The 72,089-nt window shown below is 44.7% G+C and overlaps 1 protein-coding gene across 1 annotated transcript; it reads right to left on the minus strand.

Annotated features, from left to right (window-relative positions):
• Nucleotides 1–36,586: 36,586 nt before the first annotated feature.
• On the minus strand, nucleotides 36,587–37,040 carry LOC122924321 (cytochrome b5-like; the record flags this gene model as incomplete). Its single annotated transcript, XM_044275293.1, has 1 exon — nucleotides 36,587–37,040. A coding segment is annotated over one exon (414 nt), but the record flags the coding sequence as incomplete, so codon positions are not given.
• Nucleotides 37,041–72,089: the final 35,049 nt, after the last annotated feature.

Here is a 72,089-nt window from a genome sequence, read left to right on the forward strand (position 1 = left end):
ACACTGTGCCTGTATAGTGGTGTAGAACACTGTGCCTGTATAGTGGTGTAGAACACTGTTCCTGTATAGCGGTGTAGAACACTGTTCCTGTATAGCGGTGTAGAACACTGTGCCTGTATAGAGTTGTAGAACACTGTGCCTGTATAGCGGTGTAGAACACTGTGCCTGTATAGCGGTGTAGAGCACTGTGCCTGTATAGCGGTGTAGAACACTGTGCCTGTATAGCGGTGTAGAACACTGTGCCTGTATAGCGGTGTAGAACGCTGTGCCTGTATAGCGGTGTAGAACACTGTGCCTGTATAGCGGTGTAGAACACTGTGCCTGTATAGCGGTGTAGTACACTGTGCCTGTATAGCGGTGTAGAACACTGTGCCTGTATAGTGGTGTAGAACACTGTGCCTGTATAGCGGTGTAGAACACTGTGCCTGTATAGCGGTGTAGTACACTGTGCCTGTATAGGGGTGTAGAACACTGTGCCTGTATAGCGGTGTAGAGCACTGTGCCTGTATAGCGGTGTAGAACACTGTGCCTGTATAGCGGTGTAGAGCACTGTGCCTGTATAGCGGTGTAGAGCACTGTGCCTGTATAGTGGTGTAGAGCACTGTGCCTGTATAGCGGTGTAGAGCACTGTGCCTGTATAGCGGTGTAGGACACTGTGCCTGTATAGCGGTGTAGAGCACTGTGCCTGTATAGCGGTGTAGAGCACTGTGCCTGTATAGCGGTGTAGAGCACTGTGCCTGTATAGCGGTGTAGGACACTGTGCCTGTATAGCGGTGTAGAACACTATGCCTGTATAGTGGTGTAGAACACTGTGCCTGTATAGCGGTGTAGAACACTGTGCCTGTATAGCGGTGTAGAACACTATGCCTGTATAGCGGTGTAGAACACTGTGCCTGTATAGTGGTGTAGAGCACTGTGCCTGTATAGCGGTGTAGAACACTGTGCCTGTATAGCGGTGTAGAACACTGTGCCTCGCAGTAACACACATAGGGAGTCTGCTGTGGTAGTGAAATAATACTGGGAGTCAGTATGACATGCAGATGACAGGCGTCGCTCTTAACAGTAATTGCCACATGACCCGCCCCTTAACTCTGACCTCCATAGGATACCGTCCCCTTATCTGTGACCTCCGCTGTTCCCTGCCCCTTAACCGAGATCTCCACAGCGCCCGCCACTTTAACAGTGATCTACACAGTGCCTGACCCTTGACAGCGACCTCCACCCTGCTTGCCCTTTAACAGTGACTGCCACAGTACCCCACTGCCTTAAAAGTGATCACCTCCACAGCTTCCCCTTTAATAGTGACCTTCACAGTGCTTGTCCCTTTAATAGTGACCCACATAGTGGCTTGCCCCCTTAGCAGTAACATCCACAGTGAACGCCCCTTTAACAGTGACCTTCACAGCGGCCGCCCCTTTATTAGTGACTTCCACAGTACCCTGTCTCTTTAACAGTGATTTCCACATAACCCGCCCCTTTAAGAGAGACTGCCACAGTACCCCGCTGCCTTAAACGTGACCTCCACAGCGGCCACTCCTTTATTAGTGATCTTCACAGTACTACATCTCATTAACAGTGGTTTCCACAACAACCTGCCCCCTTAACAGTGACCTCCACAGAAGCTGCCCCTTTAAGGCTGGGGCTACATGTGTCGCGCAACATTTTGTTGCACCAATGTCAAGCAACAATTTTTATAATGATAGGCTATGGTGTTGCACTACTACATGCGACATATGGCGACACGACAGTCGCAAAAATTTCCATTCAAGATCAATTTTTCTGTAAATGTTGCATGTCGCAGTGCCACACCATATCATTATATAAATTGTCATGCAACATCAATGTCGCAGTGTAGTTGTGCCCTATGTGTCGTGAGACTAATTGCTGCACGACACATGTCGTTGTGTAGCCCTAGCCTAAGGCTGACCTATAGCAGCGAAGAAAAAATATTTTATGGCGCTTTTTGAAAGGCTGCAGAGCGTTTAACTCTGTGCCCTTAGAAGCCATCACAGCCATGCCTACTGATGCCATGGCTGTGATTGGCCAGTGCAGCATGTGACCCGGGCTCTATATAAGCTGGAGTCACGTAGCTCTGCCCGTCACTCTGCTGTGCTTAGTGTAGGGAGAGGATGCTGCTGCTGTGAGGGAGAGAATAGGACAGAATCTGTTATCAGAACTGCTTGTTAACTCTGCGATCTACAGCGATTTTGTTTTCTGGGTGCAGGGCACAATCTTTGTACCCTGCCCTGAGCCCAGTGACCCAGAAAAATAACTTTTATCTGTCTGTTAGTTAGGTGGGTGGCGGTGGCAGCCATTATATGCAAGCTCAGTGCATCAGCACAGCATCTAAGCTTTTGTGACATTCAAATCCAAGCTTGAAATACTGCACTAATAATCTGGGTTTACAAAAACACCCATTTTTGACAATACCCTCCATCTGGGGCCTCTGCCGCATTAGTCAGTGTGCAATTTAAGCTAGAAATACAGCTATAATTTTCTGGGTTTTAAAAAACACCATTTTGGGGCAAAATACTTAATTTGCAGCCTTGTCTGCATCTGTCATTGTGAGACACACCCTTTAGATAATGTTGTTCTATTCTGCTATTTAAAAAATACACCTATGTAGGGAAATAAACTTAAGTTTGCAGCCTATGCTGCATCTGTCATTGTGAGCTACACACTTTAGATACTGTTGTTCTATTCTGCTAATAAAAAAACACCCATTTTGGGCAAGATCCTAAATTTGAGAAAATATGAGGAGAGCATCAAACAAGGGACATGGTGCCGCTGGTGGCGCTCCTATTGCAGGGAGAGGACGTGGTCAATCTGTGCCAGCTACACGCACAAGTGAAACCCCTTCCTCAGGTGCCATTAGGCGCCAGAACCTTCAGTACTATTTGGTCAGGCCTAATGCGGCTCTACGAATGGTGAGGCCAGAACAATGTACAGGCGATAGTAGATTGGGATCCAGTTCCTTCACATTGTCTCCCACCCAGTCTCCTGCTAAAAGACCACAGTTGGCCCCTGCAGCCGATGTCCATCAGTCTTTCACCTCTCCCTCTTACAAATCAGCCAAGCAGTCTGAGCCCCAAGTCATGCAGCAGTCTCTTTTGCTTTTTGATTACTCTGTTAGCAGGGTTTCCCAGGGCCATCCACATAGCCCTGCCCCAGAAGTGGAAGAGATTGAGTGCACCGATGCCCATCCACTTATGTTTCAAGATGAGTACATGGGAGGGCCACCGAAGCACGTCTCGGATGATGACGAAACACAGATGCCAACTGCTGTGGCTTTCGAAAGTGTGCAGACTGACAAGGAGGGCAGGGGTGAACACTGGGTGGAAGATGATAAGGACGATGAGGTCCTCGACCCCACATGGAGTCAAGGTCATGCGAGTGACCTGTGTAGTTCAGAGGAAGAGGCGGTGGTTGCACAGAGCCACCAACACAGCAGAAGAGGGAGCAGGGTGCAAAAGCGGAGCGGCCGTCCCCTAGACAGTACGCCTTCTACTGCCCACCGCACCAAGGGACCGAGCACACCAAAGACAGCTCCAAGGAGTTTCCTGGCGTGGCAGTTCTTCAGACAATGTGCTGACGACATAACACAAGTGGTTTGCACGCTGTGCAATCAGAGCCTGATGCGAGGTATAAACGTTCTCAACCTGAGCACAACCTGCATGACCAGGCATCTAAATGCAAAGCATGAGTTGCAGTGCAGTAGGCACCTTTAAAACCAAGAAAGGTCTCTGGCTCCTCCTGCTTCCTCTTCTGCTGCAGTCTCAGCCTCTTCATCCACCTCTGGAGTGACAGTGCCACCTGCCACCCCGCAAACAGAGGATCTGCCAGCAACACCACCACCTGGGTCACCAAGCATCTCCACAATGTCCCACCGAAGCGTTCAGCTCTCCATCTCCCAAGCACTGGAGAAGAGGAAGTACCACCCTACCCAGGGGCGGGCTGGGACGGGGGGCAGGGAGGCAATTGCCCCTCAGGCCGCCCTAAAAAAAAGACCGCTGAGATGTCTTTAACAAATAAATATATATTTTTTTAATTCCTCAGGGCCGCACCGCCGATCACCAGCTGATATGGAACGTCTTAGCAGAAGGCAGCATTTCACCAACATGGTGGAGCAGCATGTGTGCACACGCCTACACGTACTGAATGACGGGTCTGCCCCCTTCAACTTCTGCATCTTTAAATTGGGCACATGGCCTGAGCTTGCCCTTCATGCCTTGGAGGTGCTGGCCTGCCCTGCAGCCGGTGTATTGTCTGAACGTGTGTTTAGCACGGCAGGGGGCGTTATTACAGACAAACTTCTACTCCATATGGACCTTCACCTCATAAATCAAGTTTCTTTTTTAAGTTCTCTTTATTGAAGTGAAAAATCACATACACAGCAATAAGCACATGAACAGTACATCGTACAAGAATTGCATCAAAGCATATTGTACAGACAGTTGTAAAGGCTTGATTTCTCAATTCACAATTTTACAATTTTTTGCCCCAACTCCCTCCCCGACCCTCTACCCGTGTCCCCCCCCCATCCCACCCCCCCCCCTTCCCCTCCACCCATGAACACCAATCTAAGACCCTGGAACTCGATGTGGTTTTGGCGCAAAGCATCGCCCCTCACCTCCAGAGATTTGTTCTCCTGTGTGCCAAATTACAGTCCCAGTTTTCCTAACCTATTCGCAAGCTGAGCCTCCAAATACCAGCCGGTCAGTTTAAATGTGGCTATAAGTTCCTGGATTTCAATATCAGACAGTCGTTTCTCTATGAACCTCCTCCATTTCTTAATGAACCTCTCAGTCAATCGTTCCTTATCCTGTTCTACCTCCAATCTTTCCAGGTAGAGAACATTTTTCATCATCCCAATCACCTCCTCCCATGCTGGTACTTCCCCTCCTAACCAGTGTCGTAAGAGAGACTTCTTTACCGACATCAGTAAAAGGTGTACTACTGGCTTAGCGACCACCGACCCCATTTCCTCATCCAGATTTTTGGGTATATAGTGAAATATACACTGCTGGGGTGTGAGACCCACCATTTCTCCCCAAATGTCATCTATTGATTCTATGGCCTGCTTCCATAATGGTTGCACCTTTGGGCATTCCCATATGGCATGTAGTAATCCTGCTTTCGGGCGATTACACTTGGGACATTCACGCAGGTAATGGGCAGGGGCGTCGTGATAGGATAAATTAAAGGCGTACGTCGCTCTATGCATGAGTCTTAATTGTGTCTCTCTCCACTGCTCATTGTATGTCGCCCGCCTAACCAATTCCATGCCCGCCCTCATCTTCTTTGCTATATTTTGATCAGATAATTCTCTTTCCCAGGGTTTGTAAGCCCCTTTCACCAAGCCTATTGTCTGAATGCTATGGAGTTTCCGGTGTAACTCAGAGAGGGGCATGTGGGAGCCATCCCTGCCCAGTAAAGCCGCAAACCATGCTAGCCTCTCGGAATCACCAACAGTATTTCTTTTTTTTTTGTCATTTGTGCGTATTTTATTTTATGTAATTTCACTAATTTGTCTATTACATATTCGGGTGAAATTTACCAATTTGTGTGTGTTATATACCCTGGCTGTATTTAATAGACAGTTAAAAACATTTCACCAATTTCTCTGTTACATTTTCGGGTGAACTTCACCAATGTTTGGCTGTGATATACCACTGCTATGCCTAGTAGACAGGTTAATAAATTTCACTAATTTTTCTGTTACATTCTTGGGTGACATTTTAACATTTTTGCCATGAATAAACCCCTGCTCTGCATAGGTGACAGGGACAGAAATTTTTAAAAATCATCAGTTCCATTGGTGGGAGACATTAACCCATTTCTGGCGATGAAAAACCCCTGCTCTGCATAGCTGACAGCGAATTTAATTTGTAAAATTCTTCTTTAATTGGCCCTTTCATTCGATCCTTCTGTTTTAATAACTTGTCCCACATTTCAGCTCGATCACATTGCAGCCATTGACCTTCCTTGGATGAGGTCTCCCTTTCTCTCGCTCCCTCTCTGGCGTGGAACACTGATTCGCCAATAACCGTGATTAACATTGTAGGCTCAGAAAAGAACATCGAAAGTTGACGAAAAGATATCCAAATGGATTGTGGACATCATGGGGACATGCAATCAGGCAGAAGTTATCTAGAGTCAACATAGCTTCAGCAAGGCCTCTCCAGTCTAATGTTTCCAAATCCAAAATACCACAGTGACATTCCCTGTTATTTTTTGTTAATCATTCCAATAACAAGGCATCTTAAGAGTCCTGTATTGTTATTTATCGTCACTACCTCCCCGATTTGGGAGTGGGTAATTGCCGTGTGGCACCTCCTTTCCTTCAATTCTTCCGTTTTAATAGCTTCTCCCACATTTCAGCTCGATCACAATTCATTTTCATTCATTGATCTTCCTTGGATGTGGTCTCTCTTTCTCACGCTCCCTTTCCGGGGTGGAACCCTGATTCGCGGCTAACCGTGATCAACATGGTAGGCTCAGAAAAGAACATCAAAAGTTTACTGATGGGTCTGCCCCCTGCAACTTCTGGGTCTCCAAATTGGGCACATGGCCTGAGCTTGCCCTTTACGCCTTGGAGGTGCTGGTCTGCCCTGCATCCAGTGTATTGTCTGAACGTGTGTTTAGCACGACTGGAGGGGGTTATCACAGGTTATATTTCCCAATGTTTTGGGGTGTACCCTAATTTACAAAAATACAAATAAATTTTAAACCAAAAAGCAGTGTAGGCACCTCCTCCTTCTCCACCGCCGCTTCCACCTACACCGCCACATCCACCGCCTCCTCAACTTCCTACTCCATATGGATCTTGTCCTCCTAGATCAAGATTATTAATTTATATTTTTACATAATTTATGTTATTTAAAATCATTTCCTTATCCACATCTGTTTGCAGAGAACTTGCCATGCTCTTAACCACATTTTGATGCCATTTTCAGCCCTCTAGTCCTTTCCTTGACATTTTTAGAGCCATTTTAGTGCTCAAAAGTTCTGGTCCCCATTGACTTCAATGGGGTTCGGGTTCGGGGTCAAGTTTGGGTCAAGTTCAGGTCCCGAACTCAAACTTTTTTGTGAAGTTCGGCTGAACCCTTCGAACCCGAACATCCAGGTGTCCGCAGAACTCTAGTGACCGTGTGTATGGCAGTTGGGATATGAAGAGAAAGACTTGCAGGCTTCTATTGGCTAATGCAGGTCATTTTTAGGAAATATATATTAAGAACGGTACGTCCTAGAGAGCTGAGACCCGGACTAAAACCTTCCCGGACACCTGATGTACCTGTATGCCAAATTTGGTGAAGGACGGTCCAGTTGTTTGGTCGCGCACAAAGAACAGACAGACAGACAGAAACTAATTTTTATATTAAAAGAGACTAGCAGAAGGACACGGCTTTGCACGGGTATATTTCATCTATTTCATTGAATGTTTATGTGTGTCGTTAAAAGATATTGACAGTATTCCCCCATAACAGTGACCTCTACAGCACCCCGGCCCCTTAACAGTGAACTCCACAGCCCCTCACTCCTTAACACTGACCCCCCCCACAGTGCCCCGCCTCCTTAAAATGGGACCTTCACAGCAGCCCGCCCCTTTAACAGTAAGTTTCACAGCACCCCACTCCCTTGACATTAACCTCCTCAGTGGCCCGCCCCCTTAACAGTGACGTATACAGCACCCCGCCCTTTAACACTGACCTCCATATCTGTGACCTCCACTGTTTCTTGCCCCGTAACAGAGACCTCCACAGTACAACGCTCCCTCAAGAGTGACCTGACTGTACCCTGCTTACTTAACAGTGACCTCCACAGCAGCTGCCCCTTTAATAGTGGCCCCTGCCCTGTTAATAGTGACCTCTACAGTGCCCGTCTCTTTAACAGTGACCTCCACAGTGGCCTGCCCCCTTAACAGTAAAATCCACATTAAACGCCCTTTTAACAGTGATCTTCACAGTGCCCACCCCTTTAACTGTGAGCTTCACAGCAGCAGCCCTTTTAATAGTGGCCCCTACCTACCCCCTTAACAGTGACCTCCACAGCAGCTGCTCCTTTAATGGTGGCCCCTGCTCCTTAACAGTGACCTCCACAGCGCCCCCTGCCGCTTTAAGGCTAGGGCTACACGACGACATGTGTCGCGCAACATTTTGTCGCACCAATGTCATGCAATTTTTTTTATAAGGCTCTGGTATCGCACTGCGACATGCGAAATCCTACGACTGCGACACGTCAGTTGCAAAAAATCATCCTAGGTGGATGATGCAGCAGTGTAGTTGTACCCTATGTGTCGTGCAACCTATTATTGCCATATATTTTTTGGGAATATATCAGGAACGGTACGTCCTAGAGAGCTGAGACCTGGTCTAAAACTTCCCGGTCACCTGATGTACCCGTGTGCCAAATTGGGTGAAGATCGGTCCAGTTGTTTGGTTGCGCATATGTATAAAGTGCTATAGTCAACCAAAGAATTAACATTCATCGGTGAAATGTGGATTCAGTGGCTTTGCCACTGCCACGTACTCAAAGAGGTGCATTACACGAATATTACATTGCCGATTTTCGCAATCAAGAAAATAATTGTGAATTCTCGAATTCACGAATATATGACGAACATTCTACAAAATATTTGTGGAATATCGTGAATTTGAATATTGCCCCTGCTGCTCATCACTATTGACTCATCATGCGGTTGCCACCCTCCCCACACTGTAACTGGGCCACTGTGTTGACTCCTCATCTGGTTGCCACCTCACCACTCTGTAACTATTGTAACACCCCAGAGTGGTGCACCTTGCTACTATCTCTAATGGGCAAATATAATGTCAACGTATGCATTTATTTCCAGGTCCTCCACACTCTGCATTCCTATTAATGTTGTTATGCAACTGTTCATATGCAGTGTGCCTGGTTTACCAGAAGGTGGCTGCAAACACGGCAGAGCTGTACTTAGACAGAATGGAACCTTCCATTCCATTCTACCCCCCCTGTGGGGAGTGGGTGAGTTCCACTTCCTGCAGGAAGGGTGGGGATTAGTGAGAGTTAGTCTAGCTTACCCCCTGCTTGAGGAAGGTGTGCAGGGCAAGCCAGCCAGAGCACCCTCAGCTCTGCTGGCCTTGGAGGCCAAAGCTTAAAGCCTCTGGAGCCAGGAGGAAATTTCCCTGGCCTAATCTAGAGACAGACCATACAAAGAGAAGCGCAGCATACAAGAAGAAGTAAAGTCATACAGCCAGCCTGTCAGTACAGCAGAGCCAGAGAGAAACAGATGTAGCAGAGTCGAGTTTGCCTGCTAGTTTTAATGCAAAAGCCTGCTGGGACCAAGACAAAGCCTGTAAACCGTTTTTGATAATGTTTATGTAAAGTAAAGCTGATATTCAACTACATACAAGGTCTGGACTCAGGCTTTCTTTCAAATCCCTCAATTATTCCCCCTATTTATTGCTTCGGAGCCAAAGCCTGGGGTCCAGCCATATCCAGGTAGGAGCACCGTGACACACACAAAGGGACATTTTAGGTCACACTATACCTCTCGGTATTCCTATACCTGGGTCGCGTTACATAAAGGGGCCTAGGGGGACGCGCCCCTTGCACTATATTAACTCCTTATGTGATTGCCACTGTTACGCTCTGTGACTGACCACTATGTTGACTCTTCAAGCAGTCGCTACCTCACCACTTTGTGACTGGGTCATTACAGTGTGTTGACTCCCATGCGGTTGCCACCTTACCACTCTGTGACTGGCCTACTATGTTGAATCTTCATGCAGTTGCCCCCCTCAACACTCTGTAACTGACCACTATGTTGACTCCTCGTGTGGCTGACATCTCACCACTCCATGAATGGGCCATTATTTTGACTCACTACCTCACTACTCTGTGACTGGGACATTTTGTTGACTCCTCATGGGGTTGCCACCTCCCCGCTCTGTGACTGACCGCTATGTTGACTCCTTATGCAGTTGCCTCCCTAACCACTCTGCGACTGGGACATTTTGCTGACTCTTCATGCAGTTTTCACCCTTCCTACTCTTTGACTGGTCCATTATGTTGATTCCTTATGCAGTTGCCACCCTCCCTACTCTGTGACTGGGCCACTGGGTTGACTATTCATGTGGTTGGCACCCTCAGCACTCTGTGACTGGGCCACTGGGTTGACTCCTCATGCGGTTTCCACCCTCACAACTCTGTGACTGGACCACTAGTCTCATCTCTGAATTGGATCCACTCCTGTTTTTTTTGGCCTTAGCAATACTGATGGATTACTGACCAAATGCTGACCGTGTTAAGGCCGATGCTCAAAATACAGGATCCGTTTTTGGAGTTATTCTACTGATCTTGGTGAAAACTTAGGGGTTCAGGTGGACAATTTGTTGCAGCCCCTGGCATGTAGAGTGTCTGGTTATTTAAAGAATACAATAGAAGTCCTGTGTAATTTATACTAGAAAGTTTGGAATGTCAGTGATTGGTGGCTACGTTGTGATGTAAAGGCTTTGTATCCCTCACTACCACATGACTTCATATTACAGGCCTTAGAATACCACCTTAGATGTCATAGTGCATATACTGCAGATCATTCAATATATGCTGGAGATTTATTTTAAAAAAAAATTATATAATTTTTTTGATCAAAAACATTTAGGTTTCTTTTTGATAAAGTGTATTATTTACAGAAGACAGTTGTGCCCATGGGTGGCAAATAATCTCCTTCTTTAGCAAATCTGGCAATGGCCTATTGGGAATCGACTTTTATTTATAATGAGAATAATCCCTTTTTGGAGAGCATTAGATGGTACGGTAGATACATCGATGATCTGCTGTCCGTTTGGCAGGGAGATGCATCTGCCGCACCATCGTTTGTGTCTTATTTAAACAGTAACAAGTATGATCTTAAATTCACTCATACAGTTAACAAAAATGAGATCTCTTTTTAGATTTAAATTACAAGGAACAACGGATCATGACATCATTACAACTACATTTAGAAAACCTGTTTCAGGCAATACGGTACTGCCAGGGTCGCATTGGGAACTTAAAGTGGCCCTGGAAAAAAAAAATAAAAGTGGCCCCGACGTTTTAGATGGGTCCAAATTGTCAGAAGGCGGTGCTTGGAATAACATCTCACAGAACCAAATACCCCAGTGCAGCACAAAATACCTCAAGCTGTCCCTCTGTTGGGGCCATCAATAGCTGCCACGTTCTGTCCTCCTCCAATTGTCTCTAATATGGATATGGAGCAGGGGGCTTAGGAGGTGAGATGTGGTCCGCAACACCAGGCCAGCCCTACCTTCAGCATGCTGCCTGGATTTCCTATAATTATGACCTCTATTGTTCCCCTAGTAGTATGTACTCGGACAGCGGCACTGAGTAGGGCTCGGGTGGCTCTATGGGCATCAGCCCACCGGGAAAATTCCCTGTAGAGTCTATGGCCAATCTGCACCTGCGAAAACATATCACCCCAAACATACACTAAAAGCAATCCCCATAGGAGAACGAATTAGGGAAAAATGCAATTGCAGTACAGGACGCTAATAATATACAAAGCAGGTTGTCATCTAGAGGATATCCACAATGGATGTTCAGACAAGAGGTTGACCATGTTAGCAAGATAACACAACAACAACTGCTCTTTAAAAATGAGAAATAAATCATTACATAATTTTATCTACATTTAGTTTACAATCCAATCCTCTATTTTCTCAAATATGTTCCTTATTTTTTAGATATCTGCCAGTTCTCTATGAAGACGAGAAATTGTGTCAGATACAAGCAGAAGGATGTAGAGTTGTGGCAACCATCCTTGCTAAACGTGTACCTATGTTCAGTCCACTAAGGAGCTCATACAGAACTAAATACAAAATAAAAAATATATTAAATGTAATATGGAAGTTTCATCTATAAGATCACATGTACAACTTGCAATATGGCAAATATAGGGAGTACTACTAGAAAACGAAAAACTCACTTCCTAAAGAATTTAAATTATATATCTAATAAAAAATAAAAACCGCAGCGTTTCTGAAGTGTCAAAGCTCTTCATAGAGAGCAGAACAGCTTCCCTCGGGGGGCGGAGCTAGCGCCAGACCTGAATGGACGTGTGCGCTTGAGCTCTGCTGCTCAGACCCGGCTTTTCATCAGCTAAAGTCAGTTTTTCGACCTGAAATAGATGGGCAAGATTGGCCAGCAAAGAACAGGGGACTCATCCCTACCTCCCAAGCACTCGTCGAACTGCGGCGACATGGATAAGTTTGTTAAAAAAGCTGCAGCGATATGTGCCGCGAGGGAAGCTAAAATGGCGCCGGAGCCAAGCAGAGAAACAGAGGAGAGAGAGGCCGAGATACAAGCTGACGGCAGCGACGCTGAAGATTCGAGACATCGCAAACATCTCCCGATTTCCAGAAAATACCTGCACTCTGCTCTCCAAAGGGCTATGGAACCGCTTGTCAGCGAACTCTCCTCTTTGAGGCAAGATGTTAGACATATAGGCGGCAGAGTGGAGGCCCTGGAGAACAACCAGGCCGCAATCCTAGATTTCCAAGCGGCAACAGCCATCAGCCTTCAAAAATGCCAAACGCACCTCAATGTGGCGTTCAATGCCCTAGAGCAGTGGTCAGCAACCTGCGGCTCTAGAGCCACATGCGGCTCTTTAGCCCCCTGATATTGGCTCTTCCAGGTGCGGGCTCACATGTACAGTGCGATAGCATTTTGCCCGTAGCAAAAATAGGTAGGAGGGTGAAGACCAGGAAGCGGTGAAGGCTCTGTACTCACCGCTTCCTGGTCCTCGGTTGTAGGCTGTGCAGGGCTGCGCACAGTGTGAGGCGCTCTGTGAGGTCACTCTGTGCACGCCAGTTCACAGCACAGCCGACAGCAGGAGGAACACAGAGCGCGGGTGGTGAGGAGCAGCGGCATCCAGGAGCCGGAGAGGTAAGTGCTTTTTTATTTTATGAAACTTGGGGCTGATCTGAGGCAATGAGGTGATGAGAATCATAATGGGGGATATGAGAGGCATCACGGATGATGAGAGGCATCATGGATGATAATGGTGATGATGAGAGGCATCATGGTTGATAATGGGGATGATGAGAGGCATGGGGCTCTTATCTGAGGTCTGATTGAGGGGGTCATTTACTTTGGGGTCTGAGCTGACATCTGATCTCAGGGAGGTCTTATTAACATTTAGGTTCTGCTTAAGTGCTTGGGGCATAAGGTCACTGACTTTTTGAATGTTCGTATTGCGCTTCAAACAATACCTTCATGGGAATAGGGGTTCTAAGTTAGTCTCCAACCTTATGAAGAACCAAAGGAATAAATCCTTTATTCAAGCCATCAAATCAGCCTCAGGCCCCCAACTTATTAATACTCCAGCGATAGCTCAGGAGTTTTGCTCCTTTTATTCAAATCTGTATAACCTCCCAATACCCCTCACCAGCCAGCAAATCGAGACACGCACGTCGGAGTTCCTTAGCTCTATTAACATCCCAAGAATTTCTGAGGTCGATATACATCAGCTGCTTCAACCGTTTACAACGGAAGAGGTAGAAAAGGTTCTAATGTCTATCCCTTCAGGCAGGAGTCCCGGACCTGACGGTTTTCCAAGCTCATATTACAAAAAGTATAAAGATATTTTAGTCCCACATTTTGTCACGGCATGCAATCTCCTCCTTACAGGTGGCTCTCTGACCCCACAAGCCTAGGAAGCGCACATAACGATTATCCATAAAGAAGGGAAGGATAAGGAAGCATGTGGAAGTTACAGGCCGATTTCACTGCTGAACACCGATTTGAAGTGATGGGCTAAACTGCTTTACAGCAGGATGTCAGGGTTGCTCCCTGGGCTTGTGGGTGAAGAACAGGTAGGTTTCGTTGCAGGTAGAGAGGGTAGGCATAATATCAGTACAGTCATACATGCGATCACCCACGCCATCAAATCTAAGTCCCCTCTTGTACTCCTGGGCACAGATGCGGAGAAGGCGTTCGATAGGGTTAGCTGGGCCTATATGGAGAAAGTACTACAAGCCTTTGGCTTCCCTGAAGGCCTCATCAGAGCTATCTATACTCTATACTCTGCACCATCTGCGAGAGTACTAGTCAACGGCACCCTATCGAACGCCTTCCAAATTAGAAACGGTACTCGTCAAGGATGCCCATTATCCCCCACCTTGTTTGTACTCACCCTAGAGACGCTTCTTCTTAAGTTCTGCCAATCCCCCACGATCAAAGGAGTGAAACTAGGCAGATTTACTGCTCCTGATGATTTACTGCTCCTGTTGTCAAATCCTGAAGAGGCTTTGCTGGAGGTTATGCAGATTTTCGAAACTTTTGGGGTTATCTCAAATTTTAAGATAAATTTCGCTAAGTCGGAGGCCCTTGGCGTTTCCCTCCCAGCTGTCCTGCATACTAAGGTCAAAGCCCTCACACCATTCAAGTGGCCTACACAAGCAATAAAATATTTGGGGGTGATGATCCCGATGGACCCCAAGTTGTTGTTTAGTCTTAATTTCCCCCCGCTACTCTCCAAAGTCACCTCTACTCTCTCCAAGAGCAGCTCTCCTTTCCTAACCTGGCTAGGCAGGAAAAATTTCCTCACCACCTACATCCTGCCGCTGATAATGTACACCTTGAGAGCCCTACCCATATCGGTACCTGTTAGTTTCATTAATAAACTACAATCCATCATGAGCAGTTATTTGTGGGATAAGAAGCGCACTAGAATGTCCTTTCGCCTTCTTTCCCGAAGAAAGAAACATGGGGGTATCGCCCTCCCTGACCTATCAACCTATATACAGGCTATTAGTTTGGAAAGGTGGCTTAAACTGGCCAGACAAGAGACATTCTGTATGCATGTAGATTTAGAATTGGCCCTGTTGGGTAAGGAATTGTTCCATAGGTTATGGACACCTGAGAGGACAGGAGAAGGGACCAAAGTAGATAGCGTACTCACCAGAGGAATGCTGCATATTTGCCATAAGTCTTTGGTCTTAACATCTGCTCAGGACAAGATTTCTCCCTTAGCTCCTATCTCAGTTATCCCCACACTACTGTTCCCACAAATTAAATCTCCATCAGACATTTGGCTATCAATGTCACATCACAGATTAGGAGATTTGAAAGGGTTACAGATCACTTCCGACTTCTATACTGCCCTCTCGGGTGTACCTGCCCTTGGTAAAGATTTCATTCATAGAAATTACTTTGAGAATGCTTGTAGGCAGTTTATGATTTCCAAATTTACCCCTCTCCCTGATCCATCATGGTTGGAGAATTATGTTCTGCTGCCAAATTTACCTCATAAATGCACCACCCTCATTTATAGGCAGATTCTAAGTGAGAGCTATTCTAGCGTACCGCCCTGGGTTGCTGAGTGGGGAAAAGAACTCCACCTTGAATTTAGTGACACTGACAGTAAATGGATTCAGAAATCTTTGCACGGCTTCTCCAAGTGCATAAAAATTCAAGAAAACTCTGTTAAGACAGCGTTGCGTTGGTACAGAACCCCCGAGTTCCTTTTTTTCAAATTTCAAACATTGAGGTTCTGATTAGTGGTATGACCTGAGGTGTAATGAAAAATATTTTTTCCATATTGTCCTCCTCTAAAACCTATGTGCGTCTTATAGGGTAAAACGTTGTGGAGTGAAAGAAGATGGTAGTGTCGAGGATTGAGAAAGGTATGTTCAGATGGTTAGGAATACCCTTATGAAGTAAATAACAATGTACCTTCCTATATATTTGAAGTTTAAAAAATTTGGCTCTCCAAAAAATAAAAATCGCAGTTTTGTCGATATTTGGCTCATTTTACTAATAAGGTTGCCCACCACTGACCCACGCCATCAAATCTAAGTCCCCTCTTGTACTCCTGGGCACAGATGCGGAGAAGGCGTTCGATAGGGTTAGCTGGGCCTATATGGAGAAAGTACTACAAGCCTTTGGCTTCCCTGAAGGCCTCATCAGAGCTATCTATACTCTATACTCTGCACCATCTGCGAGAGTACTAGTCAACGGCACCCTATCGAACGCCTTCCAAATTAGAAACGGTACTCGTCAAGGATGCCCATTATCCCCCACCTTGTTTGTACTCACCCTAGAGACGCTTCTTCTTAAGTTCTGCCAATCCCCCACGATCAAAGGAGTGAAACTAGGCAGATTTACTGCTCCTGATGATTTACTGCTCCTGTTGTCAAATCCTGAAGAGGCTTTGCTGGAGGTTATGCAGATTTTCGAAACTTTTGGGGTTATCTCAAATTTTAAGATAAATTTCGCTAAGTCGGAGGCCCTTGGCGTTTCCCTCCCAGCTGTCCTGCATACTAAGGTCAAAGCCCTCACACCATTCAAGTGGCCTACACAAGCAATAAAATATTTGGGGGTGATGATCCCGATGGACCCCAAGTTGTTGTTTAGTCTTAATTTCCCCCCGCTACTCTCCAAAGTCACCTCTACTCTCTCCAAGAGCAGCTCTCCTTTCCTAACCTGGCTAGGCAGGAAAAATTTCCTCACCACCTACATCCTGCCGCTGATAATGTACACCTTGAGAGCCCTACCCATATCGGTACCTGTTAGTTTCATTAATAAACTACAATCCATCATGAGCAGTTATTTGTGGGATAAGAAGCGCACTAGAATGTCCTTTCGCCTTCTTTCCCGAAGAAAGAAACATGGGGGTATCGCCCTCCCTGACCTATCAACCTATATACAGGCTATTAGTTTGGAAAGGTGGCTTAAACTGGCCAGACAAGAGACATTCTGTATGCATGTAGATTTAGAATTGGCCCTGTTGGGTAAGGAATTGTTCCATAGGTTATGGACACCTGAGAGGACAGGAGAAGGGACCAAAGTAGATAGCGTACTCACCAGAGGAATGCTGCATATTTGCCATAAGTCTTTGGTCTTAACATCTGCTCAGGACAAGATTTCTCCCTTAGCTCCTATCTCAGTTATCCCCACACTACTGTTCCCACAAATTAAATCTCCATCAGACATTTGGCTATCAATGTCACATCACAGATTAGGAGATTTGAAAGGGTTACAGATCACTTCCGACTTCTATACTGCCCTCTCGGGTGTACCTGCCCTTGGTAAAGATTTCATTCATAGAAATTACTTTGAGAATGCTTGTAGGCAGTTTATGATTTCCAAATTTACCCCTCTCCCTGATCCATCATGGTTGGAGAATTATGTTCTGCTGCCAAATTTACCTCATAAATGCACCACCCTCATTTATAGGCAGATTCTAAGTGAGAGCTATTCTAGCGTACCGCCCTGGGTTGCTGAGTGGGGAAAAGAACTCCACCTTGAATTTAGTGACAATGACAGTAAATGGATTCAGAAATCTTTGCACGGCTTCTCCAAGTGCATAAAAATTCAAGAAAACTCTGTTAAGACAGCGTTGCGTTGGTACAGAACCCCCGAGTTCCTTTTTTTCAAATTTCAAACATTGAGGTTCTGATTAGTGGTATGACCTGAGGTGTAATGAAAAATATTTTTTCCATATTGTCCTCCTCTAAAACCTATGTGCGTCTTATAGGGTAAAACGTTGTGGAGTGAAAGAAGATGGTAGTGTCGAGGATTGAGAAAGGTATGTTCAGATGGTTAGGAATACCCTTATGAAGTAAATAACAATGTACCTTCCTATATATTTGAAGTTTAAAAAATTTGGCTCTCCAAAAAATAAAAATCGCAGTTTTGTCGATATTTGGCTCATTTTACTAATAAGGTTGCCCACCACTGCCCTAGAGGATCAGGAGAATCGTGGAAGAAGAAATAATCTTTGATTCCGAGGTGTTCCAGAAACAGAATCCACGCAAGACTCCTCTGCCATAGTGAAAGAGATCTGCAAAGAGTTACTGGGCCCGGAACGCTCTGCTTCCATAACGATCGAGAGAGCTCATCGGGCATTGTGCCCAAAACCGCAGGGCAACGAACCCCCCAGAGACATAATCTGCTTGTTCCTCCATTTCCAGGACAAAGAGGCTATAATAAATAAAGCTTGTCTACCTGGTGGAGCTAAATATAATGTGGTGCCGATCAATATTTTTCAAGAACTTGCGCCGGTGACCCTGCAGAAGCGAAGGTCTCTTAAACCCCTCACCGATTGGCTCAGGAATAACAAGATTCTTTACCGGTGGCAGTTCCCGTTCGGATTGTCCTTTTTGTATCAAGGCAGAAGGATTACCATCAAGTCGCATCTGGACTTAGGCCCTGCATTTGATCTTATAGATATAAACCTCCTGGACATTGAGGATTGGGACGCTATCCAGGACCTTACTACACTTCCGAAACTACCCAAGGTAGTACCGTTTGAAATGAAGAGTACCCCTAAAGCACAAAGGCAAAAGGAGAAGAAGAAAAATCACCCTCTTACCACGAGGCGCATAGCTACCGACGTCTTCTGAAAATGGGACTTTATGCCTCTTACTAGTCATCTTCGCATCGGATGAGTATCAGTCATTCTATCTTCTCTCCTCTCACCTTTGCCCCTGCCTCATGTAGTGTGTCTCTGGTGTACCTCTTGTCCTCCCCATTGTATTGCTTCTCTGTTACTTCCTCCGAATTTCCGAGTCCGACACCTGAGGCAATTTATCGCGACCCCCAAGTTTACCTTAACTTACATATTTAGGGCCTTTAACATCACCAAATATTGAGATTTTCCTAACGTCTTACTGTATGAGATACGGCTTATTTGAGTCTTTATCCATCTTGTAACTGGTGCATTTAGCTGAATATTGTATATTGTTTGGTTACAGGATCACTTGGCGTCTCCTGTTAGTTGAGACGCAATTTATATGTCGCATCGCTCATTAGTATAGTCCGATTATTTTTTGTACTTAAATCCGCATGGTACGAATGGACATCTTCGACTTCAGAGTACACTTCGTATCACCGGGATATGCTTAACATGCGATTTTGCTTGTGGTATATTCTGGTGATATTCAGTATCGGTTTTCTATTATAGATCATGGAGCCACCTCAGAGACTGTTGTTTGCAATTTCTGCTTAACATGTGGGATCTGTTTTATACACCGTTGTCCTGTAATGCGCACTGACTCACTGCTTCTTTTTTCTGCAACGATTCAATGCGCAACCGTCTCTAGAAGACCGTAATATGTATTCAGCGCCTCTGGGCTAATTCATGTACTCAGCAACCCCTGACGGTGTACCTGACTATACATTGCTCCAGAACTCGTTTGTTGGGCCATGGCTTAGTGTATAGTCGACACTACGAAACTATATTTGAGTATCAGAGATTCAGGGCTACCTTACGACCCGATGTCCCAGAATGATGGTCCCGTCTACACACTGCTGTATGGCGCTCCTATCTATGCGATAATTTAGTGTGTAGCCGGCACCATATATTCAGATGTTGTTATTGGTGTCTTGGGACTAGTTCTCGTTTGCACATTCTCCTATGTGGTTCAAGTCTCTGGTGAAAATGTAGGAGCTTGAAATGCTCCCAGCATCTAAGATCTAATTTATGTAATCAGTGACCCTGGGTCTCCCCCTTTTCCGCAAGCTGAAACTTGGACCCTTAGGGCCTTTACTTCGAAAGCCAATGCCCTCTTAACATATACACTCACCTAAAGAATTATTAGGAACACCATACTAATACAGTGTTGGACCCCCTTTTGCCCCGGACTCTACCATTTGAATGTCTCAACAGAAATCGAGACTCATCAGACCAGGCAACATTTTTCCAGTCTTCAACAGCCCAATTTTGGTGAGCCTGTGCAAATTGTAGCCTCTTTTTCCTATTTGTAGTGGAGATGAGTGGTACCCGTTGGGGTCTTCTGCTGTTGTAGTCCACCTTTCTTTCCCATTCTGACATTCAGTTTGGAGTTCAGGAGATTGTCTTGACCAGGACCACAACCCTACATGCACTGAAGCAACTGCCATGTAATTGGTTGACTAGCTAATCGCATTAATGATAAATAGAACAGGTGTTCCTAATTCTTTAGGTGAGTGTAGATAAGACAACTCATTGATCGAACGACTGGTTATACTTGACCTTGAATGCCGGGTCCAAAACTGGCGAATGCCACCCCCCCTTCTTTAGAGTCCTTCAGGACCTATATGACAATTTAGTTCCCATTTTTCTTTTGTATGTTCTCAATATGTTTTTTGTTTGTTTCCGCAGGTCTCTCATTGTGTGGAGCACTATCCATCCGAGACAGGTCGCCCCGTCATCTAGACTTCAACTTTTTCTCCTGCTCACCTAGTTATTAAGTATTCTGCTCAAATTTTCTTTTTGACTGTTTTCCAGGCTCGCATGTTTCAGCATTTTGCCTTTCCTCTCTATTCCCATGATGGCACTTAAAATTGCCTCCTGTAATGTGAAGGGTTGCAATTTGCCTTCTAAGCGGAACCAGATCTTCGGAATTTTGAGAAAAGATAAAGCGAACATTGTTTTTCTACAGGGGACCCACTTTAAGTCCCAACACTTCCCAAATCTGTCCTTTTCATATTTCTCTAACTGGTATCACTGCGGTTCTCCTACCTCTAACTCCAAAGGAGTAAGCATTGGGTTTCAGGGCAAGGTACCTTTTATTCTAGACGACCAGTTGTGTGACCCAGATGGCCGTTTCATAATGCTTAAAGGGAAGATACGTCAACATCTGTATACTTTTGTCAATGTCTATGCCCCGAATAACCGACAGATTCCCTGTCTTAGATCTTTATTAGCGAAAATTGAATCCTTTAGAGAAGGTGTTACGGTGATGGGAGGTAACGTAAATCTTGTCCTCAACCCCTTTGTAGATTCCTCCTCCCATAAATCTGCCTAGTCCCAGAAAGGTATTTGTTCCCTTATTCGGGCATTATCTAAGGCTCACTTAATTGATGTCTGGCGTACTATACACCCAGATTCCAGGGACTATACCTTTTTCTCACCACTGCATAGGTTGTATCATCGTCTAGACTATCTGTTTATTTCAAAGGAACATCTCCAGCTCTGCTCTGAAGCAGATATTGGGTCCATTATCCTTTCGGATCATGCTCCCATATACCTTCACATGAAGCCTCCTCTTGCCAATAAACCCACTAGCCATTGGCGATTTAATGAAATGCTCATAGGTTCTCTGGACAGTAGAGCTAAACAACAACACCTTCTAGAAGAATACTTTGACATTAATTGTACCCCTGGGGTTTCTCCACAGACAATTTGGGACGCCCACAAAGCATTCATTAGAGGACACTGTATCAGTTTGGGGGCTCACTTTAAAAAAGAAAGACAAAAACAGATAGATTCCCTACATGTCAAAATTAGTTCCTTGGAAAGTGCTCACAAAAGATCTCTGCTGGAAGCTCACCTACAGGAACTATCCATATGTAGAGCCTCCCTCAAAAATCTTTTGAATGTGGCATCGGCTAAACTTTTTTTGCAATCCCAATACAAAAAATTTGCTCATGGGAACAAAGCCTCCTGTTACATGATGTCTAGGCTCAAGAGTAGGAAATCAAATAACTATATACACAAACTGAAAACCCCAGACTGCAAACTAACTTTTGAGTCAAACAAAATCGCCTCACTGTTTAGGGATTATTACTAGAGTTGAGCGAACACCTGGATGTTCGGGTTCGAGAAAATCGGCCGAACTTCCCGGAAATGTTCGGGTTCGGAATCCGAACCCGACCCGAACTTTGTCCCGAACCCAAACCCCATTGAAGTCAATGGGGACCCGAACTTTTCGGCACTAAAAAGGCTGTAAAACAGCCCAGGAAAGGGCTAGAGGGCTGCAAAAGGCAGCAACATGTAGGTAAATCCCCTGCAAACAAATGTGGATAGGGAAATGAATAAAAATAAAAAAAAAAAAAAAAAAAAATAACCAATATCAATTGGAGAGAGGTCCCATAGCAGAGAATCAGGCTTCATGTCACCCACCACTGTAACAGTCCATTGTCATATATTTAGGCCCAGGCACCCAGGCAGAGGAGAGAGATCCCATAACAGAGAATCTGGCTTCATGTCAGCAGAGAATCAGTCTTCATGTCATAGCAGAGAATCATGCTTCACGTCACCCAGCACTGCAACAGTCCATTGTCAGATATTTAGGCCCAGGCACCCAGGCAGAGGAGAGAGGTCCAGTAACAGAGAATCAGGCTTCATGTCAGCAGAGAATCAGTCTTCATGTCATAGAAGAGAATCAGGCTTCACGTCAGCCACCACTGCAACAGTCCATTGGCATATATTTAGGCCCAGCACCCAGGCAGAGGAGAGAGGTCCCGTAACAGACAATCTGGCTTCATGTCAGCAGAGAATTAGTCTGCATGTCATAGCAAAGAATGAGGCTTCACGTCAGCCACCACTGTAACAGTCCATTGGCATATATTTAGGCCCAGGCACCCAGGCAGAGGAGAGAGGTCCCATAACAGAGAATCTGGCTTCATGTCAGCAGAGAATCAGTCTGCATGTCATAGCAGAGAATCAGGCTTCACGTCACCCAGCACTGTAACAGTCCATTGTCAGATATTTAGGCCCAGGCACCCAGGGAGAGGAGAGAGGTCCCGTAACAGAGAATCTGGCTTCATGTCAGCAGAGAATCAGTCTTCATGTCATAGCAGAGAATCAGGCTTCACGTCAGCCACCACTGAAACAGTCCATTGTCATATATTTAGGCCCCGGCACCCAGACAGAGGAGAGGTTCATTCAACTTTGGGTTGCCTCGCAATATAATGGTAAAATGAAAATAAAAATAGGATTGAATGAGGAAGTGCCCTGGAGTACAATAATATATGGTTAAGGGGAGGTAGTTAATGTCTAATCTGGACAAGGGACGGACAGGTCCTGTGGGATTTATGCCTGGTTCATTTTTATGAACGTCAGCTTGTCCACATTGGCTGTAGACAGGCGGCTGCGTTTGTCTGTATTGACGCCCCCTGCCGTGCTGAATAAACGTTCAGACAAAACGCTGGCCGCCGGGCAGGCCAGCACCTCCAAGGCATAAAAGGCTAGCTCTGGCCACGTGGACAATTTAGAGACCCAGAAGTTGAATGGGGCTGAACCATCAGTCAGTAAGTACTGTTCCACCATGTTAGTGAAATGTTGCCTCCTGCTAACACGTTGCATATCAGGTGGTGGTGCAGTTAGCTGTGGCGTGTTGACAAAACGTTTCCACATCTCTGCCATGCTAACCCTGCCCTCAGAGGAGCTGGCCGTGACACAGCTGCCTTGGCAACCTCTTGCTCCTCCTCTGCCTTGGCCTTGGGCTTCCACTTGTTCCCCTGTGACATTTGGGAATGCTCTGAGTAGCGCGTCTACCAACGTGTGCTTGTACTCGCGCATCGTGGATCCAGCAGGATGGCAACCCAGTAGTCCGCACACGTTAAAATGTGGGCAACTCTGCTGTCGTTGCGCAGGCACTGCAGCATGTAGTCGCTCATGTGTGCCAGGCTGCCCAGGGGTAAGGACAAGCTGTCCTCTGTGGGAGGCATATCGTCATCGTCCTGCCTTTCCCCCCAGCCACACACCAGTGATGGGCCCGAGCTGCGTTGGGTGCCACCCCGCTGTGACCATGATTCATCCTCATCCTCCTCCACCTCCTCCTCATCCTCGTCCTCCTCGTCCTCCAGTAGTGGGCCCTGGTTGGCCACATTTGTACCTGGCCTCTGCTGTTGCAAAAAACCTCCCTCTGAGTCACTTCGAAGAGACTGGCCTGAAAGTGCTAAAAATGACCCCTCTTCCTCCTCCTCCTCCTGGGCCACCTCCTCTTCCATCATCGCCCTAAGTGTTTTCTCAAGGAGACATAGAAGTGGTATTGTAATGCTGATAACGGCGTCATCGCCACTGGCCATGTTGGTGGAGTACTCGAAACAGCGCAACAGGGCACACAAGTCTCGCATGGAGGCCCAGTCATTGGTGGTGAAGTGGTGCTGTTCCGTAGTGCGACTGACCCGTGCGTGCTGCAGCTGAAACTCCACTATGGCCTGCTGCTGCTCGCACAGTCTGTCCAGCATGTGAAAGGTGGAGTTCCACCATATGAGGCGGTGAGCGGGAAGGCCGAAGTTACGCTGTAGTGCAGACAAGCGAGCAGCGGCAGGATGTGAACGCCGGAAGCGCGAACAGACGGCCTGCACTTTATGCAGCAGCTCTGACATGTCGGGGTAGTTGTGAATGAACTTCTGCACCACCAAATTCCGCACATGCGCCAAGCAAGGGATGTGCGTCAAACCGGCTAGTCCCGGAGCTGCAACGAGATTTCGCCCATTATCGCACACCACCAGGCCGGGCTTGAGGCTCACCGGCAGCAACCACTCGTCGGTCTGTTGTTCTATACCCCGCCACAACTCCTGTGCGGTGTGGGGCCTGTCCTCCAAACATATGAGTTTCAGAATGGCCTGCTGACGTTTACCCCGGGCTGTGCTGAAGTTGGTGGTGAAGGTGTGTGGCTGACTGGATGAGCAGGTGGAAGAAGAGGAGGAGGAAGCTGAGTAGGAGGAGGTGGCAACAGGAGGCAAAGAATGTTGCCCTGCGATCCTTGGCGGCGGAAGAGCTCTCCGCCTGGGGCCCAGCCGCCACTACATTTACCCAGTGTGCAGTTAGGGAGATATAGCGTCCCTGGCCGTGCTTACTGGTCCACGTATCTGTGGTTAGGTGGACCTTGCCACAGATGGCGTTGCGCAGTGCACACTTGATTTTATCGGAAACTTGGTTGTGCAGGGAAGGCACGGCTCTCTTGGAGAAGTAGTGCCGGCTGGGAACAACATACTGTGGGACAGCAAGCGACATGAGCTGTTTGAAGCTGTCTGTGTCCACCAGCCTAAATGACAGCATTTCATAGGCCAGTAGTTTAGAAATGCTGGCATATAGGGCCAGGGATCGAGGGTGGCTAGGTGGGAATTTACGCTTTCTCTCAAATGTTTGTGAGATGGAGAGCTGAACGCTGTCGTGTGACATGGTTGAGATGCTTGGTGACAGAGGTGGTGGTGTTGGTGGTACATCCCCTGTTTGCTGGGCGGCAGGTGCCAACGTTCCTCCAGAGGCGGAGGAAGAGGCCGAGGCGGCAGCAGCAGAAGAGGCCGAGGCAGCAGAAGAAGAAGAGGCCGAGGCGGCAGCAGCAGAAGAGGTAGCATGGGTTGCCTGAGTGACTTTTCTGTTTTTAAGGTGTTTACTCCACTGCAGTTCATGCTTTGCATGCAGGTGCCTGGTCATGCAGGTTGTGCTAAGGTTCAGAACGTTAATGCCTTGCTTCAGGCTCTGATGGCACAGCATGCAAACCACTCGGGTCTTGTCGTCAGCACATTGTTTGAAGAAGTGCCATGCCAGGGAACTCCTTGAAGCTGCCTTCGGGGTGCTCGGTCCCAGATGGGGGCGGTCAGTAGCAGGCGGAGTCTCTTGGTGGCGGATGTTCTGCTTTTGCCCACTGCTCTCTCTTTTGCTACGCTGTTGGCTCGGTCTCACCACTGCCTCTTCCTCAGAACTGTGAAAGCCAGTGGCACGACCTTCATTCCATGTAGGGTCTAGGACCTTATCGTCCCCTGCATCGTCTTCCACCCAGTCTTGATCCCTGACCTCCTGTTCAGTCTGCACACTGCAGAAAGACGCAGCAGTTAGCACCTGTGTTTCGTCATCATCAGAGACATGCTGAGGTGGTATTCCCATGTCCTCATCATCAGGAAACATAAGTGGTTGTGCGTCAGTGCATTCTATGTCTTCCACCGCTGGGGAAGGGCTAGGTGGATGCCCTTGGGAAACCCTGCCAGCAGAGTCTTCAAACAGCATAGGAGACTGCTGCATAACTTGAGGCTCAGACAGTTTCCCTGGTATGCATGGGGGTGATGTGACAGACTGATGGGCTTGGTTTTCAGGCGCCATCTGTGCGCTTTCTGCAGAAGACTGGGTGGGAGATAATGTGAACATGCTGGATCCACTGTCGGCCACCCAATTGACTAATGCCTGTACCTGCTCAGGCCTTACCATCCTTAGAACGGCATTGGGCCCCACCAAATATCGCTGTAAATTCTGGCGGCTACTGGGACCTGAGGTAGTTGGTACACTAGGACGTGTGGCTGTGGCAGAACGGCCACGTCCTCTCCCAGCACCAGAGGGTCCACTAACACCACCACGACCATGTCCGCGTCCTTTACTAGATGTTTTCCTCATTGTTACCGTTCACCACAACAACAAAAATATTATTTGGCCCAATGTATTGAATTCAAATTCAGGCCTTTTTTTACAGACACCTAACACTATCTGGCATCTATTTAGGTACCGTATTACACTAATACAGGCACAGCAGTAACAACAGATTTAGCTGACTATAAATTTAAGGCCTAGTATTTAGGCGCTGGGTGACAGGTATACGGTTACGGACAGAATTAGGCTGGGATATACACAGTAGCGTGTGTGTGAAGTTATTGAGAATGACCCTATCAGCACCTTGAATCTAATATACCCTTTTAGGGATAAATTTCAAGTAGGCCTGATACAGCAGAAACCACTAAATTAGATAATTGCTAAATTGGGAATTGTATTTCAACCCAGAACAAAAACTGTGCTTTGACGGACACTAAATAACTCGCCCAGCCACAGCAATAACCACAGATTTAGCTGACTATAAATTTGAGGCCTAGTATTTAGGCGCTGGGTGACAGGTATACTTTTACTGACAGAATTAGACTGGGATATGGCCAAAAAACAACCACACTACTGAGGGTTAAATGCACTTGGTGACAGGCGCAGCTTGCCCCTGATGTAGTATATGGCCAAAAAATAACCACACTATTGATGGTTAAATGCACTTGGTGTGACAGCTTGACCCTGATGTAGGATTTAGCCAAAAAACAACCACACTATTGAGGGTTAAATGCACTTGGTGGCAGCTTTTGCTGGCCGCCGATCACCCCAGAAAAAAGTGAATGAAAAATGCTCTGGGCAGCCTAAAAACAATGAGCAGTTGAATAGCAGCAGTTCAATGATCCACAGCTGCAGATCGATCACTGAATGAAGTCTTTTGGAGGAGTTAATCTGCCTAATCTCGCCCTAACGTCGCAGCTGCAACCTCTCCCTACGCTGATCAGAGCAGAGTGACGGGCGGCGCTACGTGACTCCAGCTTAAATAGAGTCTGGGTCACATTCTGCACTGGCCAATCACAGCCATGCCAATAGTAGGCATGGCTTTGACGGCCTCTTTGGGCAAGTAGTATGACGCTTGTTGATTGGCTGCTTTGCAGCCTTTTTAAAAAGCACCAAGAGAGCGACGAACACCGAACCCGGACTTTTACGAAAATGTTTTTTCGAACCCGGACTTTTATTATACAGTATGGGTTCGCTCATCTCTAATTATTACCAATCACTCTACAACCTCAATTCCTCGCACTCTCTCTCGGGTAGCACAGACTCCTCAATGCCCTCTAGTTCATATCTGGAGAATCTGACACTCTCCATGATTACAGAACAAGACAGAATCCATTTAGCCTTTCCTTTCTCCTATGACGAAATCTTGGATGCAATTAAAAACTCCCCCAGATGAAAATGCCCCGGTCCAGATGGACTCCCGACACCATATTACTTATCCTTCCATGAAGTGTTGATCCCTCACCTCCTGCCAATTTACAATGATTCCCTACGAGGCGTTCTCCTATCTGCTGATATGACTAAGGCCCACATTACGTTAATTCCCAAAGAAGGTAAAGACCACTCCCTCTGTCCCAACTATAGGCCCATTTCCCTCCTCAATATAGATTTGAAACTTTTAGCCAAGATGTTGGCAAACAGACTGGCGAAATTACTTCCCTCACTAATCCATAGAGATCAAGTAGGATTCGTGAAACATAGAGAGGGGAAAGACAATACAGCACGAATACTTAACATTATCCACTATGTCAAAAGGAAAGGCCTCCCCCTAGTCCTTCTTAGCACAGATGCGGAGAAGGCATTTGACAGAGTCAAGTGGTCTTTTATGTACTCAGCACTGTGCACTCGAAACTCCCCCCCCCCTTCTTCATCAGTGCCATAGAAGCTATGTACTTACATGCCTCTGCCTCAGTTAGGGTTAATGACACTCTGTCAGACCCCTTTATAATACGAAATGGCACTCGCCACGGCTGCCCACTCTCCCTCTTATTATTTGTCCTTGCTCTTGAACCTCTTCTTCAGACCATTCGGATGGATAGGGACATCCAGGGAATAGCTCTTGGGGACCAGCAGCACAAAGTAGACGCCTTTGCGGATGATATACTTTTAATTATAAATAACACTGAAACGGCTTTCCCTAAGATTTATGGCAATCTGGAAGTTCATGGATCACTCTCTGACTTCAAAGTCAATCACAATAAATCACTGATAATTTCCACTGGCATTAAAAACTCAGTTAAGACTCACCTAGAAGCTTGCTTGCCTTTTAACTGGTCTTCCCCTTATTTAACCTATATAGGGGTGGAAATAAGTGCGGACCCTAGCCATCTTTTTAACCTAAACTACATCCGTCTCTAGAATAAGTTGACTGAAGATATAAATTCCTTGGATGTCCCTATGCTCTCATGGTTCGGAAGGAAAAATATTTTACACTCTCTTATTCTTCCTAAACTCACCTATCTTTAGCAGACATTACCTATGCCCGTTCCCTCCACTTACTACTCAAAGCTCAAATCTATGTTCAGATCCTTCATATGGAACAAAAAAAGGCTAGATTGTCATATAAACTGTTGTCCTACCCGAGAGAGAGAGGAGGTATATCTTTGCCAGACCCGGAATTATATGGTCGAGCTATCCTGATCACTAGAGTAGTAGACTGGTTAGCGGCCCCTGAACACAAATCTTGGGTCTCGATGGAAGAATCCTTACTGGGGACTCCCTTCAAAGCGGCCCTCTTAGGTCGTATGTCCTAGATACCTACACACCCTAATTTTTCCCCTACCATGAAAGCTACCCTGCACGCTTGGTACTCCCTGCAAAACACCCCTTTAAATTCCCCGCTACCGTCACCTACACTAAATGTAGCAGATGTCTTCCACTTGGCCCCACAAGCCCTAAGGGATAGCCTTCCCATTGAAATTAGTAGGCCTTTGGTGAGGTTGGTGGACCTCTACAGAGATGGCCAATTACTCTCCATGAAGGATATGAGGGATCTTCTGAAAGTCTCCGGTTCAAGCTTTTTAGGTCTCCATTTTCTACAGGCCTACATGTCCCAAAATGCCCATCTACACACTCTGCTACGGCCCATAACCTGGTTCGAGCACATAACCACTCATAATCCCCTACCTCAAAAGATGATCTCACAGTGGTATAAAAGATTGAGGACTCCCCCATTCGCCCTAACACCGGCTTTTATTAGATTGTGGGAAAAGGATTTAGATAATTGCTTAGCCCCGGTTGATACCATTACTATTTTTAACTCCTCACACAAGTCCTCAAGGTGTGTCAAAATCCAGGAGAATAATTACAAAATTATCACAAGGTGGTATAAAACCCCTGACAAAACATGTTTGTACTCAGCTACAGCTTCTGACACCTTCTGGAGATGCCTGAAACAGAGGGGTACCTTCTTTCATATATGGTGGACGTGTCCATTATTGTCAGCATGGTGGGGAAAAGTTTTTCAAACAAGCAATGTGATATGTGGTTCTGATATTAATACATCTCCTGAAGTGGCTCTCCTAAACCTTTTTCCACGAGACCCTTCCCCACCTAACTTGACACTTTTTAAGCACCTAATAAATACTGCTAAATTACTGATCCCTCTAGTGTGGCTAGCCACGGATGTTCCCCCAATGGAACAATGGTTCCAGAGGATTGATCAGATCTATAGACTAAAAGAACTGTCCTCCTGGAAACTTAGATCGCACCACAAATTTTTGAAGATTTGGGACAAATGGATTTCATTTAGAGGTTATCAGAAGATCTTAGCCGGTAAATTTTTCCTCAGATAATACGCTTCTGTGAGCCAGTCACACACGTTTGGACTTTTCAGTCCCACTCTCTCCCCATTACTTAATACCCACATGCAGATAAGACCCCCCCTTCTTTTTCTTTCTTCTTAACCTGTTCGGATGTGAGGTACCGCGATACACAGTGACTCCTTGTAGTAATAATAATAAGTGACTATCTTTTATATTAAACCACTGATTACCTTCTACGTGATCTGCATCTTGGATATATATGTCTTATATGCAATACATTGTCTGACCTGTAGTTCATGCTATATTTTCCTTTTTTTGTTATATGTAGGAGTGTGGAGGCTTGTCTTCCCTCCAACACTCGGATACTGTATTTTATTGATTTGCTCAATAAAGTATGCTTAAAAAAAAAAAAAAAAAGAACAGCTTCCCTCATAATTACTGGCATAGAAAAGGTTAAACCACAAAGGAGAGGGGGAAATTAAAAAAAAATATATATATATTAGAAAGGGAAGCGTATTGCATTTTTACTCTAAATGCTGTGTACCCATACGACAGGGGCGTCGCTAGGTTAAAACATTCGGGGCCTGGGCCCCTGATGTTTTGTCCCAGGACCCGAATGTCCTGCATGCCAGATAGATACAACTGTATTGCCATTCTCAGGACAACAATTACATTGAATCTAATGCACTGGAAGAGCTGAAGGACCTGTGGTGACATCACAGGCCATGTGATCAGCTAAACAGGCTGTGATAGGAGAAGGACCTGCAATGATGTCACCATCATGTGACCAGTGCAGGAGAGGACGGCAGTGAAAGGAAAAGGAGCTGTGGTGATGATGTATGCTACATGAGGAGAGGTAAGTGAAGGGAGAGGCAGAACAATGCTGGGAGTTGTAGTTATTTAACTGGGACTGCATGTTAGGGCTGAAGGGAGGGATGTTATTGATGTGGAACTATGTGTTTGAGGTGGCTGGGGAGAAAGTGATGTTATTTACATGGTACTGAATGTTGGAGGTGGCTGGTGCAGGATGATGTTATTTACATGGGACTGTATGTTGATGGCGGCTGTAGAAGGGAGTGATGTTATTTACATGGGTCTGAATGTTACAGGGGTCTGAGGAAGGGAGGGGGTGATGTTATTTACATGGGATTTAATGTTTAGGGGGCAATGTTATTTACATGGGGCTGTATGTTGAAAGTGAATGGTGGGAGGGATTATGTTATTTACATGGGACTGAATGTTGAGGGGGTGATGTTTACATGGGATTGCACATTGGAGGCGGTTGGGGAGGAGGTGATGTTATTTACATGGGACTGTATTTTGGAGAGGCTGGAGAGATAGTGTGATGTTATTTACATGGGACTGTATAGTGGAGGAAGGAATAAAATATAACTCTAGGGGGCACTGCAAATCCCATGGACATTATAGGCATTCTTATTTTACTGGGGGCTCTATAGGAGGGACCTATAGATCTGCCTTATTTCTACTAAGAGCACTGTGGGGGTCTTATTACTACTGAGGGGTCTGTAGAGAGCTTCATTACCACTGGGGGAACAATAGGGGGGGCCTTATTTCTACTGGGGGCTCTGTGAAGGTATTATTAATAGTAATGAGCGGGAGGCGCCATATTCAATTTGAAATTTCGCGAATATTCAATTGAATATTCGTCTTATATTCGTTGAAATCCAATATTCGTCATTATTCTATTAATCGCAATTGATATGCAATTTAATTATTCGCGTATTGCGATTTTTAACTGTATAAGGCAACTTTCCTATTGGTTTGCTTATAGTATGTGTATTTTACGACTATTCGCTATATTGCTATATATTCTTGTTTAAGAATATGATGAATATTCTAAAAAACTAAGTTATAGCAATATAGTGAATATTCCTAAAATACACATATAGACTGCAATTTCACAAATGTAGTGCTATAATTTTTTTTATAGTCAAATTTTTATTGTCTCCTTCTGAACTTCAGATTTTGAAAAAATTCACCCTATTTAAAAAATACTATAGCACTGTATTAGCTAAATTGCAGTCTATATGTGTATTTTACGAATATTCGCTATATTGCTATATATTCTTATTTTAGAGTATGATGAATATTCTAAAAAAATAAGTTATAGCAATATAGCAAATATATTCGTTATATGGAATATTCAGTTTTTTGTTTCAATGTGTACTGTTATTCCACTTCGGCATACTCCTCCCCGACAAGCGTCCCCGTCACCATGGGAACGCCTGTGGGTTAGAATATACCATCGGATCTGAGTTTTCATGATCTCAGGGAAAACTCAGATCAGATGTTATTTTCTAACCCACAGGAGTTCTCATGGTGACGGGGACGCTTGTCGGGGAGGAGTATGCCGAAGTTGATTAACAGTACACTTTGAAGAAAAAAATAATAATTCTAAATAACGAATATATTCGCTATATTGCTGTATATACGTTTTTTCGAATATTCGTGGATATTCCAATATATATGGCAATATTCAGCCAATCTCTAATAGTTTGATAAACGAAAATTTGGCTAGGCGGTCTTAGACGGATACCTCTGTCAGGCAGGCCAAGCAGGAAGAAGCACCAGTACGGCAACGGCCGGGTGCAATAATCAAAATCATGATTTCAAATTATTTGAATTTTTTTTTCTAATAATATTTGATTTATTATATTCGCTATCGCTCTCCCTAATTTAAATAAAGCGGGTAACGTAAACGTGCGTGACAACGCGTCTGATGTAATTTACAGTATTGGAACCGCCCAGTGACTGTGACCAGTGTGAACTACCCTTCATCAAGAATTCATCACTAGTTGAACTTTACAAGTGAATGACTACAATGGCTACTGGAAGTACGTCAAAGTTCAGATACATACTTGGGAGAGACGAGGACGACATCATATTAACTGTAAGTAACATTCTCTTAAAGATATTGCATGCAGCACAATAATTGTTCTGTAGATCACAAATTCGGAAATATTTGTAGATGTGATTATTATCTATATTAATACGATTATAATTATTAATTTTTTAAAATATTTTTATTGTTTTGTTTTTAAACATAAATAGCGACATGACAGGCTATTGGTAAAGGACACACATGTGTGTCAGATACTTCACCTTACAATCGGTTTTGTGACAAATAGTGCTAATAGAAATTATAGTAGTATTTAGTTCGTCCTTCTTTTCCCTCCCCTTCCTTCCTCACCCATAACTAACACTCCTTCCCCCCCCCTCCCCTCCTTACCTCCCCCCATAGTCCTGGATTAGCAGGTAATATGGCTATCTAACACACCAATGGAGGAATTAGAAGACCCGACAATAGGTATCAAGTATTAAGGTCATCAGATACTCTCTATTTTCCTCCGAATTTAACCTTATACTTCACCTTAAGGCAATGACGTCTTTTACTCCATTTTACATTACTAACTCACATAGTGGGAGGACATCTGAAAACACCTAAAATTGGGTCGCTTTCTAGACTATTATCCAGATGTCCCTCCACTATTGAGAATTTTATTTATGATTCTCAGCAATGCTTTTTAAATTGCGTGAGACACTACGGATATTGTTTTTAGATTTCAAAACCAGCTTTGAATATACTCGATATTCAAATTTTCCACCTTATGACACAAGGTTTGTTAGACTCATTGATCCGATTAATAAATAAGATATTAAATGCCTCATTGAGATATTCCTCATATAAGACATCGCCTTATTTAGAGGTTTCATCCTAACAGAATGTGATTTTCTTTATATCTATATGTACTTGTGGACCTGCTTATCCTTTGTTTTCCTGTTTTACAATGTTGTAAAAAAATGATTTTCTTTTCTCTTTTACTATTCAATTTTTTTTATAAAATTTAAATTTACAAAGAAATTATAGTAGTAACAACAGTAGAAACAAAAACATGTGAATTACAAAGCTATACATCACATGTGTCTACAATGTATGGGTTATGGTACCCAATAGATCGGGATCAATGGGAAAGTATTCTAAGTCCCGCCAAGGTTTCCATAATAAATTGAAGCTGAAGTGGGAATGATTTTCCCAAGCCGACAATTCTTCAAACCTGCAAATGGAGTCAATTTTGTTGAGTCAATGTTCAGTAGGGGGAAGGTCGTGTGTCAACCAATATCTGGGTAGCAATAAGCGGGCTGCGGATGGTAATTTTTTGAACAGCTTCAGAGAAGTAGGACCGGGTATGTGTGAGTGTAGTCCCAGGAGAGCTAGTTTGGGGCAGGGGGATATTGATGTTTTGCAGATTGCATTGCAAAGTTTAAATATATTGGACCACCACAAATTTACTAGTGGACACGTCCACCAAATATGGTAGAACGTCCCTTTCCCCGCTTCATATCTCCAACATGCGTCAGAACCCGAGAAGGAAAAACGACAGGTTATTTCTGGAGCTCTGTACCATCTGGTAAGAATTTTGTAGCCATTTTCCTGGATTCTGACGCATCTGGAAGAGGAGTGAGGCTCCACAAAAAGGCGAATTTGATCTTCTACCGAGAGTGGCGAACCTAGATCTTTCTCCAAGGAGCTTATATAGGATGGCTTAGGCAAATTAACAGGGCAAGTGAGTTTTCTGTAATTGTGGGAGATAAGCTTCCGAGGGGAGGGGGGGAGGGGTTGACACAGATTAGGCTCTCAAACCATGTTAGAGGTCTAAGCAAATCGCCAAAACAGATATGCTTGGAGATAAAGGACTGGAGAAACACTATAAAGAACCTTGAGGGGGGAGTAATGTTGAAAAGGCTTACTATATCTTGGTGGTTCTTCAATTTGCCATCCTATTGGAAAAGGGATATCACCGGGATTGTGGAATTTCTAATCAAAAGCGGAAGGCTTTGTAACAACTCTAGTGGGGCCAATCCCAAGAGGTCTCTCACCTGAATAAGGGGGGAGGGTAAGAGGATAGCTAAGGCTGTTTCTTGAAATTTACCCCAAGCGTCCAGTGTGGCTTTAATATTTAGGCTGTGTTGAATATGGGTTGGATAGGGTTTGATAGGGCGAATTAAAAGAACTCTAAAGGAGGAGAGGAATATGAAGGATTCCATTCCCACCCAGAATTTAGATGATGGTTCTCTAAACCAATCCACCACTCTGGTCAGTAGCAGGCCAAGTTATATGACCCAGCATCTGGGAGGTTAATACCACCTGCAAGCTTAGGTTTCTGGAGGACGCTAAAGCCAATGCGAGATATTTTCTTGTTCCAAATAAAGCTACGTACATGACTATTGATGGAATGGAAGTAAGAGTTGGGGATGGGCAGGACCTGTTGTAGGTAGTTTAGCCTTGGCAAAACTAGTGAGGTGAATAGGTTTTTTTCAGCCAAACCAGGAGAGAGTTGGGATATACAAATTATCAATTTGCGTCTTCATGGAGTGTAATAAAGGGGTGTAGTTGAGATTGAACAAGTTGGATGGGTCTGGACCAATTATGACTCCTAAATGTGTGATGGTGGGTGAGTTCCAGTTAAAGGGTGACATGGGGCGAGTTTGTTCTTGGTATGCGTGTGTAAACCCATGGCCATGACGTGGGATTTTTTCATATTCATTTTAAAGTTGGACATAGGGCTAAATTTCTCTAGGTGTTCATAGATACGGGGTAGAGACCTGGCCGGATTAGTTGTCATAAGTAAAAGATCATCAGCAAAAGCGGCTGCTTTATGTTTGTGACCTATATTCAAGCCTTCTATCATGGGGTCTTGTCGGATGGATTGTAGGAGTGGTTCCATAATTAGGACAAAGATCAATGGAGAAAGTGGGTAGCCCTGCCGAGTGCCATTATTTATTTATTTATTTTTTCACATTTACCATCTTCTTTTATTTTACTATTACAAGATGGAATAGTCAGGGGTGGTCAAGAATTCTTCTGACAATCAATAACAATGGTTTTAAAGAACGTGACAAAAAATGCCAATTTAATCCAAAATACACAAGGTGTAGTGAGTGCTCGCAAGGACAGACATCAACGAGCTGACTTGTCAGTTGCTTTGTGTACAAGGCACTATGTAGAACAGAGGTCTGACAAATTTCACACCATACATAATTCTTATTGGTGATACCTTACTGCAATAACACTGGTAACTGTAGCTACACTTTGATGTACTTTCCACTGCATGTTCACATCTGTAAGCAGCATACCTTGTGTAGTCTTCCCATCATCCATGCTACCTGAGCAGTAGGGGGGACTACACATCATAATGTATTATTATAGCAGACAACTTCTAGTGACCAGCTACAGTATGAATACTCAAATGGTGAACACCCAGAAAGTCAACTGGCTGCTAGCCAAGTTTCATAGCCTGCAGAATACACTGAGGAAGGGGTGGATGCTGAAGGACACATCTTAGTACAATTTCTGATACCTAATGTTTTAAATTCATAGGAACTTTTTTTAATAAGTGCAGTAAACACAAAATGGGTATGAGACTTACAATAGTGTGATCAGATTTATCATTCATCACTAAAGAGTATTCCATCTATTAAATGAAGTGAAGACCAAACATCTGAAACATAGAAAGATTTTGAACAGACTGAAGCAAAACCATTGTGTACACAAATTAAGCAGTTTCCACTTCCTTTAACAAGTCCATCCACATTGGAATATATGGCTGAGATTGTAGGGATCCAGTTAAAAACTGAATACAACATTTCTGTGGGGACTTGAAGACTGACATGATATGAACACAGACTTAGATCAAAATCAAAATAATTGGCCATCGTAGAATGATGCTCCGTTTTCGGGTCTTGACCAGAAACTGTTCAGGAAATTCCTTGGGCGGCATTTACTCTTCTGACATGTAGAAACGATACATCAAGGCAACAATAATAGCCGATATTGCTGTGATGATCCAATTACTCCACAAACTGGAATCAGAATCTGAAGTGGTAATAAAAGTGTCCCCTGGTTTCTTGATTTTACATCTGTCGTCTGGATGAAGTTCTCCTATTACAAATTCTTTAGACATGTTTCTGGCATCTGTAGAGTGTTCAATGTCTTCGAATGTCTCTGTGGCATCCCCTCCGGCCTGTTCTCGGAGAACCTCTTCACCGCCAGGATGCTCCTCCAGGAACTTGGTGACATCAAACACGTTATGATGGAGGATGATCCAGGTGCTCTTGCTGGTGTTGTGCTTCTGGATCTCCTCTAAGGTGTAGTACTTCACGTCTTTCTGTCGGCCATTATGCCACAGGACACATCAGCGCACTCCGCGAACACAGCCTGACTGCTCCTCACTGCTGGCTGCTCCCTGCTGCACCTCTGCTACTTCGCCGAGTGCCATTATTGATAGGGAAAGAGGGGGGAAAAGTGTCGTTCACCAGCACCGATGCCGAGGCATTGAGGTACATTGAAAAGATTGCTTGAATAAAGGGATCTGGAACTTCAAATTTCCGCAAAGCAAGACGTATGAAGTCCCAGTTGACTCTGTCAAATGCTTTTTCGGCATCGGTGCTGACAAGGACTAATGGACGAGCTTTCTTCTTCGCATATGATATGGCATTTATAATTCTCGCTGAATTATCCTTCCCTTCTCTGCCAGAAATAAAGCCGGTTTAATCTTTATGTATTAGAGACGGGAGGATCGGGGAAAGGCAGTTGGCAAGGATTTTAGCCATTAATTTGAGGTCCAGGTTTAGCAAGGATATAGGGCGATAATTTTCGCAGTGAGCAGAATCTTTATCGGGTTTAGGGATTATAGTAATATATGCTCTTGTCAAGTCTTGGGATAAGGGTATGCCCTTCAGGGACTGATTGAAGAGTGAAAGTAAGTGAGGGGCGAGGAGATCCTGAAATGTACGATAATATATGGCCATCAACCCATCAGGCCCAGGGGCTTTATTCTGTGGTAGCTGTTTTATGGAATCTGTCACTTCTTTAAGTGTAAAGGGGGATTCCAGGAGAGATTTTTGGTAGCTATTCAGATTGGGGAGGGATAAGGAATGGAGAAATTTATGGATTACCTCACGATGATAAGAAGTCTCTGTATTGGGAGAGTCAATTTTTTTATTTATTGGGAAGCTATTTCCTCAGTTTTAGTGACCAGGTCCCCTCTTTTAGTGAACAGTTTATCTATGTGATTATGTGATCTCCTCTGTTTGATCCTATTCATCATAAACCTTGAGGCCTTGTCACCGTGGGCAAAGAATTTAAATTGGGAATTTAGGAAGAATTTAGCTGAGGCACTATTCAATAGGTTTTTTAGTTCGGAACAGAGTCCTGTAAGTTCTTTTAAATGTGTGTCGGAGAGGGTTCGCTGGTGTTGGGTCTCTAATTTTTCAATCTGTTTAAGCAGGGTATCTATTTGAATAGATTTTAATTTTTTGGCGAGGGAGCCTATACTGATAAGTTGACCTCTCATGAAGGCTTTGTGGGAATCCCAAAGTAAATTGGGGGAGGTGTCGGGGAGGGCATTAAAAGAGAAGAAATCCTTTAAAACATTTTTAAATTTGGAAACATACATCGGGTTTGAGAGGAGTTGTTCGTTAAGTATCCATCTAAGTGTTTTGGGAGGGGGGGTCGTTGGAGAAATGGAGATAAAAATCGGAGCGTGATCAGACATGTGGATGGAATCGATACATGGATCTTTACAAATTTGGATAAGGTCTTTGGGTATTAGTAGGTAGTCCAGTCTTTGATAAGAACCATGTAGTTTTGAATAAAAAGTATAGTCCTTCACTGAAGGGTTTAGTAATCTCCATACATCGACCAAGTGTAGCTCAGCTAATGAGTTGTTAATCAAACGCAATGCTCATTTGGAAAGGGCAGATTTATTAGATGAGGAGTCTAGGAGCGGGTCTAAGGTGGTATTGAGATCGCCGCCTAGAATCAGTATACCTTCATGAAAGGTAAATATTTTTGGGATAAGGTTTTTAACCTCTGTTGCGCAGCACACCTACCTATCTTAAGGATACGGGTGACTTCCTTCGTGCGCTCAATGACCTTGAGTGGCAGGAGGGGTTTCACCTGGTATCCCTGGATGTCGAGAGTTTATATACTCGCATCCCCCATGACTTGGGTCTTCGCGCTGTCGAGACGGTACTGCGAAAAACGAATAAAAGTGTTGAATACATTGATTTTGTTGTTGAGGCCCTGGATTTGGTACTCAGCAACAATGTCTTCCAATTCGATGGCCTCTGGTACCGCCAGGTACTAGGTACGGCAATGGGCACTCCCGTTTCGTGCACATTCGCGAACCTATACCTGGCGGTATTTGAGGAGACCTACATCTTTTCAACGGATAACCCCTATCTGTGCCACATTCATTCATTCATGAGGTATGTGGATGATATTTTTCTGGTCTGGCGGGGGAGTGAGGAGTTGTGCCGTACATTCGTCGACCATCTGAATACACACAACCAGATGAACCTGAGGTTCACCATCAATTTTGGTGGTGGGTCCCTGGACTTCTTGGATGTGCGGGTCGACGTAAAAGAAGGCAGAATACACACCAGTGGTTATCGTAAACCTACTGCCACCAACTCCCTCCTCCACCAGACCAGTTTTCATCCACCCTCAGTGAAGCGTGCGGTCCCGTATGGACAGTTTGTCCGGCTCCGCAGAATTAATGACACTGATGAAGGCTTCTTCAGGCAAGCTGAGGAACTTCGTAATAGGCTCCTGGATAGGGGTTATCCGTCGAAAGGTGTTGCAGCGGCTCTCCGCAAAGCCGCCAAACTCAACCGCACCTCCCTACTCAGGGAGAGAGACACAAATACCGTGCAATCACGGTTTGCATTCTCTTTTCTTCATAGCACTGCCGCAGATACCGTTAAACAGGTGATAAACCAAAATTGGGACCTCCTGAGAGGGGATCCTTCTCTTAACAGTATTACGGACGAAAGACCGCTGATCGCATTTAGGAGATGCCCCACACTTAAGAATAAACTTGTAAGGAGTGTCTATTCGACACCTAAGGACGGGACCTGGCTAGGGAAGCCCAAAGGCAACTTTAGATGCGGTCATTGCTCTTTTTGTTCACTCAATACCTGTAGCAAGCACTTACTACTGGGAGGGGTGACGCACACAGTACGGGAGTTTATCAACTGCCGAACATCATATGTGGTGTATGTGGTCTTCTGTCCTTGTGGGCGCTTTTATATAGGTAAGACAATACGTCCTCTGTTTGAGCGTATTCGTGAGCATGTAGGCTCCATACGCTCAGGCAGAGGTAGTCCGCGTCTCATGGACCATGTCTGTAATGCCCACGGTGCACATCCTCGGTGCCTCTCCTTTGCCGGGGTGGAGCATGTCGGTCCCATCGCTCGCGGTGGTGACCGGCACCGCCTACTCCTGCAGAGGGAGGCAAGGTGGATCATGCAGACAGGTGCCATGGGCCCGGCTGGCATGAATGACAGGAATGACATGTCTGTCTTCCTGTGATTGATGAGTGCAACTTGAAGCGCTGCACGCATCATGACATGTGTCCGTGAGTCGCGGCTTATTTATCTATCTTTTTATGTCTCATTATGATTCAGGCAGATAAACTGTTTTTTGATCCAACGGAACGTGCCCTCATTTACTCAAGAACCAGTTGTAGTCCCATATTTTGTATTAAATTGTTATCTATAGAATATTACATATATTACCCTCTAATAATGTCTATGCCGCGTACTTATGATCATGCACAGTATGTACTATTGTATGTTTTAATTTTTGCATCTTTAGTTGATTATATTTGTATCTTACCCTTGCTGCACGTATGTTTTTAATGTGTCATTTGAATTCAGGAGCGCGCAGTTGTGGGTAGCGGCGCCGGCCGCCCTCTGCCCGCCCCCATAAAAGGACGCCTCTGCGTCGTGACGTATTGAGCGGCCTGAGGAAGCGCATTGTTACGCGCGAAACGGCCGTCGCCGCTGCAAACACTGTGTCCGCCCCTGGACCCCTGATGTATCCACTTCCAAGGAAGTTTCAATAAAGAAGACTTTTTGTATCCTGGTGAGTGCCGCAACTTTGTTGCTTTTCTTCTCTCCCCTTTGCGCATCTTTACTTGTTGGCTACTTCTGCAGAGCACCACCGATCGGATATTTTGTACCGCAAGCACGCTGATTTGGACACCTTTAAGCTTTTTAAGTGGAGGCAGTGCCGCCGTGTTTCTTTTCTCCCTGCATAAAAAGAATAAGTCAATGGTTAACATGAACCCATACTGCACAGATACTTAATCTCCCATAGGCAGGCGTCTCGGCGTGGATATTGAGACCTCTCTTCTTTGTTTGCCTTGCTTGGGGGTGCGTGGTTTCTCCCATTGGTCAGCTGCTGGAAGGGTCGGGAGAGAGGAGAGATCTTGAACCATGTCCCAATTCTGAATGTTCAGTGGGTTAATGTTCAAGTGATCGTAGACTTGGTCCAGATCTGTAAAGGTGGAGACCGCCATCTTGCAACTCTAAAAGAAGAAAGATAAGCCGAATGGGAAGGTCCATTTGTATAGGATGCTGTGCGCTCTGAGCCAGTCGTTAAGTGGTTTAAGGAGTCTTCTCTTTTGAAGGGTGGACTGCGCTAAATCTTGAAAAATGGAGACGACGTCTCCGTCCCAGGAGACTTCACCAGACTGCCTTGCTTTGGTAAGAATGGCTTCTTTGACCGGGAAGGCCAAAAATTTGCATATAATGTCCCTGGGGGGAGCATTTGTGGCCGGTTTAAGGCCTAAGCGCCCTATGTGCTCGTTCGAGTATGACATCGTGTGCCGACTCGGGGCCCAGGAGGAATAGACAGATCTGTGTAATCGTATGCGGTATATCATTTGCAGCAACCGATTCCGGAATGCCGCGGAAGCGCAAGTTGTTCCATCTGCTGCAATTCTCTTGGTCTTCTAAAGCAGCATATAACGTGTTTAGATTTGATTGGATCGCGCAGGCATGTTGAGAGACCGCCTGTTGGTGTTTTATGATTGCGGTTTGAGATTCCTCTAATGCCTCTACTCTCCGTCCGATATGCTTAATATCCTGCTTGATGGTAGATAGGTCAGAGCTTATAGGATTGAGGGCTGCTGATAAGGAGGACATTAGTGCGTCCTTGAAATGTTCTCTGGAGAGAGGGAGAGTGTTTGTTTCTTCTTCTCTCTCTGCTGCAGCTTCAGGCTGTTCTTTAAGCGAGTGGCTGCTGGAGCGCGGGGAAACCGGCGCCATCTTGCTGTCTCTAGCCACGTAAGAAGCAGCAGCTTTTTTGATAAATTTGGACGGCTGATAGGACGATTATTCACACGGAGCTAAGCACTCACACAGCCATCCACTGCAGGTGCTGGATCCGCCCCCCCCCCCTCTCCTATTATAATTTTTTTGTCTGAAATTCAATTCAACACATTTTAACTGGTTACAGTATATATAGCGAATTGGTGAAATTAGCATTCTTGTTTCGTCGGCGCACGATGTTAGTAGCATGTGTGTATGGTCCATGGAAAAACTCTATCACATGCACATAGCACATCCATTTTCCTGCCACTATATATATACCACGCACTGTATAACACACACACACACAATAGATATAGAGATTCTATTTAATCTGAATGTAAGGTTTTACCGGTTTATTTTGTGTTACACAGGGTGCACCCTGGCGAGGCGACCCAGTTATACATACGGTACCGTGCCTTAACAAGACAGGTACATCTCAGCTTACTTGGGCAATATCTGATTTGTCAGTAGTGATGAGCGGCAGGGGTCATATTCCAATTCGCGATATTTCATGAATATTTTGCAGAATATTAGTTGAATATTCGGAAATTCGAATATTCGTTATATTCTATGATTTTTTTTACTTGAAATCGGCAAGGTAATGATTGTGCAATATGCAAATTTCCGTAATCAAATTTTTTTATTGCAAATTTTTCAACTTACAACTATTAGACAAAGAAGATTATAGCACTATATTAGCTAAATTGCTCTATAGTCGATTTTTTTTTCCGAATATTCGCCATATTGCTATAACTCTGTTTTTTCGAATATTCGTAATATTCTAAAACAAGAATATATAGCAACATAGCGAATATTCGAAAAAACAAAAAACGAATATAGAGCAATTTAGCTAATATAGTGCTATAATCTTCTTTGTCTAATAGTTGTAATTATTTTCTCATCTGAAGTTCAGATTGGAAAAAAATTGCAACTATAAAAAAAAAGATTATTGCACAATATTAGCTAAATTTCTCTATATTCGTTTTTTCGAATATTCGCTATATTGCTATAACGTAGTTTTTTTTTATATTCGGAATATTCTAAAACTAGAATATATAGCAATATAGCGAATATTCAAAAAAAAATAATATAGAGAAATTTAGCTAATATAGTGCGATAATCTTTTTTTTTATATATCAAAGAAAGGGCTGGGCACTCTCTATATCTGGTGTCTGTGGTACTTTATTCAATAAATTCAATAAAATATTATATTATGAGTAACAATATAAATAATTGCATGCACAGGTCTGGCCAGACTAAAATAGTACCTACAAGCAATTGATAAAAAACACAAAGTAACTGAAACACAATGGTTATCAAAATGATCCAATATATACATTTCATATAAATATCAAATGATTTTGAATAAATAATCGCAAGGAGAGAATAACTGATGATTTCCAAATATTCGATCCAATGTCCGGACTCTTATATATAATCGTAGCCTATCCAGTTATAGCTATAGGCTTAGTTAGTCTTTTTAAACAGCTCGATGTAACATCAATATCTTCCAATAGGACTAAATGTCGATTATATTTTTCATCGCAAGTGCTTATTCCATCTACAATTGTTTTGTCTACTCATGTAGTGGCTGTACGTAGGCAGCTCCGAACAACAGTCCGCGGCGTCCCGCGTGGTAATCAGAATATAATCCTCCGCTATTGCTTACAGACGTAAGTATCGACTTCAACGTGGAATAGTATGCAATATATCCAGAAGAATTTTTCAAGGAAATTTTGACAAAATGTCCTTTAGTTGAACACTTTAGGTTTTTCACTTACTGGCGCCAGTAGTTTCTTTATAGTCCACGACTCTGCAGATGCATACAATGTACTCTCAATATATTTTCTCCAAGAAGGATCGAAGCTGCAAAGGTTGGTGGTCCTTAAGTTGAATTGGGGCGTCCAGTACCAGACGCGTTTCAGGGCTCTTAGTGGCCCCCTTCCTCAGTGGTTGACCTCCCCTCCATAATGCCTCTCCATTTATAGAGGACTTCAGAAATTAGCAAAAGTTGGAAATGGATCAAGTTTTCCTCAAACTCAGTAATGGATTTTGATTCTAGGATCACTTTAAATGAGACAATATTATTCTCTCCAATAAAGACGATAAAAACAATATACTTCATAATAATATTCACTATATTGGTGCATGAATACCTCATATATAACCCAAATGAATACATACAAGAATGTGCAAAGATATAAAAGTTAAATACTTGATCCCTTCATATTGGACTACACTAAGCAAACTTGCTACAGTCTATAGGTGATTTTGCACCAAAAAACGCACAATATCAAAAAAGCCGCATATGCGGTATTAATGCGTTTTTATTGCGTTTTCTTTAAAAACCATTGTTTAAGTTATATGGTACATAAATACCCCATATATATCCCCAAAAATATATACATACAAACATTAAAAATATATAAAAAGACATACAAAATATATATATAGGTATAAAAAGATTGATGCCTCCATGGTAATATATTCTGTATACAACGGTATTGCAGCCCTTGAAAAGGTACATAGGGATAGGAGGGGAGGGGACCACATAGGTAGGATGTCAAGAGCGGAAACATTTTGAATTCGACACACTCCTTCCAATAGGGTTGAACTCCGAATTTGAATTATTTGGCTTTCTTGTAGGGGTGAGTGCCATCAGCCGACCAGGGCCATATTTAAGGTGGCCGATCCCTCTCTGCCGCTGGCACCCACCCTCAATATACGACAATGAAATCTGAATTCGAGCCGCAGAAAGCCATTACAAGATATATATTTTAAACACTGATTTTAACATAGCTTTGAAACATTTTTATAGAGTCTTTTTAAGATTTTTGATAATACTTTTAGAAATTAATTGTTCTTGAGAATATAGATCTCTCTACACCGTTGTATACAACATATATAACCACCGTATCACCCTTCTGATACAGATGTCCTATTTGGTGGCCGGCATTGATCTGCTGGTCCCCGATGCATGGGTCAGCCCTGTCTGCTGTACACTGCGGTGCTTTTGACACTGTATATGTGTCTGTCAATTCTAGATGGGTGGCTGTGCTGGCACGCGCATGCGCCTGAATGCGATGTTCAATAGTGACCATCTTTGTTGTGGTCCTTATGCCGTTCATCAGTACTGTGAGTCTCGCGATAGCGGACGGAGCGGCGCATGCACCAACACTCTTTCCGGGCGCCAACAGTTCCCACCAAGTCTTTCTGGCCTAATGCGATCCATTCAAAGGTTTTTAATCATTGCACATGTTACTCAGCTGGACAAAGGCTCCAATGAGAGAGCCGAAACGTTGCTGCTAGATGGGTGACTAAACCGTCCACTTTTTTCATCACAATTTGGAGTGCTGCCTTTCTTTTCTTTTTTTGTCTATACTTGGGATCTTGGTCTCAGGTCCCTCAGGAGGATTTTGCACCCATTCAATTTTTGTGTGCTGCTTCTTCCCTTTTTATTTATATATATATATATATATATATATATATATATATATATATATTCTTGAATCCCATGAAAATTGTGTGGGGGATGTGTGTAATGGTCGGGGACGTTGACCGGAATGCTCAATGATGTTTGCAGATTATGTAGCTATGAACAAAAATACCTGTATATATGTATGTGTGTGTGAAACATATGAAATCATCCGGTGACATCATACATCAGTACCGCGATGTGTGTATAACAATATATACACAATCTCAGCGAGGTAGAGATGTATGATGTAACCGGAAGATGTTGTACGTGTCACACCGGGTGTTAAGTAATCATTTGACAAGGGATGAAACACGGATGTAGTAGAGGTAACACACAGGCTTTATGAGACGCTGTCATGGTCTTACCTTCTTGCTGTTCTCCTTCGTTTGACATGTGCTGGCGGCCATCTTGGTTTCTGGGTTTCTTGTAGCCTCCCACCCTGCGGCTTCTCCTTCCCACTGGGAGGAGCTGGATGCCTAGCTCATATATATAGGAGGTCTGTGGCTTCAGTTCCTTGCTTGGTCCTCCTGTGTGCACATGCTTCTAAGACTGCTGCTGCTTCTGGTTCCTGATCCTGGCCTCGTCTGACTACCCCTCTGGTTCCTGATCCTGGCTTCGTCTGACTACCCTTCTGGTTCCTGATCCTGGCTTCGTCTGACTACCCTTCTGGTTCCTGACCTCTGGCTTCGCAAGACCCTGCTCCGGTTTAGCCATCCGTTTGGACTTTTGCTTACAGCTTGATTTGCAATAAAGCCTTCTTATTTCCACGTATCTCTTGTTGTACGTCTGGTTCATGGTTCCTTGACAGACGCGTTATGTAAACTTAATGCAATTAAATACGTTTAGACAGGCATGCTCAACCTGCGGCCCTCCAGCTGTTGCAAAACTGCAACTCCCAGCATGCCCGAACAGCCTACAGCTATCGGCCTACAGCAGGGCATTGTGGGAGTTGTAGTTTTACAACAGCTGGAGGGCCGCAGGTTGAGCATGTCTGCGTTAAGATATTTTATAAAATGGCTTTTGTTTCAAGATTACGGGATGAGTTAAGAAATTTGAGTTAAGAGGTTGTGTGTTAACCCTGCTACATCTGTACGGATTAGCAGCATTACTGAATATATACATTACTGAGGGTTGTAGCGAGAGATACAAAAGTCATGTAAGCGTTGTACCTGGGCGTAATCTTTTACTATCCTCTTCTACCCGATCTGAGTGTAGGCGTTTCAGGTTGCAATACTTTTTTGAATGGCCTTGTGGTCGTGTCATATGCCGCAGGTATCTCGCAGGCCTTAATCAGTATTTGGTGGAAGCAGTTATATCAAACCCCTTAATTAGTATTTTGTGACGCAGGTATATAGAACCCTTTAATTAATATTTGGTGTAAACAGGTATATTGCACCCCTCAATCAGTATTTTGGGGAAGCTGGTGCATCTCAGGCCTCAATTAATATTTGGGGAAAGCCGGTATATCAATCACCTTAATCAGTATTTTGTGGAAGCAGGTATATAGAACCCCTTAATCAATATTTGGAGGAAGCAGGTATATCGCAAACCTCAATCTGTATTTTGTTAGAGCAGGTATATCGCACCCCTTAATCAGTATTTTGTGGAAGCAAGTATATTGCACCCCTTAATAAATATTTGATGGAAGCAGTTATATCAATCTTATAAATAAATATTTTGTGGAAGAAGGCATATAGAACCCCTTAATCAATATTTGGAGGAAGCAGGAATATAGCAAACCTCAATCTGTATTTTAGCAATAGACAATTTAGAGGAGCTCACCAGCAACCTACTGGAGCCCAGTCTTTCAGATACCAGCTGAGAACCAAAAAATATATTGAAACACACTTAGACTGGCTCACAGTATTTTTGCATTTATTGCACTTAATAAAAATCACAATTGTTTACTGTTATAATTATAAAATAGTAAAATTCATAAAATTAATTGCCCACTAAATATAAGACATAACTTAGCAATACATCAGGATAGCATAAATATATGGGTATTTTAAATGCGGAGCTCACGCATATACCCAACTAGCAGGAGTACTCCAAAGGGATGATAGGACCTGTGTGAGCATTTCACATTTGCCTACTGAGGAAGGAACTACGGTTCTGAAACGCGTCTAGGACAAATCAGTGTGAACAGGACCCAGCCAGTGGTGCGCTATTTCTGTCTGAGCACACAAAAAAGGATCCGTGCTATTTACCATCTAGAACCACCCGAGAAAAATCTATGCGGCAACGGCAGCGACTTAATCTCAAAAGAGGACTGATTGAACTATCACCTAAACAGTCCCTGTGAAGGGGAGTCGGATTCCGTACCTGCACAGCTCTGCTATATCCCGCTACTCCGACAGGCGCAGGTGGATGCCATCACCGACCAAGTAAAACCATCTACAGGTCAGGTCACGTGAGACGCCGAGAAGGAGAAGCGGTGCTTTTACCTCGTGGCAGGAGGTAGCTAGCAGACGCCGCTACGAGAACAGGTACAAAGTACCCTCCGGATACTATAAGAACATTCCGTGGGCCGCAGGGTGGATATCTGCTTACCGAATGGTATGTTGAACATTTTCTAACCATCTGAACATTGTTAAAGTACGGATCCAATGCGCTACTGACCGACACCACACAGGTCCTATCATCCCTTTGGAGTACTCCTGCTAGTTGGGTATATGCGTGAGCTCCGCATTTAAAATACCCATATATTTATGCTATCCTGATGTATTGCTAAGTTATGTCTTATATTTAGTGGGCAATTAATTTTATGAATTTTACTATTTTATAATTATAACAGTAAACAATTGTGATTTTTATTAAGTGCAATAAATGCAAAAATACTGTGAGCCAGTCTAAGTGTGTTTCAATCTGTATTTTGTTAGAGCAGGTATATCAAATACCTTATACAGTATTTTGTGGAAGCAGGTATATTAAACCCCTTAATCAGTATTTTTTGGAAGCAGGTATATTGCACCCCTTAATAAATATTTGATGGAAGCAGTTATATCAATCTTATAAAAAAATATTTTGTGGAAGCAGGTATATTGCACCTCTTAATCAGTATTTTGTGGAAGCAGGTATATCGCACCTCTTAATCAGTATTTTTGGGAAGCAGGTATATAAAACCCCATAATCAATATTTTGTGGAAGCAGGTATATTGCACCCCTCAATCAGTTTTTTTTAGGGGCAACAGGTATATCACACCAGTTGCATTTAGGTATTCGAATAGCGTTTGTCCCTCTGTATAGCTGCCGTATAGCAGCAGAACCGCACACAACTGCTGCACAATACAAATTCACTATAATAAACTTTTTATGTTAGAATGTATATTATAAGTATATCACAGCCCTCAGTATATTACTCCTATTGATAGTACACCTATACCAGACCTTAAAAGGAGTTTTGTGGCCCTATTAGCAAGCGTTTGCTTTCCCTAACAGTCTTTTTCTGCTGCACAAAGCAACCTCTCCCTACACTGAATGTAAAATAGCTGCCAGATCGGGTTCTGTTATAGGGTGGGGGTGTGTCCATTAGCTGAAACATCTCAATTGGCTGTCCTGTCCCACCTGATGGATGTGTCATGGGTCAAAGTTCGGCCGAATGCAAAAGAATATGGTGCATGCGAACATCGCCATATGTTCGCATGTTCGTCGAATTGTCAACTCGCAAAGTTCACCAGCGAAACGACCGCAAGGCTATCTCTTCTTACAGCCACAACATAAATAGTATGGTGGCAAACAAAAGGTTAATGTATGCTGGTTGGTGTTTCATACGATTGTATTTAGTCTGCACTTGTATGGCTTGAAAAAGGCTTATATGAAAGGGGTATTCCACATTGAGAAAGTGATCCCCTTCAAGTGGCTATGCTTTATATATGTCTGTAACCTAAAGCTAGAAGAAATCGGACCTGCTGGCGTCACTCTATGTAGTTGGTAGACCGCTGGTGCTGTCTTCATTTACTTTGTGTATGATGGTGACGTCACTTTCTGTAGTCCACCCTTATAGGTCTCCTCATCACTATTAGCACATTTGTGCCTTTTCTCTTTTCCATCAGGTCCCGGTATCCCGCTGCTCAGACCCGTGTTTACCTGGAAGCCGGAAAATGGCGAGACCGACAATTCACACCTGCTGCTATGACTGCGTCCCATGTTCAGAAGGAGAGATATCCAATATAACCGGTATGTAGTAGTATGAGTTGTAGTACTGTGTTACCGGTGGTGATGATCAGAGATGAGCGAATCGAAGCTGATTCGCACCGAATCCGAATTTCCTCAAGTTTTGTGGAAACGAATCACATTTTTTCCTAAAATGGCCACTGCACATGTTAGGACATGGAGCAAGGAACGCTGGGAATGAGGTAACCCCCACAATGCCATGCATACATCTAATCAGCAGCCAGCCCTGTGATGTTACAGCCCAATAAATAGCCTCAGCCATCTTGGATTCAGCTTTTTTCCAATGCAGGGATAGACGTCAGCAGGAGATAGGGACAGTGCTATGAAAAACTTGAAAACTTATATTTTGCTCAATGTGGTGAAGTGAGAAAATTAAAGCCCTTTATGGTTTGTAATAATTTCCTTTTTATTTACTTAAGTATGTCAGAGAAGTGACCAGTGAAGGCCAGTTCGCATTGTTCGCCCGCAAACACATGCAGGCTGCCATCTTCTCTCACAAGTCCGGCAAGGCACAGGTAAACCCTTGAAACAAATGCAGTCACCGGGAGCAGGCAGTTCCGAGAACAGCCACCGGGGGCCTACATCAGGCTGTCCTCAGAACTACCTGCGCCCTGTGACTGCATTTGATTTCAGACCGGCTCGCGCACAGGCACAGATAAGGGCTTACCTGTGCCTCGCCGAACTTGTGAGAAAAGATGGCAGCCCGAATGTGTTCGTGGGCGAACAATGCGAACTGGCCATCATTGGAAGTGACAGGCCCTGCACAGGGGAGTGGCAGAGGCCTAAATGTTTTGGGTGCAGGAACAGGTCACAGCAGAGTAAGGAGTCGTGGCAGCAGGGGTCACTTCGTGTGGCCTGAGCTCCCAGTGTCAGCTAGCCCAGCGGTTCTTAAATGCTTGACTCGATCTTCGGTTTCATCGCAAGTGACATCAGACACCCCCAGCCAAAAGTCGGTGGGTTCGTCAGACACAACCCTTAGTTGGCATGGCCTGGGAGCAGACCCTGTGCCCTCACCTGTCCTCAACCTGCCTCTGTCCTTTTCTGATTCCACAGCCAGAGAAGTATTATATGCTGTGGGCTCAGCTACACTATACAGCGAGGACGAGCTACTAGAGGACAGTCAGCAGCTACTGCCCAGCCAAGATCCAGAGAAGACATCCGCCGCTTCCTCCGGTAGGTGGGCAAGTAGTGATGAGGATGGTGGTGTGGGAGCTGATGTTGTGAGCAGTCAGGCTCCTGGCTCAGAGATTGTTGAGGAGGACATCAGTGACGTGCAGACACTACTCGATGTTGATTTACCTTATCGCAATTGAAAGCCGGGTGACGAAGGGGCTTCATCATCATCGGGAGAAGAGGGTGGCAACTTGAGCGTGAGGCAGCACTGGAGCCAGCAAGTCAGTAGCGTAGCCAGGTTTCATCAGGGTGGCAGCAGTGTGAGGTCAGATGTTAAACGTTCCTGGGTTAGACCACTCGCTTCGCAGGAGCATACAGGCCTGGAAAGTAGTGGTGCAGGGGTTCACAGACGCAGTGGCGGTAGCAGTCAGTCAGTGCGGAGTGTTGGAGGTAAAATCACCTACTCGGTGGTGTGAAAGTTTTTTGTTAAGCAGCCAGAGGAGGTGAACATGGCAATTTGTCAAATCTGTGGGCAGAAGGTGAAGCGAGGCCAGGGTGCCAATGCTGGCACCACAACGCTGCGTCAACATATGAAGCATCAATATAAAGTGCCCTTGTGGCACCAATCTGGTGATCCAGCCTGCCGAAGCAACCTCTGCATCATCCAGTGGCACGCAGCCAATTTCAGGCAGTCAAGGCTCCACCACCTCAGTCGAAGAAAGCTTTCTGTCCTCCCCATCATCTGCTGGTCCTGATGCTCCTGCTCCTCCTCCTCCTAGTCAGTCATTCCGTCAGCAATCGATCACCAAAGCAATTGCCAAGAGACAGCAGTATGCGTGCACTCATCTAAAGGCACAGAAGCTGAATGTGCTCCTGGCCAATATGCTGGTACTGTAGTCCCTTCCTTTCCAAGTGGTGGACTCTGGATCTTTGAGAGAACTGATGGCTTGTGCCGAGTCGAGGTGCAGAGTCCCAAGCCATTATTTCTTTGTCAAAAAAAGGCAGTACCAGCCCTGCACACATACAGTGGATATAAAAAGTCTACACACCCCTGTTAAAATGTCAGGTTTCTGTGATAAATCATTTCAGAACTTTTTCCACTTTTAATGTGACCTATAAACTGTACAACTCAATTGAAAAACCAACTGAAATCTTTTAGGTAGAGGGAAGAAAAAATTAAAAAAATAATATGGTTGCATAAGTGTGCACACCCTTAAACTAATACTTTGTTAAAGCACCTTTAGATTTTATTACAGCACTCGGTCTTTTTGGGTATGAGTCTATCAGCATGGCACATTTTGACTTTGCAAAAACACTCCAAATCTGTCAGATTGTGAGGGCATCTCCTGTGCACAGCCCTCTTCAGATCACCCCACAGATTGTCAATTGGTTTCAGGTCTGGGCTCTGGCTGGGCCATTCCAAAACTTTAATCTTCTTCTAGTGAAGCCATTCCTTTGTTCATTTGGATGTATGCTTTGGGTTGTTGTCATGCTGAAAGATGAAGTTCCTCTTCATGTTCAGCTATCTAGCAGAGGCCTGAAGGTTTTGTGCCAATACTGACTGGTACGGTATTTGGAACTACTCATAATTCCCTCTAGCTTAACGAAGGCCCCAGTTCCAGCTGAAGAAAACCAGCCCCTTGGCATGATACTGCCACCACCATGCTTTTCAGTGGGGATAGGGTTCTTTTGGTGATGTGCAGTGTTGTTTTTGTCCCAAACATATCTTTTGGAATTATGGCCAAAAAGTTCAACCTTGGTTTCATCAGACACTAACACCTTTTTCCCACATGCTTTTGGGAAACTTCAGATGTGGTTTTGCAAAATCTAGCCTGCCTTTTATGTTTCTTTTTTGTAAGAAAAGGCTTTCGTCTTGCCCCTCTACCCCATAGCCCAGACATATGAAGAATACGGGAGTTGTTGTCACATGAACCACACAGCCAGGACTTACCAGATATTCCTGCAGCTCCTATAATGTTGCTGTAGGCCTCTTGGTAGCCTCCCAGACCAGTTAGCCTCCCAGCGACGTCCAGTTCTTGGTAATGTCACTGTTGTGCCATATTTTCTCCACTTGATGGTGACTGTCTTCACTGTGTTCCATGTTATATCTAATGCCTTGCACATTCTTTTGTACCCTTCTCCTGACTGATACCTTTTAACAATGAGATCCCTCTGATGCTTTGGAAGCTCTCTGTGGACCATGGCTTTTGCTGTGGAATGTCACCAGGCAGTCTAATGTATTTCTGCCTTTATCTTATTCACCTGCTGCAGCATTCATACTTAATCTGTTCTAATATACAAAGAATTACTGTGTGTCAGACTCACCTGCTGCAGCATTAACATTAATCTGTTAATTTGTATATTGTGGTAATGTGTAAAGTGCAGGACGACGTGTGCATCTCACCCAGATAACTGAATTCCAGAAAGCTGCAGTGGTTTCAGCAAAGTGTAGTTTGCCGAGACAGGTTTGTTTAGGTTCTGTTCTGGGCTGGATTTTATTTGGACTGGTAGGTAGGTTTGGTAGTGGGACCTCCCAGTCCACAACCCCCCCAGTACATGTTCTTTCGCTAGCCAGAGATGATCCCAGGTGAGGCTTGCTGACATCATCACTGGGGGAAATAAAAGAGATCCCAGACTGTCAGTCTGAGGGAGTAATGCCTGGAAAGCTAACCTACATGGTTACAGCCTAGGAAGCTGGTGGACTTGCTAACTGTTGAAGCCTGATTCCCCATGTATGAACTGTGCTCTATAGGTGAGATATAGACAACCTGTGTATTAGTTAGAACCCAGACGGGCAGGTGTTTATTTTGTTTTTAGGTTTTGTGGTCCTATAACCTCACCTCACCTAGTGACGTTATAACTGGGACAATGTCATGTACTGCTGAAGTGAAATAATAAAGCACTGTTTGAGATTTGAAACTTGCTTTTTGTCGAGAGGTCTGTCATCGCCGCCCTTCTTGAGAGAGTGATCCCTTACGATATGTGTATATATATATATCTTTACTGTACGTCAGACTCAGTCTTAACAGGTGGCTTAAAATATTGCTGCATTTATCTTGCTCGCCTGCTGCGCCATTCATATTTAATCCGCTCTTAAATAAAGACACTTACTATGTGTCAGAGTAAGGGGTTATTTCCTGACAGAAATACGTCTATAAGGGGTTTTGGTGTATTTCTGGTGCAGATTGCGGCGCAAAGGTTCTTTTTGCCGAAATCTGCGACTTTTCCCCGCTCACGTCAACTCTAAAAAAGTGGTCCAGGTGTGGGTGTGGTAAGGGGACTGGCTGACAGGCCAGTCTGATTCATCATTTTCTATGCCAGGGAGTTGGCGTGGATTTAGAAGCGGCGGTGGTGCTGCTGGAGATCTGTCTAAAATGACGTTATTAATAAATGTCCCCTTATTTTCAACATGCTGTTTTAATATATAGGCTCATTTATCTAGTTCACCTGCTGCTCCATTCATACTTAATGTGTTCTGTTATACATAGACTTACTGTGCGTCAGAGCCATTGTCAGCAGGCGGTCTAATATATAGGCTCATTTATCTAGTTCACCTGGCGCGCCATTCATACTTAATCTGTTCTGTTATACATAGACTTACTGTGCGTCAGACTCATTGTCAGCAGGCGGTCTAATATATAGGCTCATTTATCTAGTTCACCTGGCGCGCCATTCATACTTAATCTGTTCTGTTATACATAGACTTACTGTGCGTCAGAGCCATTGTCAGCAGGCGGTCTAATATATAGGCTCATTTATCTAGTACACTTGCTGTGCCATTCATACTTAATATGTTCTGTTATACATAGACTTACTGTGCGTCAGCCCCATTGTCAGCAGGCGGTCTAATATATAGGCTCATTTATCTAGTACACTTGCTGTGCCATTCATACTTAATGTGTGCTGTTATACTTTAAATGTTCTGTTACTGTGTGCGTCAGACTCAGTCTTAAAAGGCTGTCTAATATCTTGTTCACCTGCTGCAGCATTCATACTTCATCTGTTCTCATATACATAGACCTAGTGGGGTTCATCTTGTAACAGATATACACCACTTTTTGGTGTATATCTGTCGCAACTTGCAACGCAAAGGTTTTTTGTGCCACCATCTGTGACTTTTCCCCACTTACGTCAGATGTAGAAAACAGGACGTGGTGTGGGCGGGAAAGAAAATGGTCTAAATCTACACCAGCAAGGGAGCTGGCAGAAATTTAGGCAGGCGCTAGATATGCTGAAGGTATGTAGAGGCCGGCGCCTCTACATAAATTCTGCAAATCCACCACCAGTTAAAGGGGTATTAAGGCCAGCGTCTAAAACACAGCTCTTAATAAATGTTCAGCATTAGATTTAGTATTAACAGCCGGTCTAGTATTCACCATATTTATCTTGTTCACCTGATGCACCATTCATACCTTTCTGTTATACATAGACTTACTGTGCGTCAGACTTAGTTTCAATAGGTGGTCTAATATATTGCAGTGTATATCTTGTTCACCTTCTGCGCCATTCATACTTGATCTGTTACATTACAGATTCAGTTACTGTACACCAGGGATGCCGAACCTGCAGCCCTCCTGCTGGTACAAAACTACAACTCCCAACATGCCCTGATAGCTGTCGTTGTCCAAGCATGATGCAAGTTGTAGTTGTGTACCAGCTACAGGGCTGCAGGTTGGGCATTCCTGCTGCACACCATGGCCAACAGACAGTTTCCTAGATCCTCAAAAGGAAAGGACAGTGGCAAAAATGTTACTGTAGCGGACACAAGTAGTAGCAGAGAATGCAAGGGGGGTAGCAGCAGCCACAGCAACAGGCCAGATCTGCCACTGTCATCCAGCGGTGGTGTTTTGACCAACAGTCCAGCTGTACTGGAATGGTTGACTCGCTCTTCAACATAGTCTAAGGTGACAACAGATATACACAGCCAGGGATCGGTGGGTTGATACCACGCTTAGTTGGCATGGCCCAGGACCTGTCTCTGTGCCCTCACCAGTCCTTAAGCTGTCTTTATCTTTTGCTACTACTTTTGCTAGCCAAGCAATGGCAGCCACCGGCTCTGCTCCACTTTTCAGCATAGATGAGCCTTTTGAGGACCGTCTTCAGTTACAGGCCAGCACAGACTTGGAGGAGAGATCCACTGCGGATTAGTCTAGGCGTGCAACTAGCGATTATGACAGTTGGTTGGGAGCACATGTAGAGAGGTGAGGGATGTGCGCAAGAGACAGGTGCCACTTGGAACCTGAGTTTGGGAAATATTTTTTTACAGTAGAAATCAATTTATAAAGTTATTCCCTGAAGTCTCGCGAGACTTCGCAAAGTAATAACTTCAGCTCATAGGAGCCAATACATTTTAATACTGTACGGAGCGCTCACTCCATACAGTAGTGAAACAAAGTTATATGCGAATCAACTTCGGATGTTTCATCCGAAGTTGATTCGCTCATCCCTAGTGACATTAGTGAGGAACACACCGATATAGATGACATTGGGAGCCTGGTGAAGAGGGGGCATCATCAGGGTCTAAGGGTGGCAGCATGCTCATGAGACAGCAGGGTGGAAGCGTACCCATGAGACAGCAGGGTGGAAGCACACCCATGAGACAGCAGGGTGGAAGTGTACTTATGAGACAGCAGGGTGGAAGTGTACTTATGAGACAGCAGGGTGGAAGCGTACCCATGAGACAGCAGGGTGGAAGCGTACTCATGAGACAGCAGGTTGGAAGGAAGAGTACCCATGAGACAGCAGGGTGGAAGCGTACCCATAAGACAGCAGGGCGGAAGCATACCCATGAGACAGCAGGGTGGAAGCACACCCATGAGACAGCAGGGTGGAAGCATACCCATGAGACAGCAGGGTGGAAGCACACCCATGAGACAGCAGGGTGGAAGCACACCCATGAGACAGCAGGGTGGAAGCACACCCATGAGACAGCAGGTTGGAAGCGTACCCATGAGACAGCAGGGTGGAAGCACACCCATGAGACAGCAGGTTGGAAGCGTACCCATGAGACAGCAGGGTGGAAGCATACCCATGAGACAGCAGAGTGGAAGCGTACCCATGAGACAGCAGGGTGGAAGCGTACCCATGAGACAGCAGGGTGGAAGCGTACCCATGAGACAGCAGGGTGGAAGTGTACCCATGAGACAGCAGGGTGGAAGCGTACCCATGAGACAGCAGGGTGGAAGCGTACCCATGAGACAGCAGGGTGGAAGCGTACCCATAAGACAGCAGGGTGGAAGCGTACCCATGAGACAGCAGGGTGGAAGCGTACCCATGAGACAGCAGGGTGGAAGCGTACCCATGAGACAGCAGGGTGGAAGCGTACCCATAAGACAGCAGGGTGGAAGCGTACCCATGAGACAGCAGGGTGGAAGCGTACCCGTTACACAGCAGGGTGGAAGCGTACCCATGAGACAGCAGGGTGGAAGCGTACCCATAAGACAGCAGGGTGGAAGCACACCCATGAGACAGCAGGTTGGAAGCACACCCATGAGACAGCAGGTTGGAAGCACACCCATGAGACAGCAGGTTGGAAGCGTACTCATGAGACAGCAAGGTAGAAGCATAAGGAGATGTACAGCCAAACGCAGGAGGGGTACACTATCTGCTAGTCAGGAGACTACCTGTGAGGAACTTACTAGCAGGATATAGGTTCATGACAGCAGCATACAGGCATCATGTAGTGGTGTAGGTAAGGCTACTTTCACACTAGCGTTCGTCGGTCCGCTCGTGAGCTCCGTTTGAAGGGGCTCACGAGCGGACCCGAACGCAGCCGTCCAGCCCTGATGCAGTCTGAATGGAGCGGATCCGCTCAGACTGCATCAGTCTGGCGGCGTTCAGCCTCCGCTCCGCTCGCCTCCGCACGGACAGGCGGACAGCTGAACGCTGCTTGCAGCGTTCGGGTGTCCGCCTGGCCGTGCGGAGGCGTGCGGATCCGTGCGGATCCGTCCAGACTTACAATGTAAGTCAATGGGGACGGATCCGTTTGAAGATGCCACAATGTGGCTCAATCTTCAGGCGGATCCGTCCCCCATTGACTTTACATTGAAAGTCTGGACGGATCCGTCCGAGGCTATTTTCACACTTAGCTTTTTTTTTGCAATTTTAATGCAGACAGATCCGTTCTGAACGGAGCCTCCGTCTGCATTATTATGAGCGGATCCGTTCAGAACGGATCCGCCCGAACGCTAGTGTGAAAGTAGCCTAAAATGCCATACCTGGCAGTGTGAGAATTTTTCAGCATATCGCTGGTGGATGTTAGCGTGGCACTATACAGGATATGTGGCCAGAAGGTGATGTGCAGCCAGGGTGCTAATTAGTGATGAGCAAAGTTTTCAAAAATTAGACTAATTGCAAATTAATTCATCACTAGTGTTGGGCGCAAATATTAGAATCGCAAATATTAATAGCGAATATCGCCACATCGAGAATTTGCGAAGATTTTGAATATAGTGCTATATATTCGCATTCACAAATATTCTTTTTCACAAATAGATTTTTTTTCATCAGTGACCGCCCTTCTTGCTTGTGGGCCAATGAGAAGGCTGCAATGTCTTTGTCTGAGCTTAGCAACATCCCTAGCAACCAATAGGAAAGCTGCCTCCCCCTTACTATATAAGAGCCTCCCCAGCCGCCATTTTCTGTAGTTTTATGGAGTTCTGAGAGAGAGAGCGGTGTCATTGCTGTGCTCTGTGCTTTACTGTTTAATTACGTTAGTTAGTTTGGCTACTTTCACAGTAGCGTTCGCGGCTCCGCTTGTGAGTTCCGTTTGAAGGCTCTCACAAGCGGCCCCGAACGCATCCGTCCAGCCCTAATGTATTCTGAGTGGACGCGGATCCGCTCAGAATGCCTCAGTATGGCTCCGTCTGTCCTCCGCTCAGCAGGCGGACACCCGACCACAGCTTGCAGCCGCGCCTGGCCGTGCGGAGCCAAACGGATCCGTCCTGAATTACAATGCAAGTCAATGGGAACGGATCCGTTTGACGTTGACACAATATGGTGCAATTTCAAATGGATCCGTCCCCCATTGACTTTTTCTGAAATATAATCCAGACGGATCCACTCTGAACGCAAGTGTGAAAGTAGCCTTAGTTAGTTAGATAGTTTGTTATCCCATATATATAATACAGATAGTCAGTGTAGGTTGTATCCTGATACAGTGGAGCTGATAGGGTCCAGTGCAGGGTGGTAGGTAGTGTGGTAGGTTCTGCTGTCCATACATACGGTACATGCTACAGACATAGCGCTGTGATGTCACAAGTTCACCAATCAGTAATCTGTAGTCAGACCTGCTAAAATGGGAAGTTGCACGTATTGCAAAAACAATATACGCATCATTAATTGCAGATTTGCGCAATGGCGAATATCTTGGCGCCCTCTATCTGCATATAAAGCTATCGTAATGTTCTGCCGACCATTTTCTCCAGTCTCAGGAAACTTGAAAAAGCAGCTTGAAAAATGTAGTAACAGTGACCCACGTCTGTATGTCACTCGCAATACGCGCATAATACATTGCCGATTTTCGCAATCAAGAAAATACTTGCAAATTCTCTAATTCTCAAATATATGATGAATATTTGGGCGAATATTCGCAAAATATCACAAATTTGAATATTGCCCCTGCCACTTATCACTATTCATCACAAAGTGCATTAAATCAGGTCTATCCTGGCCTGCAGTTATAGGAAGAGTATATCTCGGTGTCCATCATTGTGCAGTGCAGCAACGTGCATAGCTAGTCCTTTCTGGAAGCAAAATAGTTACTGTGCATCTGAATGACAGAACGGTCACATATCTGTAGGTATACATCATTGTGCCAGCCACCAACATTCCAAGCTGGCCCCCAGCTAAACAAACAAACATGTTGTGGCTGCAGACGCATGCTTTTGAATCCCTTCTGTTAGCTGTAGAATAACTGTGCATCACTATTAGGCCTGGTTCACACTTCAGTTATTTGGTCAGTTATTGTAAACCCAGAGCAGGTGGGGGTCAAACCCACAGAGCAGGTGCAGATCTATTCATGATACCTAATCAGAGAGTAGGCTCAGCACCTGAACTCATAGGAAATAACTGAACAAATAACTGAAGTGTGAACTCGGAGTGCACTTAACCGTGCAGTGGCCCAAGATTCAAGTAGTGGCCACATGGCAATGAGGAGGATGTCAGCAGTAAGGCTGTGTTCACACCACTCTTTATTTTGAGAATCTGCCTTCAAAGAGTCAGTATTTGGTGAGCATTTGATCAGTATTTGTAAGGCAAAATCTGGAATGGGTCCAAAACAGAGATGACATGTGATGGCAATATTTGAATGGCTTCTGTGTTTTGTACCCACTCCTGCTTTTGGCCTCCAAATCATGATCAAATCCTGATGCAAAATACTGACCGTGTGATAGAGGCCTCATGCTCAATTTGCATGAATTTTGACCTTTTGCCTCTGAAAAACGTTTTATTCGGATGGAAAATAAACCCTGCATGCAGGACTTTAATGGCTTCTATCACAGTCAGTTTGAGATCAAGAGTTAAGTTGCTACTGATGGAGATGGTACTGCTCCTGCACCACCACCCCCTCCAACAGTCATGGCTGTGGAGCAGGAGCTCAGAGGGTCCCCCTAGTTAGGCCTTCTTCATAATTCTCGATGGCGCACATAGGCAGCGACCAACTGACTACAAAAGGATGTCTCGATAGTAGTTGAGTTTTTCATCTCTCTCAGAAGGTGTAAAAAATTACCCCCTTTCGACTGGTAGCATGGGTCTAACATTGCGGCGTGCCAGTAGTCATCACTCTACTCAATGGTGGCAATATGGTTGTCACTACACAAACATCTCAGCATGCATCTGGCCATTTGCGCAAGGGACTCGGAGGGACTCCTTGCCTCCATTAGTGATGAGCGTTATATGCAATAATCCTTTTCGCAATATTTTTTAAAATTTTTGCATAATATTCTCAATAAATTCACAAATTCTAGAATTCGTGATCTCCAGATGTTATTCGTGAATGCGCAAATCAGCACTAATGATGCACATATATTTTGCACAATGCATGCAACTTCACATTTTATCAGGTCTGAGTAGATATTACTGATTGGTGCACGAAGTATTGTTGTGACATCACAGCGCTATGTCTGTAGCTGTATGTATGGACACCTACACTAGATCACTATCTAACCTACACTGACTATCTCCCACTAACTATCTGTATTATATATATGAGATAACTAACTATCTAGTGTAATTGGATAAGGAATAGGATCCAGAATGACACTGCTCTCTCTCTTAGAACTGCAAAAAAACTGTAAAACATGGCTGCAGCCTTCTGATTGGCCCACAAGCAAGAAGCAGTGAGGTTACTGATGAAAAAGAATCTAGAATATTCGTGATTACGAATATATAGCACTATATTCTACATCTTTGTGAATTCTCGAAGTGCCGATAATCTCAATAAAAATTTGCGATCAGAATATTTGCGATCTGATTCATCCAGGGTAGAGAAGGGAAAGACAACGCCCACAGAATCTTCCATGCAATCCATGCAGCTAAAACAAAAAGGTTCCCGTTGACTCTGTTAAGAATAGATGCAGAAAAGGCATTTGACAGAGTCAACTGGAACTTCATGGAGATGACGCTAGAAACATTTGCCATACCAGAACCTTTCATACACTCAATATTCACTCTCTATCAGCAACCCCATGCCAGGCTGAAGGTCAATGGCACGCTGTCTCCAACCTTTGATATCTCAAACGGCACTAGGCAGGGATGCCCATTGTCCCCCTCCCTATTCATCTTGGTTGTAGAAACGCTTATCCAGATAGTCAGACAGGCCCCTGGGATTAAAGGAGTTAGTCATGGTAAAGTGGACTTGAAATGTACTGCTTTCGCAGATGATCTTTTATTTCTGGTGACTAAGTCCGAAATATTAAACATCTCATTCTCTGAAGCACGAGCAACTTCCCTTCAGTCCCACCTTCCTTTTCACTGGACCAAAGGCCCTTTAAAATATCTTGGGATACTGATACCTAGATACCTGGAGGATTTATATAGATGTAACTTTACTCCCCTCAAAAGCGACATTTCACGACTGTTACAAAAATACAATTTGCCATACTTATCCTGGATGGGTCGGAAGAATGTGATTAAAGCCTATATTTTTCCCAAGATCCTGTATGTAATGCAAATGGTCCCGATTCACTTGCCAAAAACATTTTTCCAGGAGATAAGGAGACTCTTTTCACAGTTCTTATGGAACGGAAAGAGATCTAGACTCTCACATAATCTCTTAGTTAGACATAAAGTTAGAGGAGGTTTGGGCCTCCCGGACGTTTCAAAATATTACCAGGTTATACAGCTAAACAGATGGCTAGAATCAGTAGACCCAAAGAGACAACCGGATGTACATGACCTAATGCAACAAAATGTAGGACCCATGCTCCAGAGACTCCTCTGGCTGCCAGACACAAACCACGATAAGAACAGGGATCTCGACCCCTTATTGAAAGGGATCAGAGAGACTTGGAAATAGCTAAATAATACACTAGCTCCTAACCCATCTCCACTGTTACCAGCAAACCTCATCCCTGACCTACTAGGTAAAAGTAGCGACATTCACTCGGAAATCTGGTCTTCTTTAACCCAAACTAGAATAGGCGACTTATTCCCGAACACAGAAGCAGCCATATTGAGTAGACTCCCAGAACGAATCAAAGACTCACCAGGTTTTTTCCTAACAAAAGCGTACTTGGGTGCTGTGTGCGGTGGACTGGGAAAGAGGTGCACACCAGGTAGATCTTAAACTGACTTTGAAAAGATAATAATCTCACCACTCCCTAAGCAGAGGAGAATCGCATCACTCTATACTTTGGTGGGAGCTGAGGGCGAGGCGAAAAAAACACTCTACGTCAGGGAATGGGAGAGAGAACTTGATACTGTCTTCTCTGATCAGGATCTCAAAAAGATTTTAGCATTCTCACATGGAACTTCACCGTGTATACGCTTACAGGAAAATCACTTCAAGCTTCTTACCAGATGGTATAGAACTCTGGAGTTCTTAAACAGATGTGGTGTGGTCCCTGATCGACTGTGCTGAAGATGTGGCAAAGGCACAGGTTCACTATCTCATATACGGTGGTCGTGCCCACTGATCATACCCTTCTGGGAAAATATCTCCAAGATAATTAAAAAAGTTACCACCCCTGAATTCAAGATCACAGCAGAAATGGTTTTCTTCTCCCTACCAACTGACCTATATAGGCCATCTAAACGCACTTTAGTGACCCATCTCATTTAGGCAGCTAAGGCAATTATCCCTCTCCACTGGAGAAATACCAACACCCCTTCCATACAGGAATGGAAAGCCAAAGTTAATCAAATATCCCAATTCGAAGAAATGACGAGTTGGATTAACAGAAACCATGAGAAATTCTTAAAAACCTGGCAACCTTGGAGGACACTGAATGAGGGTGGACGAGGTGGCTTGTTCTAGAGTTGTGCCGAGAGTACGTTCAGAGGCAAAGATCATCACGTAACCAATAGGGCAAATAGTCGTAAGGTTTCTTAGGATATTGACGGACTCAATTGTCTTATGCTTCGGCGTATACATTCCCCCCCCCCACCTCCCCCCCCTCTTTTCCTTAGTTTCTTCTCTCTTTTCCCATCTCAACTTTTCTTTTCATATTATTTTCTTCATACCATTGTCTATGTTTTTATTGCATGTATGTAGCATATGACTTGCACATCGATATATAGCCAGGATGACCCTAAATAGTCAGATTTATGGTACTTTGGAACTAGGAAGGTTGATTTGAATATAGCACATTCCTAGGTACCATCCACAACATAGCTGGCTGTCACTATTGGAATGACTATGACATTGTCGTGTGATACCTAATTTTGTCATGCCTGGAATCTGTATCCCCCTTTTAAAGAGGTCAATTATTGCCTTCTGGATACTTTTTGTTTGTATATCTATAAAAAATTCTGAAAATAAAGAATTAATAAAAAAATAAAATAAAATATTTGTGATCAACACTAGCCTCCATCTCCACTGCATACTCTGACGGTCTGTCGGGTTATCTGTGTTGTCTTTGCCGTCATCCTCTAGCTCCTCTACCCAGTGGGCTGTAAAGGACTTATATAGTGTCCTTGACCATAGTTCTACATGTCAGTGCTGGCATGGACTGTATCAGAATTCAACAGGCTCAAGGACTGGCCCATCTTCTGCTCAACATAACTCTACAGGGCTAGTAAAGCTTTTAAAGAGTAGTAATGATGGCTTGGGACTCTCCACCTTGGGTGGACACAAACCATCAGTTCTCTGAAACGTTCAGAGTCCACAATATGGAAAAGGAGGGACTGTAGTATCAGTAACTTGGCCAGGTGCACATTCAGATTCTGCGCCATTGGATGAGTGCACACATACTCCTGTCTCTGTGCGATCAGTGATCAATTGCTGGCGAAACACTTGATGAGGAGTAGGAAGAGGGGAAGGAGCATCAGAAGCAATAGACAAAGGAAAGAAATGACCGCTTACTTCTGCTGAGGTTGAGGAGCCTTTACTGCTGGAGAAGGCATGTGGGCCACTGGGAGATACAGCGATTGCTGCATCAAGCTGCACCACTGCATTATCGCCAAGGTTTTCCCAGGTCACTTTGTTATGATGCTTTATGTGCCATTATAAGCACCCTGACTGTGCTTCACCTTCTGCCCTCATATCCTGTATACCGACACGCTAACGTCCTCCAGCAACTTGATTTAAAAAAAATCCCACACAGCCGAGTATGGCATATTTCCCCCACTACTCCAAGCTCAATGCCTGCTGCCGCCTTTATAAACCCATGCACTGCTAGCGGTTTCCTGACAGGCAGGATCCTGAGTAGCAGATGGTCTACCCCAGGCGCGTTTGGCTCCAGATCTCCCACTGCTTCCACCCTGCTGGCTTATCAGCTTGCTGCCACCCTGCTGTGTCTCATGGGCACCCTGTCACCCTCAGCTCCTGATGATGATGATGCCTCCTCTTCACCCGGCTCCAAGGTGTGGCTAAATAATCTTGCAAAATTGTCTGTTTGTCACTTATGTTACCCTCACCAGTCTCATGACCACTCACAACACGTGCTTCGACCTGACTGTCATCATCGGTAGTTGTACGCCTAAGGAAGGACACAGGGGATCTCTTCTCCAAGTCTGTGCTGGCCTGTAGCTGCTGATTGTCTTCACTAAGCAGAGATGAGCCGGCAGCATGTCTTACTTCCCGAGCAGAAGGAGCAGCAAAAGAAAGAGGCAGTTGTAGGACAGGTGAGGGCACAGAGGCAGCCCCTGGCAGGGGCGTAGCGTGCGGGGGGCCAGGGGGGCCGTTGTCCCGGGCGCCAAACTGCAGGGGGGCGCTCCGGCGCCAGCTGCTAAAGGTTATACGTTTTTCAGGAACAAGGCGGTTCTCTGCCGGAGTGCTGAGCCCTGCGCAATGGTCAGAGAGCTGTTTGAGTGCGCCCGGCCGGCCCTGGTGATTCATTTGTGCGGTGCGGTCGCGGCGCACTACTGGCCGGGTTTGTTACTGTTAATATAATGTACATACATAGGGTCGGCGTCAGGATAGGCAATCATTAGGCTGGCCTGGCTCCCTCCCGCTCCGCCCACTTTCCAGGCGGGAAACACAGTGCGGAGCGCGGGAGCCAGAGCCAGCAGACACCAATAGAGCTCTCAGAGAACTGTTGAGTCAGTCAGTGACTGACCAGTCAGCCGGCCCTGAGTGAGCCCTGAGCCAGTGAGCCTAGAAGAGTCCAGACTACAGAGCAGAGGTAGAGGCCAGAGGGGGAGCCAGGCAGCTGCTGCCCCACAGCGCTGAGGCTGAGTTAGTGTCACTAGTGATTAAGTTGGGTTGCCATGTCACCATGATGACCTCCCTCCCTGAGTCTGTGTGTGGGGGGATGGTGGCTGGTGGGTTTACAGTGTGCACCACTGTCTGGGCATGCAATAATAATGGTAATAAATCAATGAGTGAAGTGCCAGAGGTCTGCCAGGCCAAATAGGTGGCTGGCATTTATGGTACTGATGTGGCAGGATAATGGTAGAGAGGCACTGAGACAGCACTGCCTCTGGGATGCCATCTGCCCATCTCTATACCAGGCCTACCCTGGGGCTGGGCTGGTATGGACAGCAGAGATTGGCAGCAGATGGCATCCTAGAGTCAGTACTGTCTCTGGTGTCTGGTCACCCTTCATCAGCACCCTGACTGCCACCTGCATGGCCTGCCTGGCTCTCATGGCACTTCACTGCATACCTGCTGTTTGGCTATCAGCTTCCTCTTCACCTCATGTCCAGACGGCTACTTTCACACTTGCGTTCGGAGCGGATCCGTCTGGTATCTGCACAGACGGATCCGCTCCTATAATGCAAACGATTGTATCCGTTTAGAATGGATCCGTCTGCATTATATTTAAGAAAAAAGTCTAAGTCCAATTTGTAGTCAGACGGATCCGTCCAGACTTTACATTGAAAGTCATTGGGGACGGATCCGTTTGAAATTGCACCATATTGTGTCAACGTCAAACGGATCCGTCCCCATAGACTTACATTGTAAGCCATATGGAACCCTGTATTTTATGAGATCCTGCGATAAATTGCGGTATATGTCTCTTTTATAGTATTAGTGGTAATATTGGTCTTGGTATGCCTGTAGGGCGTCATTCTATAAAAAGGCGCATGCACAAAAGTTAAGGGGCGCCATACTAGGTTCGCCCGGGGTGCTGGCAACACGCGCTACGCCACTGGCTCCTGGGCCATGCCAACTAAGTCTGGTTTCAGAGGAAACCACAGATTCCTCGCTGTGTGTATCTGTTGTCACCTGAGAAGATATTGAATAGTCAACCATTCCAGCACAGCTAGATTGTTGCTCAATACACGACCGCTGGATGACAGTGGCAGCTGTGGCTAGTTGCTGCAGAAGCTGCTACCACCAACCCTTCTGCTGCTGCTTGTGCCAGCTTCAGCAAGATTTTTGCCACTGCCCGTTCCTTTTGAGGGCCCAGGCACTGTCTGTTATCTACAGTGTACAGTAACTGAATCAGTAATGTAACTATGTAGCTGAGTATGAATGGCGCAGCAGGTGAACTAGATAAATGTGCCTATATATTAGACTGCTTGTTGACAATGAGTGTGATGCAGAGTCAGTCTACGTGTAACAGAACAGATTAAGAATGGATGGCACAGCAGATGAACTAGACGCACAGGGCGATTACTCTGAGCCGGCTCCGTCCCTGCAGTCTTCCTATGCTCTCCCTATTCATTACCTACATTGTCTACAAACACTCTCTACGATCTCCCTACACTGTCCCTATCCAATATTTTACAATTGAAAGCTTTCTAAAACACTAGTCCCTAGTGCCTGCCACTTCTCTCGCTATGCTATGCACAGTGAGATGGCGGTGACCGTGCTGGTTGAGGCTTTTATAGGCTATGACATTACAGGGGATGGCTATCTGCTGATTGGCTGGCTGCACAGCATTATTGGTCATAACGCTTTCACGGGCTTCTTATTTTTACTTTGTATCATGTGTTCTGATTCATGGTGAATAGAATTTTTCCAGAAATTCTGATCAAATTGAATTTTTTTCACTTGAATTCGCTGAACACTAGTGTCACGTACAGGAACCGCCCTGTCACGTGACCTGGGTGCGACTGCCAAGGGTCGATCTATTTCACGCACTCAATGTCTCGCTCCCTACACACCGGCCTCAGATTAAACATAGATCACACCCCGAGACAACCTGTCATGCACGCTGCCACCATCTATGACATTTAAATTAATACACCAATGAAATAGGAGCTCATAGAAAACCCCACAGCGCCCCCACTCGCAAGCAGCGCTCAGTGGCACAGGCCACACTTTCAGCAGATACGCGGTAACACAAACCGCACTCATACACTTAAAATGGAGGTAACTGGACTCATTCAGGGCACAAGGCAAAACAAATAAAAGATGAAGCTTCAATGTATTAAAAGTGTAAAGGACTTAGTTATACAAATTACAAGAAATAAGAGACACACATAAACATGCACAAAACAGTTATAAAAATGGAAGGATAAAAACAGAAAGGTTCTTACTACTCAAAGAATTGCGTGATCAGAGTCCGTTCTGATTTCTGGGGAGAGGAAGACGTGAAACACAACCCAATGTTGATCGGATCCCCAAATTGTGTCAATGAAATGTTCTCAATCGCTCATTTTTATCCCCATTGGGCAGAGGGTGGAGCTGAGAGGAGTCTCCTTCCTATTCTCGTCTAAGCCTTCTGGGAAGGTCCTCATTACCTGTGCACGCTCCACCTCTCTTACTCAGCTGGCAGACATGAAATACTAATAAAACATGTCTTCCCGTCCACAGTAATGGATATTCGGGCCCGGACATGTTTTAATAATGCATATATTATCAGGCTGATTGTTTTGATACCACATATGACCGGTCTAGGGGTCCCAGAAGGTGAGATACTTGTTATGTGGGATTGTTGGCTGTCAGGGGTGGGATGTCTGGACTCCCTACGATGCCCACATTATACAGAATGCAATGATTACAATAATTAATATGTCACTTGTACCAGAGATAGGTATTTGCTTATGAGACATTTCCTTCATCTTCTACTTGAAAAGCTTCTGGACCCCTCTGGGTGACCTTCCATTCTGTCTGGGTTTATGTATTTCCAGGAGGCTCCAGTGTCCCGTACAGGAAACCTCGTTACCACTACCTTTGTTACCAAGGGGATGATAATTAGAATCTTATCGAAGGTGAATGTGTATTAGCTCCTACTGATCCAGACGGAATGGCATCACACCGAGTGGCATGGAAACATATGGAGTCACAAAACAGATATAAAAACCTGCGCAGATAATAAGTTATGAGAAATGTTGTCCAGTGATGAGCCAATGGGTTTGTCTCGATAAGGACAAACTGAATTTGTTGGTCATATTATCTTTACTGTAGCCGAGGACTGTCTTTATAGTGCTGTTAAAATGTTTTCTTTCCGATGAGGCCAGATTAATGAGGCCGCCGGTCTCGCAGGACCTTCTCAATCACATGTTCAAGTATATTTCATTAAGAATCCAGACCTGGATTTATTATGATTGTGGTGCACACCAAATATCCCAGGTTCGGATTATTAGTGAAGTATAGTCATGGATACATCACTACTGACAACACTGGTACATGTGCAGGATTAAGAAGGTCTCGCGATACGGATGGCCCTCTTAATCTGGCCTCATCAGAAAGAATACATTTTACCAGTGTTATAAAGACGGCCAGTAAAGATAATATAATGAAGGAATCGGGGTTGTAATGGGACAAACCAATGTGCTCATCACAATGAGGGTGCTCGGCCTAACTACACTGCTCTACAATAAACGTTAATGATGCCATTCTGCCTACAATCTGCCAGCCTTGCTAAACAGCCTAACAGGAATGCCCACCGATATGCAGTATCTGGATGTTCTAGTGGGTAATGTGCAGCGAGGACCTGCTCCTTCACCCCACTAGGCAGCTGTGCAAGTAAAAGAAATCAGTCTGGCTCACATTCTAGGGCAGGCTGCTTGTGGCCATTTAAAATCATTCTTGGAGAACATCTTCAAGGATGGGCAGCTGAACCACTGAGACCTTCTGGAAGCTTTGTTGTGCCACACACCCTTACTAAAGAAGCCAATGCTGCAGGTTCATCCCCACCAGATGGTACAGTAGGTGCAACTGTGGTCGATGGATATATAGACGAAGCAAGTGCCAAATAACCGCATGGCCTGTTCTGTTAATAGTGCCGTGCATCACGGTTTATTGTGTTTGCTATTTGAGTAATTTGGGTTTTCTAATATAACGTTAATAAGAGTCACTAAACAACCATCGTAGGCATATTATGTGGATGATGTAATAAACCGTGCTGTTTAGCATCGCTACTACTGTGTATGAGATGGGGAGATAGATATAAGATGTTATGACATTTTCCTACAGATTCTGACAGCTGCATTAAATGCCAAAGTGATGAATGGCCTAATGAGAAGAGAGACCGATGCCGGCCCAAAGTAGTGGAATTCATCTCTTACCAGAATGACGCCATTGCTTCTGTGTTCTCCTGTGTCTCGGTCTTCGGATGTCTTGTGACCGGCTTCATATTTGGAATATTCATTTCCCATCGAGACACTCCTATCGTTAAAGCCAATAACCGGAACCTGAGTTATCTCCTCCTGGTCTCCATCATCTTCAGCTTCCTCTCTGTCTTCTTGTTTTTGGGTCGTCCCAGTGATGTAACTTGTAGATTACGTGAAACCAGTTTTGGAATCTTCTTCTCAGTAGCCGTCTCTTCACTTCTCGCCAAGACTGTGATGGTTTGTGTTGCTTTTAAGTCCACCAAGCCTGGAAGCCCTTGGAGAAAATGGCTCAGTGTGAAACTACCATATACCATAGTGTCATTGTGTTCATCCTTTCAAGCTGTAATCTGTGTTATCTGGTTGTCCATTTCTCCTCCATTCCAGGACCTGGACACTGACTCTTATCCTGGGAAGATCATCATTCAGTGTAATGAAGGCTCAGATATCTGGTTCTACTCCATGTTGGGTTATCTGGGGCTCCTGGCAGGTGTGAGCCTTGTTCTGGCTTTCATGGTGAGGACATTACCGGACAGTTTTAATGAGGCCAAGTACATCACCTTCAGCATGCTGGTGTTCTGCAGCGTCTGGATCTCCATGATCCCGGCTTATCTGAGCACCAGAGGAAAGAACATGGTGGCTGTGGAGATATTTGCAGTAATGGCTTCCAGTGCTGGACTTTTAGGTTGTGTGTTTTTCCCAAAATGTTTTATTATTTTATTTAAATCTGAAATGAACAGAAAAGCTGACCTGCTGGGGACAAGAAAGAACTGACGGCAAAATGGTAACCCCGATAATGGTGATTAACTCTGAAATAACAACTTGTAGATATCATCTTATACTAGAAAGAAATGATAAAATATAATTAGATTCCAATCGTTACATTGTCTCAGCAGTGCATTTATTAGGAGGAGAAGGAGAGGACCTCCCCATGTCTACCTGCTGATCTGTATCTGGGTAAGGGATTTTCTATCACAAGACTCTACATACATATACAGTGTAGGGCAGAGTGATGTCATAAGGTCAATCAGGATAAAAACAGGAGACCTTGAGAATAAATACATTCACCGATATGTGTTTATTGTTGTTACCCAAAAATGCCCCCATGTAATTAAGGGTGGATCAGATCCATAAGTTATGTCAAGACCTAAGATTATAAATCAAGTAACGGACGCGGTGGCTAAACTTCATTACTCAGCAAGTGAGAAAAGAACGCTGTCTGACCATTTTTCCAATGTGCGGTTTTTGGGATATTTCTTTTTGGACATTGGTCAGACAAAGTCAGCATTTAAAATGTTTGCCTTGGCTCTTCAGAGGGAAGACATTAAATATAGCTGAGGAATCTCCCTTCTCCTTGAAATTCAGAAAAGGCAACAAGAGATACTTGATTAATACAGTATAAGAATCAAAAGATGTCTTTATGAGATAATTCTTATGCCTGCTCCTGAAGGCCTGTAAGTTTAGGAAACTTTAGCTTTGGTGGTGAGGGTTAGGGAAACATGGTGCCTAGATTGTAGAAATTGTGCTAGGAGTTACATTATTATTATTATTTTTTCTCTCTTTCATTTTTCTCAATCTTCTATCTCTTTATGCAATTACTTTTTTCTCTCTGGTGGGGAGGCGAAAGAAGAGAAGAAGATGGTAGGAAAGAGAAAAAGGTTAAGTAATATATATACATACACTCACCTAAAGAATTATTAGGAACACCTGTTCTATTTCTCATTAATGCGATTATCTAGTCAGCCAATCACATGGCAGTTGCTTCGATGCATGTAGGGTCGTGATCCTGGTCAAGACAATCTCCTGAACTCCAAACTGAATGTCAGAATGGGAAAGAAAGGTGATTTAAGCAATTTTGAGCGTGGCATGGTTGTTGGTGCCAGACGGGCCGGTCTGAGTATTTCACAATCTGCTCAGTTACTGGGATTTTCACGCACAACCATTTCTAGGGTTTACAAAGAATGGTGTGAAAAGGGAAAACCTCCAGTATGCGGCAGTCCTGTGGGCGAACATGCCTTGTTGATGCTAGAGGAGAATGGGACGACTGGATCAAGCTGATAGAAGAGCAACGTTGACTGAAATAACCACTCGCTACAACCAAGGTATGCAGCAAAGCATTTGTGAAGCCACAACACGCACAAACTTGAGGCGGATGGGCTACAACAGCAGAAAACACCACCAGGTACCACTCATCTCCACTACAAATAGG

Source organism: Bufo gargarizans, chromosome 1 (assembly GCF_014858855.1).
Source record: "Bufo gargarizans isolate SCDJY-AF-19 chromosome 1, ASM1485885v1, whole genome shotgun sequence".
In the NCBI taxonomy this organism is placed as follows: Eukaryota; Metazoa; Chordata; class Amphibia; order Anura; family Bufonidae; genus Bufo; species Bufo gargarizans.